At 42.5% G+C, this 52,175-nt stretch overlaps 3 protein-coding genes across 3 annotated transcripts; 1 reads left to right on the top strand and 2 right to left on the bottom strand.

Moving 5' to 3' along the window:
* Positions 1 to 4,823: 4,823 nt before the first annotated feature.
* On the top strand, positions 4,824 to 14,314 carry LOC124138281 (monomeric sarcosine oxidase-like). Its single transcript, XM_046504866.2, has 9 exons — positions 4,824 to 5,062; positions 6,426 to 6,492; positions 7,078 to 7,134; positions 7,911 to 8,042; positions 9,180 to 9,393; positions 10,365 to 10,531; positions 11,251 to 11,437; positions 12,593 to 12,726; positions 13,863 to 14,314. The coding sequence occupies exons 1-9, from the start codon at positions 4,960 to 4,962 to the stop codon at positions 14,017 to 14,019; spliced, it is 1,218 nt and encodes a 405-aa protein (XP_046360822.1). The 5' UTR covers positions 4,824 to 4,959; the 3' UTR covers positions 14,020 to 14,314.
* Positions 14,315 to 23,012: 8,698 nt separating this feature from the next.
* LOC124138282 (betaine--homocysteine S-methyltransferase 1-like) lies at positions 23,013 to 30,183 on the bottom strand. Its single transcript, XM_048384372.1, has 7 exons — positions 30,063 to 30,183; positions 28,381 to 28,571; positions 27,317 to 27,511; positions 26,797 to 26,908; positions 25,621 to 25,799; positions 24,476 to 24,557; positions 23,013 to 23,606 (listed from the first exon to the last, which is right to left on the bottom strand). The coding sequence occupies exons 1-7, from the start codon at positions 30,073 to 30,075 to the stop codon at positions 23,320 to 23,322; spliced, it is 1,059 nt and encodes a 352-aa protein (XP_048240329.1). The 5' UTR covers positions 30,076 to 30,183; the 3' UTR covers positions 23,013 to 23,319.
* Positions 30,184 to 32,279: 2,096 nt separating this feature from the next.
* On the bottom strand, positions 32,280 to 41,433 carry LOC124138283 (betaine--homocysteine S-methyltransferase 1-like). Its single transcript, XM_046504869.2, has 7 exons — positions 41,327 to 41,433; positions 39,792 to 39,982; positions 38,553 to 38,747; positions 37,974 to 38,085; positions 36,636 to 36,814; positions 36,019 to 36,100; positions 32,280 to 33,014 (listed from the first exon to the last, which is right to left on the bottom strand). Exons 1-7 carry the CDS (start codon positions 41,337 to 41,339, stop codon positions 32,728 to 32,730), a joined length of 1,059 nt encoding a protein of 352 aa, XP_046360825.2. The 5' UTR covers positions 41,340 to 41,433; the 3' UTR covers positions 32,280 to 32,727.
* Between the last annotated feature and the right edge of the window lie 10,742 nt (positions 41,434 to 52,175).

The following is a 52,175-nucleotide window of genomic DNA, read 5'->3' as shown; positions in this document are numbered from 1 at the left end:
GTTGAAACACGTTTACCCCCAAAACACAATATCTGTGCTCATTATCAGAGTAGAAAGCATTGTCTTCCAAGTGTGCAAATTTCGACTGTGCAACCAAATAATTTGGCTGAACACGAAGACTTGTGTTATCACTAAGTACTAGTGATTCGTGGGCTCATGCTTATATGGTGGGAATCGTACATAGGACTGCCTTTGGAAAAAAATTCCTTGTGAATGTGGAAATGGCTATGTTGCTTGTATTTGCATATTTGTGTATGACGTCATGAATGTGTCCATTGTACAAGGTAATGACAACACTTTGAGAAAAACCCACGAGGGCAGTGTCATAGCCAGCAACACGTGTGTGGAGTGATTGTGATTGCAAAACATAGCCTCTCCATGATATGCCACTCTTTTCATTTTGCAAATGTCTCCAATAATCTATGATTCTGTTACATTCTTATTCAAACAGAATTCCAGACAAACCAGTGGTTGATACGATCTGTAACCTTAGTGTACGATGACATGCAGAAAGCGTCGGAAATACACTCCGTTGCTCCGTTGATAACCTTCCTACTATTATACAAATTATTACTCTCGGAGAGGTCATTATGCGAAAAGACGGACCAGGGTACCTGCTATAGGTCGAGGTCGAGGTCCAGTTAGGCCACCTCTGGGGGTGGGGCCTGTTATAGGTCGAGGTCCAGTCAGACCACCTCTGGGGCGGGGCCTGCTATAGGTCGAGGTCTAGTTAGGCCACCTCTGGGATGGGGCCTACCGTAGGCCGAGGTCCAGTTAGGCCACATGTGGGGTGGGGCCTGCTATAGGTCGAGGTCCAGTTAGGCCACCTCTGGGATGGGGCCTGCCGTAGGTCGAGGTCCAGTTAGGCCACCTCTGGGATGGGGCCTGCTGTAGGTCGAGGTCCAGTCAGGCCACCTCTGGGGTGGGGCCTGCTATAGGTCGATGGCCCAGTCAGACCACCTCAGATGTGGGGCCTGCTATAGGTCGAGGTCCAGTCAGACCACCTCAGATGTGGGGCCTGTTATAGGTCGAGGTCCAGTCAGACCACCTCAGATGTTGGGCCTGTTATAGGTCGAGGCCCAGTCAGACCACCTTAGGGTCCAGTGAGACTACCTCCAGTTAGACGACCAAATGGGTCGGGTGGTCAGGCTCGCGTCTTGGTTGAGTGTGTGGCACGGTACCCGTGTGCTCATAACATTAACCACTGGATTAACAGTCCACACGCGATTATTTGCAGGCATATTGCTGAGTGCAGCGTTCAACAACAATTAAACCCTGCCATAACTTAATGAGAGCTTAATAGATTCATTTCGGTTCTTGAGGTCATGTACTTAGACTTGGCCTGACACTTTTTTACCTGTTACTCTACTTTCGACTAGAGGCTGAAGGTCAGGTGAGCGATTGTAGGTTGACATAAACAACGCTTATCTCATTAACTCCGGGAATAGTCTGTGTGAGGCGGCTTGAACTGGACTTGACTTGCATCATCGGGTACGATAACACGATCATAAACATGCGTCAGTCCGCCGACACTTTCAGTGCATAGCCGCGGCCCTGTTTATTCACTCGCATACATACATTCATAGTAGCGCATGTTATATACAGTGAATCCCGTTAATCTGAAAAAAAATATTTTTTAAGGATACTATAACAATCTCACCCGTTGCTTTGGGGTTATTTAAGTATATTATATTATGCATTCAATGTGAGTGAGTTGTGTCTGGATTGTGGTGCTGTGGTGTGGGTGTGCAGGGGTGTTTTTGTTTGTGTGGTAGGGGTGGATGGATATGTGTGGTGGTGGAGGAGTGGGTGGGTGGGTGGTTGGGGGAGGGGGGTTCGGCGTGTGTGGATGTATGTGTGTTTGGGTATGTCAGTGTGTGTGTGTGTGTGTGTGTGTGTGTGTGTATTTATATGTACTATAATAAATAAATAAACAAATGTGTGTTTGTATTTGTATGTTTATGTATTTGTATTGGTATGTATCTCTGTCTGTTTGTATCTCTGTGTGTGTTTATGTCTGTGTGTGTATGCATCTCCGTGTGTGTATGGATCTCCGTCTGTGTATGCATCTCCGTGTGTGTATGGATCTCTGTGTGTGTTTGTATCTGTGTGTATGTATCTCTGTCTGTATATATCTCTGTGTGTATGTATCTGTGTGTGTGTATGTATCTATGTGTGTGTATGTATCTCTGTGTGTATATCTGTGTGTGTATGCATCTCTGTGTGTGTATGTACCTCCGCGTGTGTATGTATCTCCGTGTGTGTATGTATATCCGTCTGTGTATGTATCTCCGTATGTGTATGTATCTCCGTATGTGTATGTATCTCCGCGTGTGTATGTATCTCTGTGTGTGTATGTATCTCCGTGTGTGTATGTATCTCCGTGTGTGTATGTATCTCCGTATGTGTATGTATCTCTGCGTGTGTATGTATCTCCGTGTGTGTATGTATCTCTGTGTGTGTATGTTTATCTGTGTGTGTATACATCTCTGCGTGTGTATGTATCTCTGTGTGTGTATGTACATGTATCTCTGCGTGTGTATGTATCTCTGTGTGTGTATGTACATGTATCTCTGTGTGTGTATGTATATCTGTGTGTGTATGTATCTCCGTATGTGTATGTACCTCCGCGTGTGTATTTATCTCCGTGTGTGTATGTATCTCCGTATGTGTATGTATCTCCGTGTGTGTATGTATCTCTGTGTGTGTATGTTTATCTGTGTGTGTATGTTTATCTGTGTGTGTATGTATGTCCGTGTGTGTATGTATCTATGTGTGTGTATGTATCTCTGTGTGTATATCTGTGTGTGTATGCATCTCTGTGTGTGTATGTACCTCCGCGTGTGTATGTATCTCTGTGTGTGTATGTATATCCGTCTGTGTATGTATCTCCGTGTGTGTATGTATCTCCGTATGTGTATGTATCTCTGCGTGTGTATGTATCTCCGTGTGTGTATGTATCTCTGTGTGTGTATGTTTATCTGTGTGTGTATACATCTCTGCGTGTGTATGTATCTCTGTGTGTGTATGTACATGTATCTCTGCGTGTGTATGTATCTCTGTGTGTGTATGTACATGTATCTCTGTGTGTGTATGTACATGTATCTCTGTGTGTGTATGTATCTCTGTGTGTGTATGTATCTCTATGTGTGTATGTATCTCTGTGTGTATATCTGTGTGTGTATGCATCTCTGTGTGTGTATGTATCTCTGTGTGTGTATGTATCTCTGTGTGCATGTATCTATGTGTGTATGTATCTCTGTGTGTGTATGTATCTCTGTGTGTGTGTGTATCTCTGTGTGTATATCTGTGTGTGTATGTTTCTCCGTGTGTGTATGTATCTATGTGTGTATGCATATCTATGTGTGTATGTATCTCTGTGTGTGTATGTAACTCTGTGCGTGTGTATGTATCTCTGTGTGTGTATGTATCTCCGTGTGTGTCTCTGTGTGTGTATGTATCTCCGTGTGTGTATTTATCTCCGTGTGTGTATGTATCTCTCTGTGTGTCTCTGTGTGTGTATGTATCTCTGTGTGTGTGTGTATCTCTGTGTGTGTATGTATCTCTCTGTGTGTATGTATATCTGTGTGTGTATGTATCTCCGTGTGTGTCTCTGTGTGTGTATGTATCTCTCTGTGTGTATGTGTCTCTGTGTATATGCATATCTATGTGTGTATGTATCTCTGTGTGTGTATGTATCTCTGTGTGTGTATGTATCTCTGTGTGTATGTATCTCTGTGTGTGTAAGACAAAAAAAATATTTGCAACAAACAAAAAACTGATGACAATGTCACGAAACACAAGGAAAAGGGTCAGAATACAATATTGCTTCCTCTTATGCCTACGTAATGAACATACCTGTGAAGATCCGGGGTAGAATATGTTTATCCATGCTTTCCGTAAATAGATCCTATGCTTGTCGTAAGAGGCGACTAACGGGATCGGGTGTTGAGGCTCGCTGACTTGGTTGATTCATGTTATATCGTATCCCAAATGCGTAGATCGATGCTCATGATGTCAATCACTGGATTGTCTGGTCCAGACTCGATTATTTGCAGACCGCCAACATATAGCTGGAATATTGCTGAGTGCGGCGTTAAACAGCAAACAAACAAACAAACAAACAACGTAATGAAAAGCTAATCACAGTGGAGACAGGTGGCTAGCGATTGATAAGTGATTCCTAAAGAGGTACAAATCTTCTATTAAAAAATACAATAAAACTACAGATACTAGACAGCGTTCCTTATCTGTTATGCTTACGAAATGAACAGCTGATCACGGTGAAAACGGCTGATTCACGATAGATCAGTGGAAATATCGGTGACAATGGAATATGAGATGTTCACTTTCGGGGTTTTCGTTCATAATTCGTTGATGTCCGTTTCACGAAGAGCCGGTCAAATTATCACACGTTATCAAACAGTTTGTCTACCTTGAGCACGCGACACGAACGTCTTACCACGAGCATCAGATACCTGACAATGCTGTCATACCCTGTTAACAAATGACAGATGTTACAATAAACCAAACGGTTAATGAGTGAAGGCCTTACTACGCCAGTGTATCCAGCTATATGCCAGATGCTTCGAAATAATACCAGTGGTTGATAGTGTGATCAACGGTCAACGCTTTCGGCTTCTTATTACAAACAACCCGACATTGTAACCATCTCAGTATTCACTGTCACAAGCATTGCGCGTGTAGATCTATTGACTCCAGGAATCTTAACGCTGTGTGTAAACAAGGGGCCGCGGCGTTTATCTTTAACTTTAACACATTTTCCCGTTCACTTCGCCATAGATGCACAGGTAGGGTGGGTCACAACAGCAGGTAAGCGGGGCAAGGCCAGTCCAGAGGGCCCCAGAACTTGTTCAGACTAGCTGGATTTGCATGTCTCCTTGCTAATATATGTCCACACATCAGAAGAAATGCAAACATCACTGACAGATAAGCAACATGTCGGACACAGGCAAAAGACCGTACTATGACTACATAGTCATTGGTTGTGGCGGCATAGGAAGCGGAGCTGTCTACTGGCTCTCGAAGAGATCAAGATCTGGTAATTATGAACTTTTCCTGATTTTATGTCCAACATATTGTTAAAATGAACTCGATTAATAAGTCATTTAAAAGTGTGCTCACTGATTTTCAGTGATCCGTTCATCAACACCCCAACGCTAGTTTTGCATCTTACGCCCAATGGAATCTATTTCAGCGGATAATCGAGTCTCGTTATTCTCTGACGTTGGCATATAGAATCAAACTCTACTTGTTTTAGCCAAAATAGTACATATTTTAGCGTATATTCTGCAGTATTGTTTAATGACTAAAACCTGTATGTTTTTATGTTATTTCGGCCTCATCACTGGTGTATATTGAATGTAATGTATCGGGGAAGCTGTAAATGTGAACGGTATTTCAGTTATATATCGCCGTGATATTGCTGGAATATTGCTAGAACCGGCGTAAAACCATATTTACTCCCTTCTATATCGGCTTGTTAGCTGAGAGGACCTCCTGAAGACGCCCTTGATTAGGGAAACTGGTCTCCAAAAAACACTGTAGTAGTTTTCTGACTATGGGGACGCAAAACTACGTACCAGATTTCGGATTCTTCATCCGTGTCACGGGATGCTATAACACTAATCATTTAAACTAAACCAGCATCCATCTGTTAATCTTGATTATCGCCCCCGTTATAACAGAACTATAACAATAACCGTGTTTTCGTCGAAAAGGTCAACACATCAAAGCTGCGATAAATAAGCTGGCCTGATGTAATACAGCATGACAATTGTTCAAAATGACGCTGAACCAGATTCCCTAACTATGTCTTTCTGAACAAACAATTACAGTAAACTACGGTTATAACGAACACGCTTATAACGAACTGACGGATATAACGAACTTCCTTTTTTTGGTCCCGACTTTTTGCTGTAGTTATGCTGTATATATGCTTATAACGAACTAAGGTTATAACGAACTAAAATTAGTAGTCCCTTTGAGTTCGTTATAACAGTAGTTTACTGTATACAAATATAGAGCACGGCTGGCAAAATTATCTGACAATTCCATGCAAGGAAAGCAAAGTCATTCCGGGATCCACTGGTTTTAAGTTTGCTCCGATCTGGATCCTTCGTCAGTGAACACCATACCCTTGTTGGAGTTTTACCCATGAGGTAAATGTCTACAACCCACGCGGTTACATACTAGTAACTATAATAGTCTTCATTAGTAGAGTAACCTAGTGGCTAAAGCGTTCGTTCGTCACGCCGAAGGCCCGGGTTCGATTCCCCACACGGGTACAGTGTCCGAAGCCCTTTCCTGGTGTCCCTCGTCGTGATATTGCTGGAATATTTCTCACTCACTCACTCGCTCTTCATTTAACCCAGATGACTAACTATAATCAATTGGTGTTGTAGTTTTGGGGCTAGAGCAGTTCAAGCTTGGTCATGATAATGGAGGTTCGCAAGACCACTCACGGATCATGTAAGTAATACATTTCCTAGACTTAAGTGTACTGTTCTATCACCAGGGCTAGTTGTACAAATGTTTTCATTCGGACTGTATACAGGAGAGGTGAAATGGAGTTTAACGTCGCGTCCAAGATTATTGCGCTCATATAGTGACGTACATGCACGTGTGTGTGTGTGTGGCTGCTTGTACTAGTTCGGACTGATGACGATTTTATAGTGCTTGCCCACTGAGATACCATTCCGCAGTTTAACATGAATACCCCACTCAGACACAGTATACTGACTCCGTGCCGACCAGTCCTTGTTTTAGCCCCTTAATGCCGGGTGCCAGATAGGGTAACTACAAGTATCTTTTAACGTCTTTTGGTATGACGCGGCCGGGGATCGAATCCCGGACCTTCCGCACTCCAGGCAGACGCTCTACCACTAGACCACGGAGGCGGTCCATACTGTACACAGGATCCATATAGGATACATTATTTTAGTGGACTGTCTAAAACTGTCTGCATCACATAATCAACTACATCATCCCAGAAACAGCATAATTATAGACTTCGCCGAATAAATAGCTGCTAAAAATAGTTTTCATCTATTTCAGCCGATTGACATACCATGAGGACAAATATACCAGGCTGACTCCGCACACATACCCAGCGTAAGATCTTTCTGCTATTACACTATTTATTATGCGCCCACACTATGGCATGAAATTAGTGTTTCCCATATGCGTCAGGCTACTGTACACGCCTAACGTACTGATGACAGGTTTGGCCCCCAGAACAGGCTTGTTGTAAGAGGCGATTAAAATGAAAGGGTACTCACATTCGTTTGTTTGTATCCCGACAGCGTTGGTCGATGTGCTTAATTCAAATCAGTGGCTTATCTGGTCCAGATTCATTTACCTACAGGGCGCCGTCATATAGCTTGAACTTTATTACATTCCTCTCAGTTTTCTCTGATGCAATAATGTGGTCGACGAAAATAATACTCAGGAGGCGACTAAACACAGATTAAGATGGTCAACTGAAGTAAGAAATATTGATAATTATACCAAACTTAATACCAATATTTGAACTACTGTTGATAATGATGTCAATTACCTGATTGTCTAGTCCAGACTCAATAGTTTACAGACCGCCGTCTTATAGCAGGAATGTTACCGATTGCGGCGTTAAACAACAAACGAACTAATGTTGATACCAATGTTACGACCACACAATGCCATTCAGAAAAACACCGAGGTTTCAACAGGCTTCGATCGCACACTTTGTGTGCTGGCGATTCGGTGCCTCGCTCTGGCAGTGTGGGTTCGAATCCCGGATGGGACTCAACCCCCACCCCATCTGTACTTTACTAAGAAAGTGTTATTCCAAATATAGCATTTGTTACAGATACCAGTGTTGATACTAATGTTGATACATATGTTGACAGATGGGAGACAATAGAGAGGGAGTCCGGTCTCCAGGTGGTGTTCAAGACGCCGAGTCTCCAGCTGGCCAGGCGAGGCGAGGCAGACCACATCATGGACATGTATGCCCAATCCATGGACAGAACCAACATCAAGTAAGATTTAGCCCAGCTGTCGAAATACCCGCTCCTCCTTGTTGAAATATATATCAGTACTTAATGTTATCGATCCTTGAAGATCCGGGATAGAATAGGTCTTCAGCGACCCATGCTTGTCGTAAAAAGGGACTATGCTTGTTGATAGAGGCGACTAACGGGATCGGGTGGTCAGGTTTGCTGACTTGGTTGATGCATGTCATTGAACCCAATTGCGTGGATCGATGCTCATAATGACAATCACTGGATTGTCTGGTTTAGACTCGATTATTTAGACCGCCGTCATATAGCTGGAATATTGCTTAGTGCGGCGTTAAGCAAAAGCATACAAACAACATAATGTCATCAGAAAGTACCATTTAGCTGCGCGTTCCCCTTCAGCTACTTCTCATCACAGAATCAGCATCTTTTGTTCCTCATCTCCCTGCTTCAATTCAGGATTTCTAATATATTTTTTTAAGGATTGTATCAAACGTACACGACTGTTTTTTATTAGAAACATTCATATTCATGAAGGTGAGGGGAAATGGGGTTTAACGTCGCGTTCAGGATTATTGCACTTATATAGCGACGTGACTGCACGTGTGCGTGTGTATGTGTATGTGGCTGCTTGTACTTCTCCGGACTGATGACGATTCAAAGTGCTAGCACACAGAGATACCATGCCGCAGTTTAACATGAATACCCCACTCAGACACAGTATACTGACTCAGAGCCGACCAGTCCTTGTTTTAAACAGGGTACAGGGTAACAACAAATACCATCTTTTAACGTCTTTTGGTATGACGCGGCCGGGAAACGAACCCCGGACCTTCCGCTCTCCGGGCGGACGCTCTACCACTAGACCACGGAGGCGGTCTTCATATGCATGAATGATGCAAACAATAGTATGTTCTTCGTGGACCTAACCATGTTACATACAAGGTATATAAGCATTTTAGATGTATTGAACCTTCCACACCCTTAAAACATTACATTAAAATTCACTGTCAGAAGAAGTGAAACATTCATTCGTTAAAAAACCAAGAAAATTAAATACACTATCATTTATTATACTATCGGGAGCGTGTAATGTTTTTTATTACACGATGAAATGTTTCCGTCAAGTATTCAGATAGATTTATCGCACCTCCACAGATACGAGAAGCTGAACAACAGGCAGGTGATGCAGCGGTATCCGCAGTTCCGTGTTGGTCCTGACATCGTGGGGCTCCTGCAAGAGAACGCTGGCATCGTGGACGCTGCTCTGGCTAATGCGGTCCACATCCAATTGGCCCGCGGGAATGGCGCTACTATCATAGAAAATTGTCCGGCTACGAGGATAGGTCGAGCAAGCAACGGCAACGTTGTGGTAAGTGTTGCTCACTCACTCACTCACTCACTCACTCACTCACTCACTCACTCACTCACTCGCTCGCTCGCTCGCTCGCCCATCCACCCACCCACCCAGTCACTCACTCACATTGTATACATGCAATGGGAAACAGAGACGCAATCAAAACAGTACAAACACGTTATGACCAAAGTTACCTACCCGTGAAGTTTCCGGGGTAGTAAAGGTCTTCAGCAACCAATGCTTGCCGTAAAAGGTGACTATTCTTGTCGTATAAGGCGACTAACGGGATCGGGTGATGCATGTCATCGATCCCAATTGCGTGGATCGATGCTCATGATATTAATCACTGGATTGTCTGGTCCAGACTCGATTATTTACAGACCGCCTTCATATAACTGGAATATTGCTGAGTGCGGCGTAAAACAACAAACAAACCAAAGTTACAAGTGTTGTGTTTATGTTGTGAATGAGTATTGTTTTACACCGCGCTTACCTTTTCACCAGGACTTTCGGCGTGACGTGCGAACGCTTCAACCAAACTATCCCACCGCTCGGCGATAGTCTAAAGGGCTAATAAGTAAAAATTGATATGCTGACATGTCATCTGTGTTTTTATATCGGACCATGAACAAAGACAACGAATCGATAGGTCGGCCAATCGTTTCACCCCTAACTCTCTCTATGCTTGAGGGGGGCACGGGTGGCCCAGTCGTCTAAGGCGCCGCGATTCGCTGTGCAGAGTTGCGTCCCTTGGGCACGCCAGAAACCTATGATTGTGGGTTCGAATCCCGGTTCTCCCCGATTATGTTTCTAGGTTTGTCAGCACCATACCCGTGCTCGTGGGTTTCACCGAAGTGGTAAACGTCTGAGACCTGCATCACTTCGGGCTTTCCTCCCACATTAAGCTTACACGCCGTGATATAGCTGGAATACTGTTAAAAGCGGCGTTAAACCCAACTCACTCTCTCTATGCTTGATCATTGCAGGTATACACAACGAAAGGATCCTTCGAGTGCAAGAGGATTATTATCACTGCCGGAGGCTGGCTCAACTCAGTGCTGGGAACCATCGGCGTCCATATCCCCGTCACAGTCACCCAGGAGCAGGTGTCCTACCTCGGCACGCCCCACATGAAAGACTTCACCATAGATAAGTAAGTCCAGCGACCATCCTGTGTCATGCACGGCTGTCAGGTCTTATAGGACGTAGCACATGTATAGACAGGAGCATCCATTAATGTTTCTTTCTTTCTTTTCTGTTTAACGCCGCACTCAGCCATATTCCTGGTATATGACGTCAGTCTGTAAATAATCGAGTCTGGACCACACAATCCAGTGATTGACATCATGAGCATCGATCTACGCAATTGAGATACGATGATTTTTTTAAAATCAGCGCGTCTGACCACCCGATCCCGTCGCCTCTTACCATCTATTTATGTCTCAATCCTCAAACCCAGCAACTTTCATCAGTGACCCACTGATCCTCGGAATTCGCGGCGCAGGAGGCAAATGAATCTGACATTATCTGATTATGATCCTTGGTTTGTCAGCACCGAGCTCGTATGTTTCAAGAAGTGATAGGGGCGGTGGGGTAGCCTTGTGGTGAAAGCGTTCGCTCGTCACGCTGAAGACCCGGGTTCGATGCCCACATGGGTACAATGAGTGAAGCCCATTTCTGGTGTCCGCCGCTGTGATATTGCTGGAATAGTGCTAAAAGCGGCGTAAAACCATATTTGTTCACTCACAAAGTGGCAAATGTGAACGACAGGCGTCAAGACGCTGTTAACAAAGTGTGGCGTGAGATTCAAGTCTCTCCCATCAATGCAGTGAAACCTATCACCAGACTGATGATCTCTTTCAATCATTGCAGGTTCCCTGTGTGGTATTTCCATCTCCCTACCTACGACATCTACTCCCTCCCCATCCACGGCAACACGGGGACGAAGATCGGGATCGATGCAGGAGGCCCTGCCGTTACTGCCAACACCAGGACATTTGACCCCGACCCTGCCAGAGAGAAAGTCTGCACTGACCTTGTAAAAGACATCTGTCCAAAGGTAGTCCCAACTCTGGATATGTCTTTTCACGTTTTGTTTTAAACATTCCCTTTGTTGTAACTGACGTTATTCCTAGCCCTGCGAAATATTAAACAGGTTGCTATGTCTCACCCAACCAAAGAATAGCTATATTATAAGATTGTAAACCTTGAAATTAATGCGAGCGTGAATATTATGGGAAAGATGCGAGTGGTCTTTGCTCGAATTAATTAAACATCGCATTTATGTCTCAAAATTACTATCAACAATAAGACGGCCTCACTTAACGTTTTGGATAACAGAAATACCCCTGGACTTAAAAACAACCAACCATGTATATTCCATTCGCATTCATACTGAGTCGCATTTTTGGCTAAAGTCCAGTAAAACCAGTAGTCTCCTGAAACATGTCACAAGAATGACCCATTGAAGAGATTAGTGCGCTATAAGCCATAGCTGAAGTGTCTTAGCTGTTGTGGATGTTTGTATGTGTACATAAGCCTTAAACAGGGGATCAACGTAATTTGGGTTCAGCGACACACGAATCTAACACGATTATATTCCACGATGTTCCCTTTTCAATAATACTACAGAGCTCCAGATAAGCTTTTGGTGTTGTGGGTATTTTACCCGTGCATTTTAAAATCATTGGGTATCAGTAATTCTATCTGGGTATTCAAATTTCTGTTACCCACTAGTTTTTACACATGTGGGTATTGAAGTTAAATATTTAAACACTATTCATCTAGTCCATGCAAACTGGTGTCGTGTGGGTTCGAGAGCTTTACAGGACTCAAAAATACCACGATACTTCCACAAGAAAGTGTGAAGGAAAATGATCATGATGTAACTGTCATCGTGGAGTTTGGCAAGGTTGACGGAATGCCTGTTTATAATTTCAAAATAAGTTGCTGATTTGCTAATCGAATACGCAGGGTTACTTCACAATATTTAGATGATACGCACAAGTTTTATTTTTGTAGTGTATCTGTAATGTTCGTTGCGTATTTGATACGCTTGGATTCTATTTTAATGCGTCTTTCTGCATTTCTGATGTGTATTTCACGCAGATACGCAGCTTATCTGGAGCTCTGATACTAATTTTCAATCATCTTGCCAAAACGTTAAAAGATATATATTTGTCCACACTACTGTAGCTGTTCTTTCCACTTTCAGTTTGACGGCCCTCTGCTCTACACCAAAACCTGCCTCTACACCATGCCCCCCGACCGGAGCTTCGTCATTGACACATGCGCGTACAAGGGGTTCCAAGATGTCATTGTTTGCTGTGGGGCTGGACATGCTTTCAAGTAAGCAATATCAAGGCGGGGGACAACATAAATGGGCACACATTATACACATGAAGATCCGGGGTAGAATAGGTCTTCAGCAACCCATGCTTGCCGTAAAAGGCGAATACACTTGTCGTAAGAGGCGACTAACGGGATCGGATGGTTAGGCTCGCTGACTTGGTTGATGCATGTCATCGTATCCCAATTGCGTGGATCGATGCCCATGATATCAATCACTGGATTGTCTGGTCTAGACTCGATTATTTACAGACCGCCTTCATATAACTGGAATATTGCTGAGTGCGGCCTTAAACAACAAACAAACTAACCTTTCATCGTGTGTTTCATTCCAAATCAAGTGTTCCATAGGGACATTGATAATGAGAAAAAAACAGTCTAAATTTTTCGACGAAACAGATTTCATTGGGCGTAAAAGGCGTGAATAATAATATGATTGGCTCACTGAAACTCAGTGATGACATCAGGTGTTCGCATCCCATTTCTCTACGGTGTTCGCATCCCAATTCTCTACGGTGTTCGCATTCCATTTCTTTACGGGGGAACACGAATGCAGTGATCGAATCAAGCAGGATCCGGGAGTTATGGGTTTGACTCCCAAAACCTCACCGTCATTATCCTTGGTCTCTCAGCACAATGTCCGTGCTATATATGTTAAATGTCTACGACCTGTATCAATTTTGGCTTACGTCCCAATGTGTAATGACGCCCTGTTTCATAACTGAAATACTTTTACAAATTGACACTAAATACACCACATTAAACTTTCCACAATATTGACCAAAAGACGTTAACAAAATGGTACTTGTTGTTACCCTGCCTGGCGTCAGCATTAAGGGGCTAAAACAAAGACTGGTCGGCTCGGAGCAATAAACTGCGTCTGAGTGGGTATTCATGTTAAACTGCGGCATGGTACCTCAGTAGGCAAGCACTGTTACATCGGCACACACACGTGCAATCACGTCGCTATATAAGTGCAATAATTTTGAAAACGACGTTGAACCCCATTTCACCTCTCTTCAGGCAGCACCGACATTATTACCAAGTTGGTTCCATTTCCAAACATTGCCCCCTGGTTTTGCTAATTTCGTGGCCACTTTAGATACAAAATGAAAACCGTATTGCATGTTTTGCAGATTTTCCAGCCTGCTGGGCAAGATCCTCAGTGAGCTGGCATTAGACGGCAAGACACAGTACCCTATTGCGGACTTTAACATCACCAGAGATGCAATTCAAAACCCGGATACAAAGAACGTATTCTACCTGGGGTCAGATGTTGAGGCCAAACTTTAAGTCTTCAAGTCTTCACGTCTTCAAATCTTCAGCCATCCTGTCTACCCATGGAGTATATGTGCTTAAGTGACAATTGAAGTTTATCAAAATCATTGTGTTATGGTTTGCTGCCCGGAATATCAAATCTATACTAATCTAGTAAATATGTACGATGTAACCTTGACGTTTTCTTGCATTTATAAATATACGTAAAACATGTACATTGTGTATAGTGTGTTGACATCATTGATGTTTAAGCCCTTTGTCTTACCATGTAATATATTAAGGGTAATAAATATGAACGATCTTAAAAACCTATTCGTCTATGCTTTCATTTGTGTCCATCCTTTATATCAGCCGAAACAACCAGAATAATCGCCTTTTAGGCGTGTTGATATCTGCCTAATTCAGGGTAATAAAGAGAGAACCAAAACACAATTGGCAACATGAAATAAAAAGAAATAATACATCGAAATTTATAGCGTCTATAAGCAAAGGAACAATACGCAACAGAGAAAAGGCCATCTTCCCAAGACAAGAGAGTTAACTGACTTTAAAAGTCCAGGTTCCACCCTTGCCGAACTAGGCTGGTATTATAGAGTTACATTTTGGCTGGACTAACGAGTCTATGCATAGTCTGAAGTATTCACGTGTGGTACTAGTGCACCTGATGTACGAGACACCACGCTGGGCCTCAGCCGACCCCACCCCAGCACAAGACCTGGAAACACAATACATGATTCCCCAAATATACCAGGTATGGTTTAACTTTTCCATTGACCCTATTTGACTTTTTTTTAACGATGAATCGATTGATGTAAAGACCACTACGTTGGCTAAGGGTGTACATCTTCCCGAGGCAAGAGAGTTAACTGACTTTAAAAGTCCAGTTTCCACCCTTGCCGAACTAGGCAAGAATTCCTGGGCTCTCCTTTAGACCAATCAGATTCCACCTCTCGTATCATTTGCATTTGCTTGAAACAAAACAGTGGCGCCAATCAAGACGATCTGATCGATAATCAAGGTCCATGTTGTGATAGAACGGGTCTAACATCGCGCAATGCGTGAGCACCTTGATTAAAAACATGAAAAGATTCGGAAAATATCTGTTGACAACGAGTTAGCGGTGCACATGCTTTGCAAATCCTGCAATCGACCTAAATCTGCCGGATTACGATTTCGATGCACGATTTTGATTGGACTATTTATAGACTCGTTAGTCCAGCCAAAACTCCATAATACCAGCCTAGTTCGGCAAGGATGGAAACTGGACTTTTTTAGTCAGTTAACTCCCTTGACTTGGGAAGATAAAGGGTGTAACGATGAATCGATTGATGTAGAGACCACTACGTTGGCTAAGGGTGTAACGATGAATCGATTGATGTAGAGACCACTACGTTGGCTGAGGGTGTAACGATGACTCGATTGATGTAAAGACCACTACGTTGGCTGAGAGTGAAACGATGAATCGATTGATGTAAAGACCAATACGTTGGCTAAGGGTGTAACGATGAATCGATTGATGTAAAGACCACTACAATGGCTAAGGATGTTACGATGACTCGATTGATGTAGAGATCACACTACGTTGGCTGAGGGTGTAACGATGAATCGATTGATGTAAAGACCACTACGTTGGCTGAGGGTGTAACGATGAATCGATTGATGTAGAGACCACTACGTTGGCTGAGAGTGAAACGATGAATCGATTGATGTAAAGACCACTACGTTGGCTAAGGGTGTAACGATGAATAGATTGATGTAAAGACCACTACGTTGGCTAAGGGTGTAACGATGAATCGATTGATGTAGAGATCACACTACGTTGGCTGAGGGTGTAACGATGAATCGATTGATGTAGAGACCACTACGTTGGCTGAGGGTGTAACGATGAATCGATTGATGTAGAGACCACTACATTGGCTAAGGGTGTAACGATGAATCGATTGATGCAAAGACCACTACGTTGGCTAAGGGTGTAACGACGAATCGATTGATGTAAAGACCACTACGTTGGCTGAGGGTGTAACGACGAATCGATTGATGTAGAGACCACTACGTTGGCTGAGGGTGTAACGATGAATCGACTGATGTAAAGACCAATACGTTGGCTAAGGGTGTAACGATGAATCGATTGTTGAGAGACCACTTCAGTGGCTAAGGATGTTACGATGACTCGATTGATGTAAAGACCACTACGTGGACTAAGGGTGTAACGATGAATAGATTGATGTAGAGACCACTACGTTGGCTAAGGGTGTAACGATGAACCGATTGATGTAGAGATCACACTACGTTGGCTGAGGGTGTAACGATGAATCGATTGATGCAAAGACCACTACGTTGGCTAAGGGTGTAACGATGAATCGACTGATGTAGAGACCACTACGTTGGCTAAGGGTGTAACGAAGAATCGATTGATGTAGAGACCACTACGTTGGCTAAGGGTGTAACGATGACTCGATTGATGTAACGACCACTACAATGGCTAAGCTTGTAACGAAGAATCGATTGATATAGAGACCACTACGTTGGCTAAGGGTGTAACGAAGAATCGATTGATGTAAAGACCACTACGTTGGCTAAGGGTGTAACGATGAATCGACTGATGTAAAGACCACTACGTTCGCTAAGGGTGTAACGATGAATCGATTGATGTAGAGACCACTACGTTGGCTGAGGGTGTAATGATGAATCGATTGATGTAGAGACCACTACGTTGGCTAAGGGTGTAACGATGAATCGATTGATGTAGAGACCACTACGTTGGCTGAGGGTGTAACGATGAATCGATTGATGTAGAGACCACTACATTGGCTAAGGGTGTAACGATGAATCGATTGATGTAGAGACCACTACGTTGGCTAAGGGTGTAACGAGGACTCGATTGATGTAAAGACCAATACGTTGGCTAAGGGTGTAACGATGAATCGATTGATGTAGAGACCACTACGTTGGCTGAGGGTGTAACGATGAATCGTTTGATGTAGAGACCGCTACGTTGGCTGAGGGTGTAACGATGAATCGATTGATGTAGAGACCACTACGTTGGCTAAGGGTGTAACGATGAATCGATTGATGTAGAGACCACTACGTTGGCTAAGGGTGTAACGATGAATCGATTGATGTAGAGACCACTACGTTGGCTGAGGGTGTAACGATGAATCGTTTGATGTAGAGACCGCTACGTTGGCTGAGGGTGTAACGATGAATCGATTGATGTAGAGACCACTACGTTGGCTGAGGGTGTAACGATGAATCGTTTGATGTAGAGACCACTACGTTGACTGAGGGTGTAACGATGAATCGATTGATATAGAGACCACTACGTTGACTGAGGGTGTAACGATGAATCGATTGATGTAGAGACCGCTACGTTGACTGAGGGTGTAACGATGAATCGATTGATGTAAAGATCACTACGTTTGCTGAGGGTGTAACGATGAATCGATTGATGTAGAGACCACTACGTTGACTGAGGGTGTAACGATGATTCGATAGATGTAGCGACCACTACGTTGGCTAAGGGTGTAGCGATGAATCGATTGATGTAAAGACCACTACGTTGGCTGAAGATGTAACGATGAATCGATTGATGTAAAGACCACTACGTTGGCTGGGGATGTAACGATGAATCGATTGATGTAAAGACCACTACGTTGGCTAAGGGTGTAACGATGACTCGATTGATGTAAAGACCACTACGTTGGCTTAGGGTGTAACGATGAATCGATGGATGTAAAGACCACTACGTTGGCGAAGGGTGTTATGCTGCCTTAATTTCGGGATACATTTCACATTTCTCCTGTATGCTCTATGGACATACAAAAATATCACGTACACCAGCCATCCAAGTGCAAAAACTGCTCCTGAGTTTCTTGCAAAGGAACCTGCAACACTTTCATCCCTGGCACCGAAATGTCCAAAACATGGAGGACTTATCTCCCTTGTCCACGACAGCTGTACCTCCACAAATATCGAAACAATTTAGGAAACGTTGAAACCCAAGTAATCTCCTTAACCTGGCAATTGGCAATGAATTAGCTAAGGTATACCACAGGGTTACCCATGAAACAACCACAGAAGCTCTAAATAGACTAGCTCAAATAGTAGGCAACAATGGGATAATCCTTGGTGACTTTAACGCCCAGTCTTTTATGGGAAGACAGGAATGATTCGTTCAAATACGTCAGAATCGTAGAGAAATGAGTTGAAGAAAATAATCTCATAACTCTAAACAACGGCAGTCCCACACCAATTGCCTCACAATTGCCCCAAAGAATCTCGCCTCACATTGCCAATGGCAAGTCCATGATGACACCTAGGGAAACGACCACCTTCCCATACCTACATAGGTAGCCCACCACAATAGAGAAATAGCCCAATCCTCACCTCACATGATACTATGCAGAGGCTGATTGGCCCACATTCAGGGAAACTTGTACATCATTTAAATCTTCAGAAAATGCCTCCGTTTTTTGCCCAAATCTCACCTCCGCAATTTTTGCTGCAGCTGAAAAATCAATTCCACAAAAGCCCCCCAAACCGGCAAAAACCTCCGGTTCCAGGGTGGAACAGAGAAATAACAGAAGCTAAGAGCGTGAGAAGCCCTTAATAAGTCAAAAGGAACTAATCAGCCTTCGCCCAAGTCCGAGGAGCCAGGACAAAAGTAAGACACCTCATTGACGATTCTAAAAAAGAGCCATGGCAGACAAAATGCTGAAACAGTTTGAAGCAAAATACACGCAATCAGTGGTAAGCATTCCCAAATTAGCCAACGTCCATACAGTCAAAGAAAAGGCCAACATTAAAGCTGAGTACTTCTCATCTGTCAGCAGCAACAAAACAATGCAGCAAAGAATTCCAACAGGAGAAAGTGCATATGCCTAAGATATTAACACAGCCGTAAAGCAAGCATCTGGAATACAATATACCATTTACTGTGGTAGATTTTGATGATTTATAATATTTGATGATGCAACATGCTATGCACCTGGTCTTGACACAACCAGTTACAAGATATTGAAGAGCCAACCTGCCTGATCAAACCAGAAGCTTACTTACTGAGTTGTATAACACGATATGGTCCAAAGGACAAGTCCCAAAAGCATTGAAACATACTGCAGTTATCCCGCTTCTAAAGCAAGGGAAAGACGTTGCCCTACCACACTCACTTCAAACATGTGCAAAGATATGGAAGCCATGGTTACAAAATAGCTGATGCATCATCTTGAAACAGGTAACCACATCAAACCTTGTGGTTTGTGAAGATATTCGTCGAAGGCCAGGGATGCTTCTTGCAGTCACTGTTGCTGACTGGAATCGATTTCGTAGGTGTGTTGTTCGAATCCAGTCGTCTTGTCGATTATTGGTTACGCGTGACCTGCCACTCCGAGGATGGTCTCTGACTGCATTCGTCTGTTGCCAACGTTGCAATAAACACCAAATGATATTTCTGTGGACGTTAAATTGTCTTGCAACATCACGTTGACTCGATCCTGCTTCAAGCATACCAATTGCTCGCAGACGCTCATTTTCGGACAGGCGTGGCATTTCGTAATGTTGAATAATTGCGTAATTTTGTTGTTTTTCTGAGTGTTTGTCAGCACGATGCTAAACAATGCATATGGAATCCCGTAAAGGCACATGTTTTTATACCCATTCTTGGGTAATGAAATGCATGGGGCTTAAATAAACGTCAACTTTTGCATAGAATGCATGCTTTTCTGTAGCAGTTGCGTTTTTGTGACTTGATTCCATACATGTACTACAATATTGAAAACCAAACTGTACTTAAAATATTGGTGTCACAGGAACTTTTGTTGTTGAATATAGTTTCAATGGGTCCATGACTTCCTCAAGTTCACCAATGGTAATACGTCTATCTGACAGTATAAGTTTTTTCTATCTCCTTAATTGAATCTTCACTGAAAGAAGTTAAGGGACGTTAAGGGAGACCTAGGGTCATCATCGAGGTTTGTTCTCCCAGATTGAGGGAAATCTCAATGGACAGCGCAACCGCGACGAGATCATCGGCCCTGTTGTTCTACCGTTTTTGCGTCGTCATGGCTCAGGCATTACCTTTCAACATGACAACGCCCGGCCTCATATTGCTCGATTTGTTCAGGATCCCCTTCAACAAAACAACGTGAATGTCATCCCCTGGCCGGCTCGCTCCCCTGATCTCTCACCAATCGAGCACATGTGGGATGGGATGGATCGACGCCTTCGACGTCAACCACGTGTTCCACAGACACTCCAGGAACTTCGAAACATGCTCCAGCAGATATGGACAGATATCACACAGGACTTTGTGAGACGCCTGGTCCATTCCATGAGACGAAGATGTGTTGCTTGCATCGCAACTAGAGGTGGACACACACGCTATTGATTTGTAAGTTGACATTTTGGCATGTTCGTGTGTTTTATGAAATTTTCTGAAGTCAGTATGGCAAATTAAACCATTTGAACACTAACAGGAGTCTTTTATCCGTTGCAAACCGAAATTGATTCAGATTTGGTAAAAAACATAACTCTGCATTAAATCTTATTCAATGTCACAGGAACTTTTGTTGTTCAGTATATTATTCATGAACATTTACACAGATATCTTCTCGTTGTGTGACAAAGTTTCTAAATTCTGTTCTTAAGGAAAAAAGAAACGACATTGCCAGAGAAAATTTATAACTAATTGAGGAGGATTTCGTCTTATTCAAAAAGAGATTAGTACCGGGTGATGAAACATCTTCTCGTTGTGTGACAAAGTTTCTAAATTCTGTTCTTAAGGGAAAAAGAAACGACATTGACAGAGAAAATTTATAACTAATTGAGGAGGATTTCGTCTTATTCAAAAAGAGATTAGTAACGGGTGATGAAACATGGGTCTACCACTAAACGTGGGTCAAAACGGGTCTAAACGTCAATCCCTGGAATAACACCATTCCACTTCTCCGGCACCAAAAAAATACTAGTCTTTAAGATCAATGAAGAAAGTTATGGCCACTGTATCCAAGCATGCTGTTTTGCGTCAACGCATGAGAGATTCTATCAAAGAAAATTCATGACAATGCCTCTTCTCACATCTCTCGACTTGCAAAAGCTGCTGTGCGACAATGTGGTTTCGTAGAGCTTCCCCACCCTCCATACTTGCCTGACTGGCACCAGGTGATTTCCACCTGTTTCCTAAACTGAAAGAACACCTTCGTGGAAAGCGCTATGACGACAACGATGACCTCAAAGCTGCCGTGAATTGTTTTTTCAGGGCGGCTTCAGAAAAAAAACTTCTTCCTGACTGGAATTGGAATCGTGGTTTCGTGAATGAGTGAATGAGTATGGTGTTACGCCGCTTTTAGCAATATTCCAGCAATATCACGGGGGTGGGGGTGGGGGCGGGAGGGAGGGCTTCGGGGCACCAGAAATGGGCTTCACACATTGTACCCATGTAGGGAATCGAACCCGGGTCTTCGGCGTGACGAGCGATAGCTTTAACAACGAGGCTACCCGACCGCCCCTGGAATCATGGCTTCGAATCCCGGTGCTCTTGTGTTTCATCAAAATGATGTTCGCTTTTAACTTTTCTCCCAAACCAAGCTGACATGCTGTGACATAGTTGAAATGCAGTACAAAACTCACTCACTCACTCACTCACTCATCCATTCTTCAATCTTGTTTTTTTTATTTTCGAACAATAATCCAATATTTAAAGTAGTTCTGCTTACTTGTACCCGATGTGTTTCATAACTTATAAGCGAGGTGAAATGGGTTTCAACTTCGCTTCCAAGATTATTGCGCTTATATAGCGACGTGCATGCACGTGTGTGTGTGTGTGTGGCTGCTTGTAATTGTCCGGGCTGATGCCGCCTTGTAGTGCTAGCTCACTGAGATACCATGCCACAGGTGAACATGAATACCCCACTCAGACACAGTATACTGACTCCGAGCCGACTAGTCCTTGTTTTAACCCCTTACTGCCGAGCGCCAGGCAGGGTAACAAAAAAGACCATCTGTTAATGTCTTTTGGTATGACGCGGCCGGGGATCGAAACCCCGGACCTTCCGCTCTCCGGGCGGACGCTCTACCACTAGACCACGGAGGCGGTCATCATTACTTTTTGGGAATGGAGCGGTGCCCACTATGTACACGTATACTTATCTCACCTTGACAAGAAAATAATCAAACACAAACATATTTCAAAAGATATTTCTTGTTTTATGTCCTGCCATTAGAGGCAAACATCAGCCTCGTGACATTCAATGATGCATAAAGTTCAATGTAATAATTTAGGACATTGTTGACTTTTTCTCCCAACGTTTAAGTGGTCTAAACACGTTATTTGTTGTCAACTGTTAAAAATCTATCTTCCGTGTAATCATATTGTCCGTGTGATCGGTATTCATTTTTAGTTATCGGGTATTGTCTTTATTGTATCAGTTACCTTTGAGAACAACGTGAAACATTGTTAATCCGGACCCGTTAGTCAGGAGACACCGTCAAGCGACATTGTTGGAGACGTATATGTGAATAATGTTCATATATATAATGTGCTAAATCTAAACCTTTAAGCATGCTCAAAGTGTTACATTATTACGCCGGTCAATGGATCAGTGTGCACTTGAGTCTTGTTCTCAGCGCCCTGGGGAGTATACAATCCAAGCTGCATGTGAGGCGCTAGTCATGCTACCTATTCACTGCTGGATGTACAGGCATATTTTGAATAAAGTCACTTGCTTATATAATGAGTGAGTTAGTGAGTGAGTGAGTATGGTTTTACGCAGCTTTTAGCAATATTCCAGCAATATCAAGGCGGGGGACAACATATATAGGCACACATTATGCACTTGAAGATCCGGGGTAGAATAGGTCTACAGCAACCCATGCTCGCCGTAAAAGGCGACCATGCTTGTCGTAACAGCGACTAACGGGATCGGTCGGTCAGGCTCGATGACTTGTTTCATACATGTCATCGATCCCAATTGCGTGGATCGATGCTCATGATGTCAATCCCTGGATTGTTTGGTCCAGCCTCGATTATTTACAGACCGCCGTCATATAGCTGGAATATTGCGGAGTGCGGCGTTAAACAACAAACAAACTTGCTGAAGGAGGCACCACATGTGCTGCACGTGTTTCAGTGTGGAGCAGGGCCGAAGCCCAAGAAACTCTCAGGAATCTTATTCCCATGGTGACGGTGTCCAGATTAAAGAGGTTTCACTGTACATGTATATTATCTGGATTTGGATTCTCTAACGTCATAACTCAACCTGTACATTTCATCTCAGCCTGTCCGATATATAATTATTAAGTTTGAATTTTAAAAAGTGTTCATGGAGCTTTGCTGACGGCAGCACTCATATTGGACAGATAGTAATCATCAGAGAAGTAGTCCGACTTGTCCTTCCCGAAGATATAGTGCTTCTCCATGAATGGGGAGAACTTGGAGGCGGGGGGAGTACGGCCGTACACTTCGGCGACGGCTCTGGTCATGGCGGGAGTGTTGCCACAGCAGACACCGATGACCTGAACACCAATTTCCTTGCATTCCTTCGCAAACGCCGTTATTTCTGCCACACCACAGAGTTGGGAGGAAACGTCGGGGAACGCCCGCTTACCTGTTTTAGAATATGAATAAGACATGTATTATCATATTCTCAAAAGATAGTAACAGTATCATAGGGAGGAAAGGTGTTGAATGTAAACGCCGATTTCAACAGCATTTCAACCATAGCAGGCATGTCAGCATAAAGTTTAAAGAAAGCGCCAAACCATGACGAGAACCTGTGAGTCAGAGACCAAAGTCTAATCAGTGTGTATTCGGGATTCAAACCGACAAGAGACACGGGTGAATTTTGTTTAACGCCGCACTTAGCAATGTCACCGCTATATGACGGCGGTCTGTAAATAATCGTCCAGACAATCCAGCATTGACATCATGCCCAACATCATCAGAATCTATCCGTGATATCTCAATTCTATTAAGTCCCTTGACCCGATCATCACAATAACCAAGTGACCGTCGGCCTCTTTCTTATTCTTGTGGGTGGTGGGGTAGCCTGGTGGTTAAAGCGTTCGCTCGTGACGCCAAAGACCCGGGTTCGATTCCCGACATGGGTACAATGTGTGAAGCCCATTTCTGGTGTCCCCCGCCGTAATTTTGCTGGAATATTGCTAAAAGGGGCGTAAAACCATACTCACTCAGTCTTGGTTGATGAATGTCATCGTAATATTCAATATAGCAATATTCAACCTGTATGAAGGTGGTCTCTAAATAATCGAGTCTGGACCAGACAATCCAGTGATGGACATCAAGAGCATCGATCTACGCAATTGGGATACAATTATATGTATGAACGAAGTCAGCGAGCGTGACCACCCGATCCAGTCAGTCGCCTCTTATGGCAAGCATAGGTTGCCGAACACCACTCCTAACCCAGATCAACACGTGGAAAGATTACTTGAAGCAGGTGCAGCATATACTTGCCTGTGAAGGGGTCAATCAAGGACAGATATACTGGGAACTCCTTAGAGGTCCTGTACGGAACAGGGAAAGCTGCGATCGGACCCTGGAAAGCACATGTGAACACATTTTCCATTGCTGAACATAACACAATAATATGTGAAGTTAACCCTCATGTATGTATACTTTTGTGTCTTCAGGCAAATCATTCTGTCGTGTACATATTAAGTCTATTTATCGACCGTATGAAGTGTTGTAACAGCTATATGACGGCGGTCAGTAAATATTCGATCCGGACCAGACAATCCAGTGGCTGACATCATGAGCATCGACCTACGCAATTGGAAAACGATGACATGCATCAACCAAGTCAGCGAACCTGACCACTCGATCCCGTTAGTCGCTTCTAATGACAAAAATATGGTTGCTGGAGACCAAATCTCATCCGTAGCTTTACGGCTTCCTTAATCCGTACACTATATACTTGTACGTCATTACGTTACCATTCATTCCTACACTGTATACATGTACATGACTTAATTCCTATTTTTTGACACGTCCGTTATCGTTTCAGCAAAAGTGACTGTGAGTACTGCCACAATGTTCTATATTTTGACGTCACAATATTGCGTTGCGTGACGACACGTCGGGATCTGACGTCACCAATGAAAATGCGCCCCACGTTGCAAATAGAAGCTCATACGTGAATGCTGAATTCGTTGTTCGTTAGCCAGAAACCTATGGTTGTGGGTTCGAATACCGATTATGTTTCTAGGATTGTCAGCATTATATCTGTGCTCGTGGATTTCACTAAAAGACCTGCATAATTCCGGGCTTTCCTCCCACATTGAGCGGACACACCGTGTATAACTGGACTACTGTTAAAAGCGGCGTTAAACGCAACTCAGTCAGTAACAAAGATTCTCAAAGACCTAAAATAGTTAGAGCTTGAATCGGTGGTTAATTAATTCGCATTGCGCTTTATTGTCTTATTTGAACCATACGATTAAACACTAAGGATTTTCAGAATATCTTTCTCACCAAGTTATTCAACAAACATTATCCGCATTTTGTGTTTCTGGAAAGAATGTGACGCAGCTTTCCCTTTTCAAGGCATGCAGACTTGGACATGGCGCTCTTGACCATTTACACGTCACAATCTGACCCACCTTGCATACACGGCGAATGTCTCGGAGTAGGGGTAACATCGAGGCGGGGCCCCTGAAGCAGTTGAAGCCGACAGCGGCGGCCCCAGCCTCTTCCAGCTGGCGACAGGCATCCGTGAAGGGGACACCGTCGAGGGTCTTGTCTCCAGCTATAGCGCTCAAGTTGACAACGGCTGGTCTACCTTTGGGGCAATCACAGAACTAGGAGACATGCTGACATATTCCCACGTACTTCTGTTAATACCGATGTTGATGTTGCTGTTTGTATGGCTGTTACATTTGAACTTTCTAGAAGAGTGGTGTAGTTACACACGTATTTACTTACAATGAATGAATAGCGAATATGTCATGGTCAGTGCCAAAATGATTCTTCAAAGCTTTGAAAGAGGTAATGCTTGGTGAATCATATGCATGGAAAATATCAGCTTGCAAAGTGTAGGCAGACATCTAACCTGAGAATGTATGTTTGGTGTATATGCAAAGTACGAACACATGGTAGGTTTGGTTTTGTGACTGCTAAAGATTTTGTTATTCAACAAGGATATACATAATTCAATTATATAACCACACATGCGTGTTTGTTTCGTCAAGGCATCCGGAGCAGCGTGTACAACCCGATCCATCTCTCTACACAGTGGCCCTTATATCTTTTACGACTTCTCTCTTTTACGACTTCTATCTTTTACGACTTCTATCTTTTACGACTTCTCTCTTTTACGACTTCTATCTTTTACGACTTCTCTCTTTTACGACTTCTATCTTTTACGACTTCTATCTTTAACGACTTCTCCCTTTAACGACTAAAATGCATGGCACCATTTTCGTATGCATTAATATCATAAATCAGAGTAGAGAGCTATATTTATAGCGTTGATTGAGATAGATAAAGATTTGTATGAGTTAATCATTTGTGGGAGCACAAGCATTTATACTTCAGACTGTCCTTCAGCGTGGGGCAGGGCCGAAGCCTTAGAACTCGCAGGAATCAAGCCGCCGAACGCGTTCAACCATCCAATATCTGTCTGCGACCAAAGTTGCTTAACGCCTGATCCGTGACCTGCGCACTGTACAGAGTGACCACGTGCCACCACAAATACATTGTACAGCGGCCTTAATGTAATCGATATACACAATATGATGTCAAATCGAGAATACAGTACTTATGCATATTTGTGTTACCTTTTCCATATTTCTTGATACTTTCAAGGGCAAGGAGAGCCTCACCAAATTCTGGGAATGTCTCAGCCAAAATAAAATCCGCATCGTATTCAACCGCCCACTCAATTTGTTCCTGTAAAGTTAAAATCTCCATCAAATCAACCATTATCGATTTAGACACGTCATATATGGGAGAAATGTTAACAAAAGAAACTGGCTTGCGCGGTTGCGCCCATATCGCCACCATATTGAGACCCAATGCTACAAAGATTACAGAGGAATCTCAACTGACCAGCGGAGGTCGATATGGAACTATTGTATCCATTTTGATATTTTTATTTCTGTTAAGTGGATGCTTTGGGGATCTATGAGTGCCATTGGTGGGGAAGGATGCGCTCACCATTTTGCCAACACCTAGTACCATCACAAAGTGATAGCGATTCATAAGCACATGCCGATGATATAGGCGTACCAGTACGATGACCGTAGAGTTTTCTTATGATTAGTAAATGGTTTGGACACTTTTATTTGACTTAAGTACCTTGAATATGGCCTCAGCCTGTTTTATGTGCTCCTGGCTGTTGCCCCTGTAGACAGTAGTGTTGCAGATGTTCCCCGCCATCAGCGTCCCGGACTCGTCAGCCACTTCCTTCGCAATCTTCAGAGCATCCTTGTTCAGTTTCTCCAGAAGATGCTCCTTCCCGATCAGCCTCAGCTTCTCCCGGTGGCCATAATACTGGGGTCAACAGGAATATATATTTTACCCTAATAAAGAGTCATCAATCGAAAAGAGTTATATTTAATAAATTCGACTTTATTACTTAAGACAACATTCGTATGAACATTCATATGGCATATGCATGGGGCGCCTACATGATAATTGACTGGGTATACAGCCCAGAGTGAATGAGTGATTTGGATTTAATTCCGCTATGAACAGTATTCCGGTTTTATCAGGGCGTGTCAGCCTAAAATGGGAGGAAAGCCCGAAGTGATGCAGGTCTCAAACGTTTACCACTTTGGTGAAACCCACGAGCACGTGTATGGTTCTGACAGGTCTAGAAACATCACCGGGGCGAACCGATATAGCCCTGGGCTCCGTTCCTCAAAGCGATCTTAGCACTACGATGATCGTAAGCCTATGTTAAAGTATGGGACTTACGATCACCTTAGCGCTAAGATTGCTTTGAGGAACGGGGCCCAGATCTGTGTGATTCTATTGTACTTCTTGATGAAGCTACCTTTCAAACAAACCAGGTAAAATTGTCCACGAAATACGCTTGGATGTTGATAGTGACAAATTCTGACAGCAGAATATCAATCATGGCATACAATACACAGTCTAGAATTTCAAGCCGCTTCAATAAAAGATCAAAGGCGCCGATTACAGTTACGTACAGTTTCCGAGTTTCGTTACAATGGGCTGACGTCATGACGCTGTTCAATTTACCTCCCCGTGATCTAACGTTTCCTTAGTAATATAGCGTGCTTTTACTGTAATACAGTACAGTCTGGGAGAAGAGCAAACTCTGTTCTTAACTATTATATGCATAAGCGTATTACGTGTATATCATTATATTATGGCACGTATGTTGCATAACTTACAGTAAACGCCAGGACGACTTCACTTCCAGCGTGGACAAACTCCTCACTCAGACTTCTGACAAGGTGTGGATAATCCAGGACCACCTCTGGAACAAACGGCCCTGCGCGTAGATAGCCCCTTCTCTCAAACTCAAACACGAAGCCTTCAGCCATGATGACGTCGCCGCCATTCTGTAGGCGCTCTAGAAGACCTGTAATATATATTGGTAGTGCGTTTTAATGTATTTGTTTGCGCTTAATACATTGATAGGTAAACGGAAACCAATTCTTACCACGGCTTTATTGGTTCAATAATGTCGTCAAGACGGACTCTTGTATTTCTTTACGGGTATTAGTGACTACACAGCGAAAAGGGGCAGCAGATGGTCAACTTTCACAGGCTCAACGCATTGTCGAGCGTAGTCGTCTTGAGCATGTTCCTGACAACCCCGGTGATAATGCAACAGTTCCCATCCCGCTTGTCGATCGTGGTAAAGGCGACCCTCGTAATCATTCGTGACCAACTCGTGTTATTCCGGGACAAGCCGAATAGCGACTCGTGTCCCTCTCGTGGCCATTTTTGCGACCGGGTTCCTTCTTAGTGAAACGGGCTTACCTAAAACAATTGTCAACTCGTTGCGTAATCGTTCACACATTTTCCAAATATATAATATATATTTCAGATGCAATTTAAAACACATCAGGACGTGCGGAATTATACAGTATGATTGAACACATTTAACTGTGTCTTTGGTATATTTTTAGACATATGTAAAATCAAAAATTATTTCTGAGGGATTCTTTGACGAAGAATTTGAAATCATACGCGCATTCTGATTGGTTTGTCGTATTTTCGCACATAACATTCATCGATAGGGGGACGAGTGGCTACGGAAAGGGGCGAATGGTGACGAATGCCTCGTAATAGCATGGGCGCCATTGGGGACGGAGACGACAAGGACCAGTATCAGGGAAGCTGTTCGAGCAGGAATCATGAAGGGACCACATCAAAAACCAGTTCATCCTGTGCACCCAACAGCTGTACAACGTTGAGGACATGTGTAAAGAGCTGGGCCTCCGCAAGCCAGTGCAAACTAAGTCCAAGTGCGGTGGTCAGGGCTTTGCCAAGTGTGGTTGTGTAGTCAGAGGCAAACAGTGTCAGACAAATAGATGCAAATGTTCAAGGCAGGTTTAAGATGCAACAGCAGGTGCCACTCCTATCTTACATGTGCCAACAAGAAATGTTAACATTTAGACTGAAGATGTATGTGTTCACATGTTACAACTGCAAACACTTATGTGCAACAATCTTACTGTAACTGAATTGAATGTTATGTTAATAAAGATAATTAACATTAAAAAGGACTCCAGTATTCAATCATCTTTGAAGAACCAATCAATTCATTGTGGAAACATTTTTTAATTACTTTCAAAAGTTAGATTTTCGTAAGATCAAAATAGATCCAAATTAAATAAGGAGATTAAATTAAGGAGTCTTATTCATTTCAGTCAATCTGTCTACAATCCAGTTTCGTTTTTCAGGCATCATACATGTATACTGACTCAAAATTTCAGTCAATATGTGCATTGCCTGCGTGAATCACTCAATATACATATTGCCTGATACTAAACATTGTCTGTCACACATCTACCGCAAGCTACCGATGTGATGTTGTCACTTTCGACTGTCAACTATCCCTTACCTTTCTTGGGCATTGTGCGTCCTATGTGGTGGTTGTCTGATGCCGATTATGTAACTGATAACGTTCTAGTGCACTGGTGTCTTTATATACCAGGACGCACACTATGGTAGACCCTTAAGGCCATACATTTGACCACCTTTTGTGAGTGTTGGTTGGAAGGTTATCGAGAGACCTTTATCTACGACTGGTTATAATGAATATAAAGCTTAACTTCATTTATTCGTATTTACATCTAATTGGGAAAAAAAAGGAACTTATAGTGAGTGATCCGTGAAGATCCGGGGTAGAATAGGTCTTCAGCAACCCATGCTTGTAGTAACATTCAACTATGCTTGTCGTAAGAGTCGACTAACGAGATCAGCTGGTCAGGCTCGCTGACTTGGTTGATGCATGTCATCGTTCCCAACTGCGTCGATCGATGCTCATGATGTCAATCACTGCATTGTCTTGTCAAGATAAATTATTTACAGACCGCCGTCATATAGCTGGAATACTGCTGAGTGCGGAGTTAAACAATAAACAAACAAAACTTAGAGTGAGTGAGTGATTTAACACCGTTTTGAACAGTATTGTAGTTATATCACAGGGTGTCAGCTACATGTGGGCGGAAAGCCCGAAATGATGCAGGTCTTAGACGTTTACCTCTTTGTTTAAACCTAGGAGCAGGATTAAGGTGTGGACAGACTTTGAACATAATCAGGGCAAATCTGGGATTCGAACCGACGATGACACATGTATGTTTCTGGCACAACTAATTGCCACAACTCTGACTTAGACGAATCAGCCACCCGTACTCACTTCAGCAGAGAAACCATCGGACGCGTTTGACATTGCGAATATATTTGTCAAAGGTTTTCAATAACATAGGCGTCGACTCATTAACAAATGCATTTTTTTTCCGATTGTAGCCTTAAGCATTTGTTTAAACGAGTCGAGGAGTGAAAAAAGCATAGCATAACCGCCCAAAGTTTATAAGGCAAACGAATAGGTGTATTTATCGGAGTGAAATAATGACGAGACTGTATATAAGATATTTTAAACAAGTCAAACATTCAAGGTTAGGTGTCAGAAACGTCACGATATAGAAAGATGAAACCTAAAGCACGGGTATGGTTCTCACAAAAACAGAAACATAATCAAGCGAACATGGATTCGGACTCACAACCATTGATTACTGTCTCGCCCAAGGAATGCAACTCTGAAAAGCAAATTGCGGCGCTAAATACGATTGCAACACCCATAGGCAGTAGGGAAGTTCGTGCTGTGTAACACTGCACATGTCAATTGTTAAAGGATGCCAGTGTGTAATATTGGCTAAAGATGAAACTTTTCAGTTGAAGAAAGCCTCATATTTATCTTTTCTTTAGCATGTTCTTTCTGTAAAACATTGCCTTACGTTCGCAGTAAGTTTATATAGGCGTCTGTGTGTGTCTGTTTATTTGTTTGTTTGTACCCAAGTCAAGCATATTATTGTGACCCCGAGCCGACAAGTGCTTGTTTCATTCCCTTAATGCCGAGCGCCAGGAAGGGTATTTAATATATACCGTTTTTAAACGTATCGGGGGCACGGGTGGCCCAGTCGTCTCAAGCGCCGCGATTCGCTGTGCAGAGTTGCGTCCGTTGGGCACGCCAGAAACCTATGATTGTGGGTTCGAATCCCGGTTCTCCCCAATTATGTTTCTAGGTTTGTCAGCACCATACCCGTGCTCGTGGGTTTCACCGAAGTGGTAAACGTCTAAGACCTGCATCACTTCGGGCTTTCCTCCCACATTAAGCTGACACGCCGTGATATAACTGGAATACTGTTAAAAGCGGCGTTAAACCCAACTCACTCAATCACTTTAAACGTATCGTGTGTTTCCCTATCGTAAATAGATACCAGGAATAAAAATTGTTGAATGCTCCCGAATGGGCGGTACATACAATAGTTATAACTGATGTATGATACATGTAATTACTTTGCAAAAACAATCTCAATGTCCCAGCAGCTTTCCATACCTGTTTTATGTTTTGTTGGTGTTGGGGTTTTTTCATCTGCACTTACGCAAAATGTCACGGACAGACCAGTAATTAGCATTGGCATTCACGGTATTGGAACACGGATGATCCAAATAGAACGTGGTGTCCTGACAGTTGAGGTCACACTGTGATACAGGCGCTTCCATCTGGTTTGGAGTGTTTTTTACTGTTACAGAGATCCGGATATGAATACACCTGCGACATTGACTTCTTTATTCACTAACCACAGTATGCATTACAACGTACACAAGTGGCAAGACGTTGTGGTGCATGGCATGCCGGTAAATTTGCTTGGACTTAGACAGGAGCGATGTACACATACTGCATATTTATGAAGGTGTCGCGTGAATAATGGAGACCCTTTGTCAAACAGTTACTGGTCATAACTGGATCATAGCACAGATATAGATTAAAGAGACAAATAGTTTAAATACTTACATATTACATATCAAATACCTACAGCTCGACTCTTTTATCAAGCATGGGGGATGTCAGTTTTTACATATATGAACAACACTTTAAAGAACAGAATTGTGCATTCAACAGGACGACTTTTTATTAGTATAATACCAACCTATTTATTTCATCTCAGCCTGTTTGATACAAACGTTAAACATGATAATTAAGTTTGAATTTTAAAAAATGTTCATGGAGCTTTGCTGACCGCAGCACTCAGATTGGACAGATAGTAATCATCAGAGAAGTAGTCCGACTTGTCCTTCCCGAAGATAAAGTGCTTCTCCATGAATGGGGAGAACTTGGAGGCGGGGGGAGTACGGCCGTACACTTCGGCGACGGCTCTGGTCATGGCAGGAGTGTTGCCGCAGCAGACACCGATGACCTGAACACCAATTTCCTTGCATTCCTTCGCAAACGCCGTTATTTCTGCCACACCACAGAGTTGGGAGGAAACGTCGGGGAACGCCCGCTTACCTGTTTTAGAATATAAATAATATGAAATGGAATATTAAAAAATAATTTATAAAGTTTCAGTATCATAAGGAGGAAAAGTATAAAATGTAAGGCCGATTTCAACAGTGTTTCAACCATATCAGGCACGTTAGCATAATGTTTGAAGAACGTCCCAAATCACGAGAACAGGCAAGTCAAAAACCAAAGTCCCAAAGAGAGTGTGCAGAGCTACGTTTTTTACACTGGTTATAAACTTATGATTGAGGGTTGGAATCCTGTTTATGTATTTTGCACCATACACGTGCTCTGGGTTTCACCAAAGTGGTAAACGTGGAAGAAATGAATCACATTTGGGTTTCCCTCCACACCAAAAACTGACACGCCGTGGAATAACTGAAATACTTTTCAAAGCGGCATAAGCACTCACTCACTCACTCACCCACCCACCCACCCACCCACCCACTCACTCACTCACTCACCCACCCACCCACCCACCCTACCCACCCACGCACTCACTCACTCACTCACCCACCCACCCACCCTACCCACCCACCCACTCACTCACTCACTCACCCACCCACCCACCCTACCCACCCACGCACTCACTCACTCACTCACCCACTCACTCACTCACCCACCCACCCACTCTCGCTCACTCACGACCGGTATATTGTGGGACAGCGAAGGGGTGCTACTCTACATACCGGGTTGTGGTGCTTTAGATCTATCGCTTGTGGAATAAATTGGTAGTTACCTCAGGAACTGTTAGTGGTAGATAATTATGGTTCTAATCCATGCACTGCCCACATTGCACGGCGCCATACTTGTTATAGAAATGCACATGGGAGCATGGGGAGGAGTAAGCTCTGGAGGGACGTTTGTCTCACACAGATATAGTGGTATGTGTTACATGAAATACAAAAATAAGCATCAGTAAATTTTTAGTTGAACAAACCTAACTGTAAATTATTACACTAAAAATGTTTGCCGCTGACAATGAAGGGAAACAAGGTCTGTCATGGGGAACAGCGGGAAGCGTTGACCAAGTTTCCGTGTACGACAGCGTCCATCACCACACTACACCCAACACCTGGAGTCAGGATCACGCGAGGGTAAAGGTCACCACCGCGACAGTTCCCGAAGAGGTGAGTGAGTTTGTTGTTTAACGCCGCACTCAGCAATATCCCAGCTATATGACGGCGGTCTGTAAATAATCCAGTCTAGTCCAGACAACCAAGTGATTGACATCATGGGCATCGATCCACGCAACTGGGATCAATGACATGCATCAACCAAGTCAGCGAGCCTGTCCACCCGATCTCGTTAGTTGCCTCTTACGACAAGCATAGTCGCCTTTTACGTCAAGAATCGGTTGCTGAAGGCCTATTCTACCCCGGATCTTCACGGGTCGATGAAAATATATTAAACACTTTACCGAAGTTGATATACACAGTATTTGTATGCCATTCCATCCATCCATTGTTTAACTGCCATAATTGTTCGTAAATTCTAGACAATGCAATACATGTTGCTGACGTATGATGTGCCAAAAATAAATTTTATGCCATTGCATTCATTTAAGATGCTGAAATTTATCATGTATACCACTATGATTATGTCAACTTAATGCCTCTTGTTCCTTTGAAACAATAACAAATGTTTCAGGAAATCGTTGTTGTTAAAACATCTGGGTTACACATGGTCGCTTTATGACAGTAGAGATAATTGCAACAATAGGAGGTATGCTACACGTGCCCTGTCAATCCTCTGGATCAAAGTTATCTTGTTTAGAGTAGTATGATACAAACAAATGAGCGAATAGGACGATATATAATTCAGAAACTTGAATCTAACCGTTGGTTCTAAGTAACTTCATTGATATGCATTTAGAAGTTGGAGTACTAAGTCAAGACAAGAATTTATGAATGAACAACTTTATTACAAATAAGAGCGACGTTTCGGTGTAGGTTCTTACACCGTTGTCAAGCAAGTGATGACTTGTTTGATAACGGTGTTACAAGTTGTTCATCCATAAATTCTTATCGGTACTTCGTTCTAAGTAATCGTTTCAATACAAGTAATCGTATGACATGTTCAGGTGATGAAAAGAAGTGATATCATCATACTAATAACTGCAGACTTAAGAGGACAATTGGTCATAATAACAGCTCCGACTGTTCGATTGATTATACACATTCCAAGCATTATCGAAGCAGGAGTGTTTTTCGGTGAGGAGATGTTGACCATTTATCTCAAAGACCATATTGAACATAATTCCGATACACATATAATTCTATCACTAAACAAATAACAAGCTATGGTATCATATCATTCAGAAAAGCTTTTGTGCAAAGCAAATGGTGAGAAAATAGCACTACAGTGAGTGGGTGGGTGCGTGCGTGAGTGAGTGAGCGTTGTGTTACGCCGTGTTTACCAGTATTCCAGTAATTGTACGACTGGGGACACCAGAAATAGGCTTCACACATGATACCCATGTGGGGATTCGAATCCGGGCCTTCTGTGGGATGAGTTAACGCTTCAACCACTAGGCTCCCCCTCAGCCCCCAAGCCTTACAGAAACACTCAACAGAGCGAAAACAAATTGAAACAAGGTATAGAGTAGATGAGAATTACAATCTTCGGTTGGAGAAGCCCTTCCAGCTTGTTTGTTTGTTGTTTGTTTAATTCCGTACGCAGCAATATCCAGTTATATTACGGCCGTCTATAAATAGTAATAACCAGATCAACAAAATCTGACCACCCATTCCTCGCCCTTTACGACAAGCATGGATTGCTGAAGAATCAGTTCTAACCCTGCTCTTTACGGGGGTCGTCATGCTTGACCTGGTGCATGTGGATAACGGATGCAGACACAGGAACTCGATGACTGCGTGTATAACAGAATATATTCGTATAGAGAGAAAAATCACACCCTTCTATATACATATAATTTTTCTATACGAATATATTATGTTATACACGCTATCATCGAGTTCCTGTGGATGCAGATACATCTGATACTTGCCTGTGAAGGGGTCAATCAGGGAAAGCATTGTTGGGAAGTCCCTAGAGGTTCTGTAGGGAACAGGCAACGCTGCGATAGGGCCCTGGAAACATAAGCTCGGATGAAAATCTTTTCCATTTTTGAACATTACATAATAATATGTGTATTAAAGATGACTACTGGTATGTGTGTATTTTTTTGTCGCTAATCATCCTGTCGTGTACATATCTAGTTAATCTATCGATCATATGAAGTTATATACCAGCAAACAAAACAAATGGTCATTCATTCGTTTGTTTGTTTTTTGCTTGCTTGTTTGTTTGTTTGTTTGTTTGTGTGTTTGTTGAACGCCGCACCCAGCAATATTTCAACTATTCGACGGCGGTTTGTATAAATAATCGAGTCTGGATCAGACAATCCTGTGATTGATATCATGAGCATCGATCTGCGCAATTGGGAAATGGTGACATGCATCAACCAAGTTATTCAACAAAGATTAGCCACATTTGGGGTTTCTGGAAACGTTAGTACTGGAATACACACGTAACGCAGCTTTCCTTTTGCAAGGTATGCAGACTTGGACATGGCGCCCTTGGCCATTCACACTTCACAATATGACCCACCTCAATATGACCCACCTTGCATACACGGCGAATGTCTCGGAGCAGGGGTAACATCGTGGCGGGGCCCCTGAAACAGTTGAGGCCGACAGCGGCGGCCCCGGCCTCTTCCAGCTGGCGACAGGCATCCGTGAAGGGGACACCGTCGAGAGTTTTGTTTCCAGCAATGGCGCTGATGTTGATAACGGCTGGTCTACCTTTGGAGCAATCACAGAATTAGGAGTCATGCTGACATATTCACGTGTACCGATGTTGATGTACCCCCGACAAAGATTGAAAATATAAGTTCACAACCTGAAGGCAGACGTCTTAACCTTGGAATGTATGTTTGAAGTATATGTTGATCACCAACACCTGGTAGTTTTCACTTGTCACAGCTAAAGATTTTGTTATTCAACAAGGAAAAGTCTAATTCAATGATATAGCCACACATGTGTATATCGTTAAGGCAGACGGAACAGTGTGGACAACCTCTGTACTTGGTATCCTTTATACCTTTTACGACTTCCATATTTTACGACTTCTCTCTTTTACGACTTCTATCTTTTACGACTTCTTTCTTTTACGTCTTCTATATTTTACGACTTCTATCTTTTACGACTTCTATCTTTTACGACTTCTTTCTTTTACGTCTTCTATCTTTTACGACTTCGATCTTTTACGACTTCTTTCTTTTACGACTTCTATCTTTTACGACTTCTATCTTTTACGACTTCTTTCGTTTACGTCTTCTATCTTTTACGACTTCTATCTTTTACGACTTCCATATTTTACGACTTCTATCTTATACGACTTCTATCTTTTACGACTTCCATATTTTACCACTTAAATACATGGCACCATTTTCGTATGCATTCATATCACGTATCGGAGTAGAGAGTTAATAATAGCGTTGATTGAGAGGCTAAACCCTAAAGATTTGTATGAGTTTTTCAGTTGTGGGAAATCTCGCACTTATACGAGAAACATACATGTCGTATGTCAGAAACAAAATTTAAAGAATTCATGTTGTAATTGCTTGGGCTGTCATTATTACCCCGATCAGTGGATCAGAGAGCACTCGATATCATTCTCATCTCCCTGAGGAGTATACATTCGAAGCAGCCTGTGAAGCGCTAGAAGTTTATCAATCACATTACCATCTCATCTTACCGGGTACTCATTCAGAGGCAAATTTCGAACAAAGTCATTTGCCAAAGGAGACACATGAGCTACATGTGCTACAGCGTGGGACAGGGCCGAAGCCGTAGTTATTTCAGGAGTAAAGTACAAGTACACAACGGCCTTAATATAATCGAGTACATATACTGTATGATGTCAAATCGAGAATATAGTACTTATACATATTTGTGTTACCTTTTCCATATTTCTTGATACTTTCAAGGGCAAGGAGAGCCTCACCAATTTCTGGGAATGTCTCAGCCAAAATAAAATCCGCATCGTATTCAACCGCCCACTCAATTTGTTCCTGTAAAGTTAAAATCTCCATCAAATCAACCATTATCGATTTAGACTCGTCTAAATGTGAGAAATGTCTTGTGATGTAAATGTCTTTGGACATTAAACCGAAAACCATTCGTAAGAGATAACTAACGAAACTGTCTTGCGTGGTTGCTCCCGACAGGCAATATCTCGCCACATTGAGACCAATGATACAAAGATTTACAGAGGAGTCTCTATTGGCCAGTGGAGGTCGATATGGAACTATTGTATCCATTTTGATATTTTTATTTCTGTTCAGTGGATGCTTTGCGTATGTATGAGTGCCATCGTTTGGGAAGGATGCGCTCACCATTTTGCCAACACCTGCCTGGTACCATCAAGTGATAGCGATTCATAAACACATGCCGATGATAAAGGTGCAATAGTAGGATGGACTGTAGAGTTTTCTTATGATGTAAATGGTTTGGACACTTTTATATTTGACTTCAGTACCTTGAATATGGCCTCAGCCTGTTTTATGTGCTCCGGGCTGTTGCTCCTGTAGACAGTAGTGTTGCAGATGTTCCCCGCCATCAGCGTCCCGGACTCGTCAGCCACTTCCTTCGCAATCTTCAGAGCATCCTTGTTGAGTGTCTCCAGAAGATGTTCCTTCCCGATCAGCCTCAGCTTCTCCCGGTGGCCATAATACTGGGGTCAACAGGAATATATTTTACCCTAATGAAAAGACATCAATCGAATATTAATGGCATTATATGTTTGTTGTTGAACAGCCGAGTCAGAAATCCAGCTATTACACGACGGCCTTGAAATAATCGAGTCTTGGCGAACAGTTAAGGTACGAAGAAGACACGAGATCGGCCAAACCACAGCGCTGGACTACCAAATCCAATTTAGTCGCGTCTACGACCAGTGGGTGCTAGCGGCCTTTTCCAACTCGAATCCCTCGGATATATGATGAACTGACACTGGGGAGGCACACAACTGGGTACAGGATGGCTAAAATGGAGGCTGCTCTACAGAGACAGGACAAGTGTATGGGGAATTAACCCTTCGTCTGGAATCCGTTATTCTGGAAGTGAAGAGTGAGTGAGTGATCGAGTTGGGTTTAACGCCGCTTTTAACAGTATTCCAGTTATATCACGGCGTGTCAGCTTAATGTGGGAGGAAAGCCCGAAGTGATGCAGGTCTTAGACGTTTACCATTTCGTTGAAACCCACGGGAACGGGTATGGTGCTGACAAACCTAGAAACATAATCGGAGCGAACCGGGATTCGAACCCACAATCATAGGTTTCTGGCGTGCCCAACGGACGCAACTCTGCACAGCGAATCGCGGCGCCTAAGCGAATCGCGGCGCCTTAGACGACTGGGCCACCCGTACCCACCCTGGAAGTGAAGAGGCTGAGCCCCGTTCTTATATTTGATACTATCTATCATGACATACAATACATAATCAAGAAGTCTCAGATGCTTCACAAAGAGATCAAAGGCTCCGATTGTACTTTATCCTACGATAAAGTACACTTTTCGAGTTTCGTTACAATGGGCTGACGTCATGACGCTGTTCAAATTACCTCCCCTGTGATACAACGTTTCCTTGGTAATATCGCCCTATATTACTATAATACCGTACACATGGGGGTAGATCAAACTTTGTTTCTTAACTATTATATACATAAGCAAAGGCGTATGTGTCAAACCGCTTGAGTGACACGTATGTTGCATAACTCACAGTAAACGCCAGGACGACTTCACTTCCAGCGTGGACAAACTCCTCACTCAGACTTCTGACAAGGTGTGGATAATCCAGAACCACCTCTGGAACAAACGGGCCTGCGCGTAGATAGCCCCTTCTCTCAAACTCAAACACGAAGCCTTCAGCCATGATGACATTGCCGCCATTCTGTAGGCGCTCTAGAAGACCTGTAATATATATTGGTAGTGCGTTTTAATGTATCTGTTTGGGCTTAATACATTGATAGGTAAACGAAAACCAATTCTTACCACGGCTTTATTGGTTCAATATTTTCGTCAAGACGGCCTCTTGTATTTCTTTACGGGTATTTGTGACTACACTGATCTGAGTCCTGGACGTTCTGACCCTAATCCCTGCCATAAGTCATCACATTTGCATAACTTTTGCAAACGATTGATTTCATATTTGAATATTCTGAACACTTACTGACATACACTCATCTGTATTTTAGGATCTGGTTTGACTGGTGTAGTCCAAATAGTCGAAATAATACGCTTCTACTTTAAAAAACAAATTATTATATTGTCATAGTGATCTATCCTTGACAACATATGTCTGTAGGAACCCGGTTGCCATAGTATGTATGTGACTAGATTCACTCAGCTGACATTAATTGCAAGCTGCTAATCCCAACTGCTAATTTTCACTGTACTGTACTGTTATACTGTTAAAAGACGTTTTAAGATGGTACTTGTTGTTACCCTGTCTGGCGCTCGGCATTAAGGGGCTAAAACAAGGACTGGTCGGCTCGGAGTCAGTATACTGTGTCTGAGTGGGGTATTCATGTTAAACTGCGGCATGGTATCTCAGTGAGCTAGCGCTATAAATCGGCATCAGTCCGGACTAGTACAAGCAGCCACACAAATACACACCCGTACATGCACGTCGCTATATAAGTGCAATAACCTTGGACGCGACGTTAAACCCCATTTCACCTCACATTGCATATGGGAACATGCACCGTAGCAGTGAGGGAGTATGTGAAGTGGGTTAAACGCCGCTTTGGACTCTATGCCAGTTATATCACGGCGTGTCAGCTTGGTGTAGGAGGAATGCCCAAGGAGATGCAAGTCTTCAACGTTTACCACTTTTGTGAAACCCGTGAGCACGGATAAGGTGATGGGAAACGCGTTGTTGATATTAGTTGATAATGTTTACATACATAGGTATACTTGTTCATTTATCCGATAACAAATGAAATAAATCAGTGTATCTAAAATATATATTTAAATATATTTACCGTTAGAAATCTCCATTTGCATGCAAATAGAAAAATACGTAAAGTGTACTAAAATCCTCTTGATCTTTCCAGATAAAAGAACACGCAAATACTTGAAATTCCGAAACTCTATAATCAGGCAACAGGGAGCAAAATGTGGGTGAGTCACATTGGCAACAATAGGACTTTGCTCTTGTCACCGCCCCAAATACACAACTACGAAAAATTGTTCGAAATAAAGTTTTCTAATAGTCTTCAGGGATAGTATCACCCTGTTAAATCACAGACTTACCTTTCTTGGGCATTGTGCGTCCTATGTGGTGTTGGTCTGCCGGTTATGCAACTGATAACGTTTTAGTGCACTGGTGTCTTTATATACCAGAACGCTCATTATCAACTATGGTAGTCCCGTGAGGCCATATTCTCCACCAACCTTTGGGGGTGTTGGTTGGTAGGTTATCGAGAATCCTTAATCTACGGCTAGTTACAATGAATAAAAAGTTTTACTTTATGTATTGGTATTTCCATTTAATGGGGAACGTACAGGTACTTAGAGTGTGTGAGTGACTGGATGTAATGCCGTTTTGAACAGTGTTTCAGTTATAGCATGGCGTGTCAACTTGGGAGGAAAGCCCGAAGTGATTCAGGTCTGAGACGTTGACCACTTTGAGGATACTTAGGAGTCGAACCAACGGTCACAAATGTAGGTTCCTGGCACAACTAATAGTCGTTTGTTTGTTTGTTTGTTTGTTTGTTTTGTTTGTTTGTACTTGTCGGAGCTTTGTTGTTTTTTTAGAACAACGTGAAAACCCAACTCGGAAACATTATACTGACGCCGAGCCGACCAGTGTGTAATATTGGCTTTAGATAAAACTTTTCAGTTGAAGAAAGCCTCATATATATCTTTTCTTTAGCATGTTCTTTCTGTACGTTCGCAGTAAGTTTAGATAGGTGTGCGCCTGCGTGCGTGCGTGCGTGCGTGCGTGCGTGTGTGTTTATTTGTTTGTACCCAACTCAAGCATATTATTGTGACTCCGAGCCGACCAGTGCTTGTTTTATATCCTTTATGCCGAGCGCCAGACAGGGTTACAACATATACAGCCTTTAAACGTATGTTGGTGTGACGGGAACCTTCGTATGTTTCTCCATCGTAAATATATATTCGGAATAACAATGTTGAATGCTCCCTAATGGGTAGCATTTATAAATGTTATGACTGATATATGATAGATGTAATTACTATGCGAAAACACTCTCAATGTCCCAACAGCTTTCCATACCTGTTTTATGTTCACTTGTTGTTTTTTTTGCCATCTGCGCTAACGCTATATGTCAAGGACAGGCAAGTAATTAGCATTGGCACTCGCGGTATTGGAACACGGATGATCCAAATAGAACGTGGTGTCCTGACAGTTGAGGTCACACTCACCGTGGTGAAACAATCCGTCAACATGATGAGACAGTCAATCAGTACAATGAAACAATCAATCATTGTAAAGAAACAGTGAACCGACGACACATCAATCACCGCGGTGAAACAATCCGTCAACATGATGAGACAGTCAATCAGTACAATGAAACAATCAATCATTGTAAAGAAACAGTGAACCGACGACACATCAATCACCGTGGTGAAACAATCCGTCAACATGATGAGGCATTCAATCAGTACAATGAAACAATCAATCATTGTAAAGAAACAGCGAACCGACGACACATCAATCGCCGCGGTGAAACAATCCGTCAACATGATGAGACAGTCAATCAGTACAATGAAACAATCAATCATTGTAAAGAAACAGTGAACCGACGACACATCAATCACCGTGGTGAAACAATCCGTCAACATGATGAGACGATCAATCAATGCAATGAAACAATCAATCACTGTGATGAAACAGTGAACCAACGTGGTGAAACAATCCGTCAACATGATGAGACAGTCAATCAGAACAATTAAACAATCAATCATTGTAAAGAAACAGCGAACCAACGACAAATCAATCACCGTGGTGAAACAATCCGTCAACATGATGAGACAGTCAATCAGTACAATGAAACAATCAATCATTGTAATTAAACAGTGAACCAACGACAAATCAATCACTGTGGTGAAACAATCCATCAACATGATGAGACAGTCAATCATTACAATGAAACAATCCGCCACTGTGATGACACAATCAATTCACATACAGAAACAATCAATCCACATAATGAATGAATCAACTAACATGATGAAACGGTCAACCAAAGTGATCTCTGAGAAGAAAAAGTCAACCAACATGATGAAACAATCAATGAACGTGATGAAACAGCCAACCAATATGAAAAAACAATCAACCAACATCCTGAAACAATCCATCCACATAATTTAAGAATCAATCAACATGATGAAAGAATCAACCAAAGTGATGAAACACTCAATCAATTGCATTTAATATTGCAATTTTAATAGTAATAAAAAAAAAAATTCATTTCACAGATTCGTCTCATGTTCAGTGAAAATTATGTGTATAGAATGCCCTGTATATTATTTAATTTGATTTATACATCTGTGTGAGATGCATTAGGGTATAAGGTGTTGGTTTTGTTTTAAAAAATAACAATGACGTTGTTCTTGGGCTCATTAATTATTTTGCTAGTCTATATGGAAAAACGTCAGCACTCCTACAGAAGGCCGTGTCCTGGTGCAGGTGGAGCGACGCACTATCTATAATAAACTAGACTGCATTGTCCTGGAAGAAGTAAAATAAAGTTTGCACAGCTGTTGTTTTTCATTTCAATTGATAATATGAATAGTTTGTCACAGATGGCAGAATTATTCACGAATGCAAACCCATTCCATATTGTACTTGGATATTGAAGGTATGAACGATCAGCTGACAGATTATGGACCAAAGTCTGTACTGTATGGTCCATATAATGTTCCTGTTATGCAGGGGGGGGGGGGGGGGGGGGGGGGCGGTCGGGTAGCCTAGTGGTTAAAGCATGCGCTCGTCACGCCGAGGACCCGGGTTCGATTCCCGACATGGGTACAATGTGTGAAGCCCATTTCTGGTGTCCCCCGCCGTGATATTGCTGGAATATTGCTAAAAGCGGCGTAAAACCATACTCACTCAATCCTGTTATGCGGGGTGACAGAGGCATGCAGAAGCCGGGGCATACATTCACTTTCTAATTTATAACAAAACATACAGTTCAAAGAAAGCAGAGTATCAATTGTATCACTGAAACTTAATTGGCATTTTAATACATGTTATTACGAATTCATTTGCATTTCTTTACAACGCAAACAAAAAATCTTCATATATATACCATGCAAAACAAAACAAAAAGTAGGGGATTTTTTGTTTTTATGTGAAACTACGGAAAATACACTAATGTCTGGCAATGGAAGTAAATGATTTATATGGCAAGAAGAAATTATGCTCCCAAACGCAGCATTGCTACAGCCATGAAGCACGTGCATGGGGTGGTATACCAGATTTTCCATTGTCACTCAGACTCGGTTGTGAGCATACGCATATTATGTTCTTGGAACCAAACACTGTTTTATTAAACGCATCTCATAATTAAGGACGCCACAGCATTAATCATGCGACATTGGTCGTGCGACATGCAGGTGGCCACACGTCGACGCCGCTCTGGACGCCCAAGGGCAATAACTCCAGCCTATGGCAGATCAATCCGAGTGATGGCAATTAGAAACCGGTTGCAAAATGCCGCACAGATAAGTTCCGGTGCAACAGGCAACTGGTGCAAGAGTACATTCCCAGACAGCGTTAAATCGTCTGCAAAAAATGGCATTTGCGTGCACGACGTCATCCCACGTCATTGGAATCAGAGGCGTCAGTGGTGTAGGGAACGTCAACGCTGGGGTAATCGACGTTGGGCTCATGTCATGTTTTCGGACGAATCAGGGTTTACTTTCGATTTCAATGACCGACGGGATCGAGTTTAGAAACGCCCTAATGAGCGTGTTATGGATGTTAACGTCGTACAACATGATCGTTTTGGGGTGGGGCCATAATGGTATGGGTTGTATCAAAATGGCTGGCCGAACTGCACTCCATATTGTCCATGGCAGAGTCACAGGTCAATACTATCGGGACAACATCATTGCACCACTCCTGGTGCCATTTGCACAACGTGTTGGGCAACGTTTCATCCCTCAAGATGATGATGCACGTTCTCATCGTGCCAGGATTGTGACCCAATTCCTCCATGGTATAGCATGGCCAGCACTCAGTTCTTATCTTTAAAACTCCCCAAATGAATACGTCTAGGACGTCAATGACAGACGAGTACGTCAACGTCAAAATCCAGACACCACTCGCAATGAACTCGGTGTTGCTCTCACTGATGAGTGGTAGAACACGAGTCAAACTGATGCTGGTCAATTCACCAGAAGCATGCCTCGAAGAATTCGTGCATGTTGGGCCAACAGAGGTAGTTTTACTCGATATTATTGACGTTGGCTGCAAAATCCAATAAATAAAAAAACAAATTAAGAACCCGTTTTGTTCGTTTAACAGATCAAAACCCGAAACCGATTGCAATTCCGGTTGCGTATGAATATTGATATATGCCCAAACAGGGGCATTGTTAACATTCTATACATGGGCATAAATAAAGTGTTCCTTCTACTGTTTGTGCAAACATAACAGCAGTAACGCTCAAAATCTTTATTTACGAATTACTTCAATTTATGATCACCCAGCAAAATGTCTCTTCACGCCGTGAGCAATCAAGACGGATGTAACTCAGGTGATATCTCATGTGCCTTGTATATTCACCTAATTCTAAAGTCGAGAAGAAGTGTGATCTTAACAAGTGATAAAGTTTGTTTTTGACAGGAGGAGTAACATAAAAAGTATGTGACTCCCCTTTTGCAATTCTAGCGGATCCTTTAACTTACAAAGGTAGAAAACGATATAGCAATAGCGTTTTTTCAACATATGTATATTTGTGTTTTAACAATTCATGCGTGTATATCATAACTACATGTTAAGAACACCTGAGGTGAGGTGAAACGGGGTTTAACGTCGCGTCCAAGATTATTGCACTTATATAGCGACGTGCATGTTCGTGTGTGTGTGTGTGTGGCTTCTTGTACTAGTCCGGACTGATGCCGATTTATAGTGCTAGCTCACTGAGATACCATGCCGCAGTTTAACATGAATACCCCACTCAGACACAGTATACTGACTCCGAGCCGACCAGTCCTTGTTTTAGCCCCTTAATGCCGAGCGCCAGACAGGGTAACAACAAGTACCATCTTTTAACGTCTTTTGGTATGACGCGGACCTTCCGCTCTCCGGGCGGACGCTCTACCACTAGACCACGGAGGCGGTCTAAGAACACCTGATTGAGAATTACGTCATCTTATGTGCCACGGCTTGCGTCGGTTTCAATCCTATTCTTTTCAATCAAATAAAATCAAATAAACATTATTTTACTTCAAATCATGACATGGCGATATAAGTTATAGTAAAATAAGTAAAAATGTCTTTTAACACTCGAAAAGGGGATGCTGTGTGCAACCGCTGTATCAAAGAAGTTGAAACTTCACATCATTGTTCCATCCAAAGGTGACCTTTGAATTGTTTACACTATAGTCCAAGACAAACCAATACTCCTGATCATTCCTGGTTATTTCTCTGACAAAATATAATGCATATTGATTTATTTATTGTTCGTCGTTGGCTAAAAATATATATGAGTACGGGCCAAATCTGTTTGCGATACATTATTGTTTGCACTTGAAAAATCGTTGGAATAATTTATTTCCAATACCTTTTTCGAATCCAATTCACGGTAGACATGCGGAGGACATTTCCAAATTTGACACATTGTACCGTATGTTCCTGGGTTTTGTCAGGTGAACAATTGACTTGCCTGTGCATGTGTTTGTGACGAGTGTCACCGGTGGGGCAGGATACACTCACCATATCGCGAACTCCTGATATCATCAATATTTGAAAGTGATTCATAAGCAGATGCATGGTCATAAAATAGTCGGAATCGTACATTAAAATACTTTCTGCAGATACATTTTATTAAAGGGTTTTGTGGCTTATATTTGATCTAAGATAAATTATAGGGGCATGGAGTAGCCTAGTGGTTAAAGCGTTCACTCGTCACGCCGAAGACCCGGGTTCGATTCGATTCCCTGCAATGTGTGAAGCCCATTTCTGGTGTCCCTCGCCGTGATATTGCTGGAATATTGCAAAAAGCGGCGTAAAACCATACTCAATCAATCAACCATCAAACATTATAGGTTTTCAACGCTGAACATCGAACCATAAGCCGATGTCCACTTTACTGATACATGCAGCTTATCAGTGAATATTGTACCTTCATTATTAACTTCTGTATATGTCTCTGTCTGTTACTGCATGTGCCTTTCAAGCGCTGCTGCCCCTTTAGTTGGTAATTATTGAGTTTCTGTTTGCGTAAAGTTACGGAAGCGTAGTGGGGCCACGGTTAATTTTTTTTGGTCTCTTTTTTTGTCTAGGTATCTCCTACGTAGGACTTAGTATCGTCTACGTAGGACTTAGAATCTTCTACGTAGGCCTTACTATCTCCTACGTAGGATGTAGTACCGCCTATGTAGGACTTAGTATCGCCTACGTAGGACTTAATATCTTCTACGTAGGACTTACTGTCTCCTACGTAGGATTTAGTATCGCCTACGTAGGACTTAGTATGGCTTAGAATCACTATCTCCTACGTAGGACTTACTATCTCCCAGGAGATAGTACGTACGTAGGAGATACTAAGTACTACGTAGGAGATACTTAGATTAAAACAAATTCACCGTTTCACATTTCACATATTTACTTTTTAGCAGACTCTTTCTTACGTTCGATCTACTCTTTAACCAGTCTTTACAGAAAAAAAATGCTTTATTCCACAGGCTTTGCGGCTTTCGTGACTTTAATTTACCGTTATTTATTCTAGGACAGAAACAGAATCCAGAATAGGCAAAACCACGTCACTCTGATGCGAGAGGTGGCGCTCAGTTGACTCTTTTGTTGGTCGAACTTGGGCTGGGGAATCGAAGGTTGAGCAAAACAAAAAGTGTTAATTGCTAATCGGGCACGCAGCACACAATTATTGCCATTGCAAAGTTGCAAAACAAAGAAGCGTAATTAGTTATTCAGTGCTACACACATTTGTAACTAAGCAACCAAAAGCTTAGTAAACATATATAAAGTGTACGGCAAAGGTAACGCATTCATTATTACCGAACAGATGACGTGAACTTAACGCTGCTTTATTTCATCCTTTTCAGGTAGGGCACTTAGCGAATCATGAACAAACGCTTGTTATATAGACAGTCGTCCAAGGCGCCGCGATTCGCTGTGTAGAGTTGCGTCCCTTGGGCACGCCAGAATCCCGGTTCGCCCCGAATATGTTTCTAGGTTTGTCAGCACCATAACAGTGTTCGTGGGTTTCACCGAAGTGGTAAGCGTCTAGGACCTGCATCACATCCGGCTTTCCTCCCACATTAGGCTGACACGCCGCGATATAACTGGAATACATGTACTGTTAAAAGCGGCGTTAAACCCATATCACCTGCTTTTGCAAATTGTGATCACGGCATGTATTGATGTTTTTTTAATCTGTATGGTGAAACTGTTTGTTGTCGGATAGTCGAGGCTGATGATTTTCTCTGCGTCGACAGTTTGAAGTTAGGGTTAGTGCCCAATGTGTGTTATTCAATATGCCTTTTTGACTTTAATACAAGCCCGAGATTGTCATTCATGAGATTCCCCTCTGCTCAACCTACCAGTCATCCAAATAATATAATATTGTAGAATTAAACATAATTACTGAATTTGGACATTACAAAACACTAATTACGATTATATGTCGTATAAGTATTAATATATGTCGACAATGACCTCTCTCCCAACTGGCATCTGGCATGTTCTCAACATTTACATAATGTGGCGTACCTGGTTGTATCGCCCACGTCATAGATTATACGAGTACTTCTGATACATGTTTGTTATTCATTGCTGTTAATGGACATTATCGCGAACGTGTTTGTTTGTAGTTTAACGTCGCACTCAGCAATATTCCAGCTATATGACGAGGGTCTGTAAATAATCGAGTCTGGACCAGACAATCCAGTGAATGACATAATAAGCATCGATCCAAGCAATTGGGATCCGATGACATGCATCAACCAAGTCAGCGAGCCTGACCACCCAATCCCGTTAGTAGCCTCTTACGACAAGCATAGTCGCCTTTTACGGCAAGCATGGGTTGCTGAAGGCCTATTCTACGCCGGATCTTCTCGGGTCTACTTTTAATCTAGATCGAGTTGGTTACATTTTCCATGTTTGATTACAGTGTACGACTGAACCCATGTCACACACTGGTCCAAACTGCATAATTTACTGGCTACTATAACAAATATTTTTGATTGTGTTGTCAACACTCACTCACAGAATGTCGACTCTCTAGCAAAGAAATACTATTCAATGAGCAATTGATTTATAGGTTAGTAGTGCATGCCATCTGGGGTCAAATCTAATATGACCTTAACCTTCACTCGGTCGTAGTACAGGTCGGGTAATGCACATCCGTTTCACGAACACTTGATGTTTGATGTCATCACTTTTGCACTGATATGTGAGTGAAAGAAAATATTTTTGTTTCAATTCTTACTGGAATCTATTCTCTGTTCTCTGAGTAAGTGGAAGTTAAACCATTATGTTTTGACGTTGCAGATTATATGCTTACTGTTCACAACATATGGCCAAAATATGACAGCCTCTCTCTAACTACAAGTTTATAAATGATTTTGACAAGCGTTTCCTTAATTAAGCGATGCTTACTAGATCATTGACATGGCTGAACTGTTTTTGTATGCAATATGTTCCTATAGCCGAGCTATTCTGTGTGATAGAATCAGAAATCATATCCGCTGTTTCAACAGCTGGTTATTGATTTTGGTCACCAAAGTCGTTTTGTTGCCTGTCATACATATTGCTCAGTTCTGTATCTAATATGGCTAACGGCTGCCACTTGTCCTGACATATATGACATCTACTCACTCAGTTTGGTTTCATCAACCAATACATGTACAGTAAACTACGTTTATAACGAACACGCTTGTAACGAACTGATCGATATGGCGAACTTATTTTTTAGTCCCGACCATTTGTTGTATAAATGCTGTATATATGCTTATAACGAACTACGGTTATTACGAACTAAAATTAGTGGTCCCTTCGAGTTCGTTATAACCGTAGTTTACTGTATTTGGGGCAGTCGGGTAGCCTTGTGGTTAAAGCGTTCGCTCGTCACGCCGAAGACCCGGGTTCGATTTCCGAGACGGGTACAATGTGTGAAGCCATTTCTGGTGTCCCCCGCCGTGATATTGCTGGAATATTGCTAAAGGCGGCGTAAAATCAAACTCACTCACTTATACATGTATTTGTTTAACAGGTCGGTAGTTCGATCCCCTGGCTGCGTCATACCAAAATACGTTAAAAGATGGCACATGTTATTTTCTTGCCTGGTGCTCGGCTTTAAGGGGATAAAACAGGGACTGGTTGGCTCGGAGTCAGTAGTCTGAGTGGGATATTCATGTTAAACTGCCGCATGGTATCTCAGTGGGCTAGCACGATTAAACCGGCATCAGTCGGGACTAGTGTAAGCAGCCACAGACACATACCGCACGTGCAAGCCAAGTGCAATAATTTTGAACGTGACGTTAAACCCCATTTCATCTCACCTCGTTGTTATACATTTTTCATATCTCTAAAAGAGAGTAGAAATCTCAGATTTTAAATAGCTTTATTTATTGTTTTGATTAGCATTGTACACATTAAAAGAACATTTTTCACATTGTGAAAACTACAACAACAAAAAATATTAAATAAGAAACATTGTCCTTTACAATTAATATATAGAACTTATACTATATACTATACTAATAAGAAACCGATCAAAATATTCATAGGAGTGAGTGAGTACAGTTTTACGCCGCTTTTAGCAATATTCCAGCAATATCACGGGGGGGGGGGACACCAGGAATCTATTTTAAGCTTTATTGGCATGAAGGCAACTGCGCCATTTTTCGCATTTAAGACAAGTACAATGCTATCACTTCACGAATAAGAAAACAATATTTATGCTTGCTACATTTGTGCATAATATGTGTGCATTTGTGCAATAAGTTATAACCAGCTCATATGTACATTATAGAACATGAGTAAATGCATGGTCTGCTGACCTAAAGAACACTATAAGATTGTCATTGTTATTGTCATTGTTATTGTCATGTAAATATAAATTGCCAATGCAAGAGAATGACCAGTCTAGGTTATCCGCCGAAACAGATCAGGATTTGGCGCAAAGAGAAAAATAGCTACAAACATTATATGAATGCACCACTGAAAATCAGTGATGGCACCAGGTGTTCGCGTAGCACCCGCCACTGACACACCTAGTCTTCATTATCTGACGCCTCACAGCAGTATTCCTGCCATGCGACGGCGGCCTGTAAACAAACCAGACGATCAAGTGATCGACATCTTCCCGAGGCAAGATAGTTAACTGACTACAAAAGTCCAGTTTCCACGACATCTTCCCGAGGCAAGAGAGTTAACTGACTTTAAAAGTCCAGTTTCCACCCTTGCCGAACTTGGCTGGTATTATGGAGTTACATTTTGGCTGGACTAACGAGTCTATGCATAGTCCAATCAAAATCGCGCACCGAAATCGAAATCCGGTTCGTAAACTGTCGTGCAGATTTCGGTCGATTGCAGGATTTGCAAAGCATGTGCACCGCCAACTCGTTGTCAGCAGATATTTTCCAAATCTTTTCATGTTTTTAATCACGGTGCTCACGTGATTTGATGAATTTCGCGATGTAAGACACGTTTTATCACAATATAGAACTTGATAATCGATCAGATCATCTTGACTGGGCACCGCCATTTTTTGTGAAGCAAACGCAAGTGATACGTGGGGTGGAATCTGATTGGTCCATAGGAGAGGCTTAGAAGGGACGTAACTGGTAATAGCCACTGGTGGCGCTACGATCGAGCCCAATAATTCCAGCCAAGTTCGGCAAGGGTGGAAACTGGACTTTTAAAGTCTGTTAACGCCCTTGC

This window comes from Haliotis rufescens, unplaced genomic scaffold (genome assembly GCF_023055435.1).
Source record: "Haliotis rufescens isolate VD_foot unplaced genomic scaffold, xgHalRufe1.0.p SCAF_5, whole genome shotgun sequence".
Lineage (NCBI taxonomy): Eukaryota > Metazoa > Mollusca > Gastropoda > Lepetellida > Haliotidae > Haliotis > Haliotis rufescens.
Note: the sequence above shows the minus strand (reverse complement) of the source record. Positions and strands in the feature narration are given on the sequence as shown.

Excerpts from the sequence above, each read along its gene's own strand:
- LOC124138282 (XM_048384372.1), bottom strand. Across the intron at positions 26,909-27,316 it reads AGGCTGAGGCCATATTCAAG|GAACAAATTGAGTGGGCGGT; the intron begins GTACTTAAGTCA and ends TTAACTTTACAG. Across the intron at positions 24,558-25,620 it reads ACATTCGCCGTGTATGCAAG|GGTCCGATCGCAGCTTTCCC; the intron begins GTGGGTCAGATT and ends TGTGCTTTCCAG.
- LOC124138283 (XM_046504869.2), bottom strand. Across the intron at positions 36,815-37,973 it reads TATCAAGAAATATGGAAAAG|GTAGACCAGCCGTTATCAAC; the intron begins GTAACACAAATA and ends ATTGCTCCAAAG. Across the intron at positions 36,101-36,635 it reads ACATTCGCCGTGTATGCAAG|GGCCCTATCGCAGCGTTGCC; the intron begins GTGGGTCATATT and ends TTATGTTTCCAG.
- LOC124138281 (XM_046504866.2), top strand. The coding sequence starts at position 4,960 with ATGTCGGACACAGGCAAAAGACCGTACTATGACTACATAGTCATTGGT. Across the intron at positions 7,135-7,910 it reads ACTCCGCACACATACCCAGC|ATGGGAGACAATAGAGAGGG; the intron begins GTAAGATCTTTC and ends ATATGTTGACAG. Across the intron at positions 12,727-13,862 it reads GGGGCTGGACATGCTTTCAA|ATTTTCCAGCCTGCTGGGCA; the intron begins GTAAGCAATATC and ends CATGTTTTGCAG.